The sequence below is a fragment of the Eretmochelys imbricata genome, unplaced genomic scaffold (assembly GCF_965152235.1).
Source record: "Eretmochelys imbricata isolate rEreImb1 unplaced genomic scaffold, rEreImb1.hap1 Scaffold_33, whole genome shotgun sequence".
Classification (NCBI taxonomy): Eukaryota; Metazoa; Chordata; order Testudines; family Cheloniidae; genus Eretmochelys; species Eretmochelys imbricata.
The window spans coordinates 184,120-255,956 of NW_027554345.1; the positions used below are offsets into that span (position 1 = coordinate 184,120).

Consider the following 71,837-nt stretch of genomic DNA (forward strand, 5'->3'; position numbering starts at 1 on the left):
GGTCAGTATGGCAAAATCTGCTGAAGCAAAGAAGACGACGAGAAAGACTTGGGCAACGCATCCAGAATAAGAAATCGATCTTGTGTTCATGAGGGAGCTGGCCATGGATTTGGGGATGGTGACAGAGATGGAGCTGAGGTCTAGGATGGACAGATTCATCAGGAAGAAGTACAGGGTGGTGTGAAGGTGGTGGTCGAGGGCTATGGCTGTGATGATGAGAAGGTTCCCCAGTAGGGATATCAGGTAAAGCACTAGAAATACCACAAAGTATAAAATCTGCTGTTCTGGAACATCAGAGAACCCCAGGAGAAGGAATTCGGTCATGGTGGTTTGGTTGGACATTTTCTTCCTCAGTACACTGTGTGATAGCTGTACGGGGAATGAGACGGACAATGGTCAGGATTAGCGCAACAGAGGGAATTGCCCTGATTCCTCTTTCTCTAATATCTCATTATATGAATGTCAAAGGTGCACAGAACTCGTCACTTACGATGAGTAGGTGTTGGCAGTGCTCCTCACCTCTGACAATCAGACAGTCATGTTATCACATTATTGTAAATTTGGGTCAGATCCTTTAAAGTCAATGGAGCTTCGTTACTTTACCCCATCTGACGATTTGGCCCATGATGTTGCTTTTTAAACACAGCCTGATTCCCCCATAGACACACACAGCCTTGTAAGTAGCGGCTCATCTGTGATTTTTCTACCCCAATCTCTGTGCCTAGAGGGCCAGCTGCCTGCTTCCAAATTGATTTATGGCACCAACTCCCAGCTGCAGTTCGGCCGGCCTGTAACAATGGACAAACAGCATCCCTCCATCATCACTGTGTTGTATTGTTTACTCTGTGTGTGTGGTGCAGGGGTTGCCAGGACACTTGGGCTCTACTCTTGTCTCTGCCAATGACCTGCTGTCATTTCCCCTCTTTCTGCCTCAGTTTCCCCTCCCTCCATTTCTCTGCTGTGTCTACTAGGACTGTAAGGGCTTTCAGAGAGGGAACGGGGGGCAGATTTTTAAAGGTATTGATGCACCTAGTGAGATTCTCAAAAGCATCAGGGCCCTCAACACCCCTTGAAATCAACGAGTTATAAGCTCCTAGGTGCTTCTGAAAGTCCCACTAGGTGCCAAAATACCTTTGGAAACGTAGCCCCATGTCTTGTTATGTGTAAGTTCTGCACACCCATTGACACCGAGTATACTCAGCCAGCAGCAGTGTGAAGCTAGGACAGGAGCTCTGACTTCTATTCGCAGTGAGCTCCCGTATGTCCTTGAACGGGTCAGGATAGACAGGGGTTGTCTGCTTGGCTCAGCTCTAACCCAGGGTTGAAAGGGGCTAGTCTGTACAAAACATAGTCTGTGAGCTGTCAACTTTACTTGTTATTCAGTTGTTACCTCCTCGCAGCTATCCATTTGAAAGAGTAATCACGCAGATGCAATAGAATAAATGGTTTGAAATTAAGGGTTTATCAGGCAATATTAATGTTCTCCAATTTATTTGAGGTTTAAGGCTGGTTAGAAATTTTCAGCTGTGTTCTTTTTAATCGAGACTGGGTTTTCAGCAAAACAAGAACAAATCTCAAAATCTGTCTGCTTTTCTCCAGACATTTTGGATTGTTCACTAAAGAAACTGAAAACTCAAAACCCAAACATTTTTGTTTTTTTGATTAAAAAGATCCACATTTCAGCAGAAAGTTGTCATTTGCCAAAAACTGAGGACGGAATGTTGCGGTTCAATGACAAGACAGCACAGAGTTTTAACCAAGCAAGCAAGCTGGTCTGCTAACGGGCTTCTGCCTGTCAGCTTTCCACCTTCTCCTTTATTCTTTTCTCTCCCCCCGCGCATTACATTCTCCAACAGATAAAAGGAATACATTGGCTTTGTTTAACATTCTTATTTACCAATTTCTATCTACCGCATTCCTTGCTCTCGGGCCTTGAGCCCAGTCCTGGGAGGCTTCCCACGGTTCATGTCATCTGGGCGAGATTCCAAGGTTCATGCCCTCATGCACAGCTCCTACACAACACTCCGGGTGTGCCCTGAATGTTGCCAAGCGCATGAACCTTGTATTAATCCTACAGGGGAAAGAAATGGATTTGGGGTTTCAGTGAAAAGTCAAAATTTTCCTGAAGGGTGGAAAAATTCCAATCAGCAGTAGCCATCTGATTAATTTGAGAGTAAAAGTCTTAACAAGTTCAGATTGTAATTCATATTTATCCTCTTAATTTTACCTCTGTGTTCATCCCCAAACCTAGTTAATTGAAAAAGCAAACTTACTGTGCTGATCTTTGTGGATTTTTTCCCCAATGCATGATCCAATCAGTCATCCAGCACTACGATTCTTTGGTCAATATCTATCTTTGTACCAGAATCTAGAAGCGAAAAGCACATGCATCTGAGAATTCTTTCCCCCTTCATTTTCAGACTGCACTGCCAGAACTAGACTCAAACCTGTTGCTCTCTGCAGATGAGCTCTGTGTAGCTGGCGTTGAGCATCACTGGCATTAAAAGACTGATGCTGCAGGAAGGTAATTTATTCATGTCTATTTCCTAAGGGCGGGTGGGACTCACTCCCTGGAGCCCTGCACAGCTCAGCAGCAGAGGCCAGGGGCAAGTGCAGTGATGCCTAGCTGATGAAGGCAAAAGAGCCATTCTGTCCCTCCAGGCCGACCCTCACATAGCATGGGGCCTATGATCTCCCCCAGCATTCTCTGATTCCAGCCCAGCTTCTGTGTTATCTGTGCGCCAGAATCACAAAGATGGAGATAGGCACCTATGGGGATTTATCAATGCTCCTAAATGAGCTCGGTGGCTAAGTCCCGTGGTCATTCAGTGGGAGTGAGTAGCTTAACCTGCTTAGATGCTATTGTACATCCCAAAAGGCAGCTGTCATAAATATAAAGGGAAGGGTCAGCACCTTTACAATCCCTCCTGGCCAGAGGAAAAACCCTTTCACCTGTAAAGGGTTAAGAAGCTAAGATAACCTCACTGGCACCTGACCAAAATGCCCTATGAGGAGACAAGATACTTTCAAAAGCTGGGAGGAGGGAGAGAAACAAAGGGTTTGTGTGTCTGTCTATATGCTGTTTCTGCCAGGGATAGACCAGGAATGGAGTCTTAGAACTTTTAGTAAGTAATCTAGCTAGGTATGTGTTAGATTATGATTTCTTTAAATGGCTGAGAAAAGAATTGTGCTGAATAGAATAACTATTTCTGTCTGTGTATCTTTTTACCTAGAGGGGTAAACCCTAGAGGGGTTCTCTATGTTTTGAATCTAATTACCCTGTAAGGTATCTACTATCCTGATTTTACAGAGGTGATTTCTATTTACTTCTATTTCTATTAAAAGTCTTCTTGTATGAAAACTGAATGCTTTTTCATTGTTCTCAGATCCAAAGGTTTGGGTCTGTAGTCACCTAGGCAAATTGGTGAGGCTTTTTACCAAACCTTGTCCAGAAAGTGGGGTGCAAGGCTTTGGGAAGTATTTTGGGGGGAAAGACGTGTCCAAACAGCTCTTCCCCAGTAACCAGTATTTGTTTGGTGGTGGTAGCGGCCAATCCAAGGACAAAGGGTGGAATATTTTGTACCTTGAGGAAGTTTTGACCTAAGCTGGTAAAGAGAGGCTTAGGAGATTTTTCATGCAGGTCCCCACATCTGTACCCTTGAGTTCAGAGTGGGGGAGGAACCTTGACATGGGCTCTTTCCCAATTATATATTTGTTAGATGCTTGGAGGTGGCAGCAAAAAAGTCCCAGGGCAAAAGGTAAAATAGTTTGTACCTTGGGGAAGTTTTAACCTAAGCTAGTAAAAATAAGCTTAGGGGGTTTTTCATACAGGTCCCCACATCTGTACCCGAGAGTTCAGAGTGGGGAAGGAACCTTGACACGGTGGCAGAGCGGTGGGATTAACTTAAAATCATTTTGAGATTTTTTGAACCAGAAGCACAGATTTTTTAAAAGGAAATATTTTTTTTTTCCTTTGGGCTGCTGGAAAGCAGGTTTTAAGCTGAAAGCAGTTAGAGTTTTTTTTCCTCTCTGCTTGGGGGCCAGAGCAGAGACAAAAGGGAATTGTCTTTTGTGAGCTGGAGTTTTCTTTACCTAAAGGCAGGGTAGTTAACCTCCTGCAGGGAAATTCACAAGTCTTCACAGACCTGAAGTTGTTTTTTACCTAAGAGCAACTACAGGGGTTTTCTATTTGCCTGGAGACAAAGGTATTAGGGTTTTTTTAAGGATTTTTCTGTATGCTGACAATCACTATCAGACAATATAGGTATCCGGTTACAGCACAACCTATATATATATATATATATATTTTTGACAAGCCAAGTTTTTTGTTTGTTTGTTTGTTTGTTTTATTTCTAACTCTCTCTCTAACACTCTCCTTAAAATTCCTGAAGCTCACAAGATGACCACATTGGTCGCAAAATTAACTGGATGAGCTCTGGACATATTCAATAAGATGCCTATTGATGAGGCTTCTGACTATAATAAGATCAAGGATTTGTTTTAAAGCAATTTCAAATTAAATCTGAAACGTACAGAGTAAAATTTCGAACCCTTAAGAGAGGGCCTGGACTAAGTAATGTGGCTTATCTAAACCAGATGAAGGATCTGTTAGAGAAATGGGTGCAAAGAAGGGGTGTCACTAGCTTTGACGGAATGTGTGATTTGATAGCTCAGGAGCAATTCCTGAATATATCCAAGGAAGAAATAAAACAGTGTTTATGGGATAAGGAAATGGACTCAGCAGAAAGTCTTAATTCTTATGCTGATCGATACGAGCAGTCCCAGACCACCAGAGAGGCGGGGCGAGCCAGAACAAAACGGGTGGAGGGAGGAGAGAAGAACAACCCTGGTTGCAGTTGGAGCAGATACCAGAAGGAACAACCTCAGACCACACCCTACTACTGGAGGCAGCCCAAGGCCCCAACTATACACCAAGGAATACTCCAGACACCTTATCATCCGGCCACACCGTTCTCCAGCAACCCACCTCGCCCCAGTGACCCGTCAGCTGGACGATGTTTTAAATGTAACGAGCCGAGGCATGTAAAGGCCAACTGCCCCATGAACCGCAACGGATTACAGTTCATTGCACCAGAATAACACCAGAGGTCCTTAGGCCCAGATACATCCCAGATACCCTTGGAGCGGAGGGAAACTGTGAGTGTGGGCGGGAAGAAGGTCGCCGCTTGGAGGGACACCAGAGCACAAGTGTCGGCTATCCATGCTTCCTCAGTGGACCCCAATTTAATTGACCCAGAGATCCAAGTGACAATTCAACCCCTCAAGTCGAACTCTTTCAATGTGCCTACAGCCAAGTTGCCTGTCCAGTACAAGGGCTGGTCAGGAACGTGGACTTTTGCAGTCTATGATGCTTATACCATCTCCGCGCTGTTGGGGGAAGACTTGGCCAACCATGTGAAACTAGCCAAGAGGGTGGGAATGGTCACCGGCAGCCAGGCTAAGCAAGCCGTCCCGCCTAGCTCTGTTACGGAAACTTCTACCAGGACCCAGTCAAAGGTGATGGACCCAGACCGCATGCCAACGTCTGCAACAGCAGTAGTGGATCCAGTCCCAGAGACCCAGACAGAGCCAGTCCCAGAACCTGATTGATTTTCAGTGTCCTAAAGACAAAGGGTCTGGTCTGTGCTCACATTGCTACCCAATTGGTTGGTATATTATTCTCAAGCCTCCCCAGGAAAGGGGGGCAAAGGAGTTTGGGGGGATATTTTCTGGGGATCGGGATTCCAAGTGACCCTTCCCTGAATTTTTCTATAAATCACTTGGTGGTGGCAGCAATACTGTCCAAGGACAAGGAAGGAATTTGTGCCTTGGGGAAGTTTTAACCTAAGCTGGTAGAATATGAGCTTAGGGGGTCTTTCATGTGGGTCCCCAAATCTGTACCACAGAGTTCAGAGTGGATGGGTGGGGGAATCCTGACAAGTGGTCATACTCCATGGCGGCCAGAAGGAATCCCTCAGAGGCCCCAAGGAAGAGCAGGAAATCCATTTGTACAACACAGCCCATGTAGCAAATGTTCTTGTCCTCTGAGAGGAAGTTCACCAGAATCTTGGGGACAGTGACCAAGGTGTAGCAGGATAAGACCCGGAGAAAGAAATACGTGGGGGGTGTGGAAGGCTGGGTCCATGGTGATGGTGATGAGAAGGATGTTCCCAGTCAGGGTAATGGTGTAAAATAACAGATAGATGCAGAACAGAGGTACCCCCAGCTCGCGGTGGTTGGACAATCCCAGTAGAGTGAATTCAGTCACCACAGTGAGGTTCCTCCTTCTTGATTCTTCTGCATATTTCCTCTGTGGGGGGACAATAAATATCTAGATAACATGTGAAGGAATGACCCATTTCAGGAACTAAGGAGGAGATGTTCAAAGGCACACATGGAAGTTATGGACTCAATTCCCGAGGACATTCAATAGGAGTTGTGGCCCACATCACCAAAGGTATGTGAGTGGCTAACTCCCATCGATTTCTAGGGGGGTTAGGCACCTAAATATTTTAAAGTGTCTGGGAGCCTGAATGCCACATGTGCCTTTGAAAATCTTCCCCAAAAGTCATAGGAGCAAATTCTCTCTTCATGTCACCAAGTTCAAATCTCATGGAGGGTCCTTCCAAAATCCCTGTGTGGGTTGACCGGCATTTCCATATTCTTGATGTGGCCAGAAAATGCAAAAAAATGTCTCAAGAGAAAGAATCACCCCAAAAAGTTCGTAATTTCTGTGTGAGCAGTCAGGACTGCCTGGAAAGGGCCCCTCAGTTAGACAGATAGACTCACAGATAGACCAACAGAAAGACAGACAGACAAATAGGCAGACCACTAAAAATACAGATACACCAATAGATAGATAGACCAGTAAACCAATGGATAGATATCACTTGGACCCAAGTTACTTGTTTAAATTCTATCCTCTTTCACATTCCTTTAACCATCCCACCTTCCCTCCCACTCCAAGAAGGATGCACAGTTTCTGACTTGGTAATTCATAAGGAACAGATTGACTACACTATGTTCTAACTGACACACTATGCAGGTCCCCAAGTGGTGCAGATCAGCAAAGCTGCTTTGAAGTAAATGGAGTTATGCTGATTTACCCCTAGAATTCCATCTAATCAGCACAGAGTTTTCTGCCCTGCTTGGTGAATCTAAAACAGGGGTGGGCAATTTTTTTTGGCCCGAGGGCCACATCTGGGTGGGGAACTTGCATGCATGGCCATGAATGTAGGGCTGGGGCAGGGGGTTGGGGTGTGGGAGGGAGTGTGGGGTGTGGGAGGGAGTGCGGTGTGCAGGAAGGGGCTCAGGGCAAGGGGTTGGGGTGCAGGAAGGGGCTCAGGGCAGGGAGTTGGGGTGCAGGAGTGGGTGCAGAGTGTGAAAGGGGGCTCAGGGCAGGGGTTGGGGTGAGGAGTGCAGGAGGGGTTTGGGGTGTGGATTCCAGCCCTGCACCATTTAACTTGAGTGGCTCCGGGGTGGCAGCGGCACGCAGCAGGGCTAAGGAAGGCTCCCTGCCTGCCCTGACCCCGCACTCCTCCTGGAAGTGGCCGGCACCACGTCCCTGCGGCCCCGGGGGCGGGGCGCAGAGGGCTCCACGCGCTGCCCTTCCCGGCGGGTACCTCCCACGAAGCTCCCATTGGCCGTGGTTCCCCGTTCCCAACCAATGGGAGCTGCGGCACGTGAGGTGTGCAGGGATGGCCCCACTGCGCCAGGGACTGGCAATCCCACGGGCCGCCTCCAAAGCCCTGACGGGCCGGATTTGGCCCGTGGGCCATAGTTTGACCACACCTGATCTAAAGTATGAAGACATTACCAGAGACCAGGAGGATGTGACTACAGATCTACAAGGAAATGTAACAACTGTAAATAGCTATGAAGAGAGATGTAACAAAAAGTAGAGCTGGTTGAAAATTTTGAGGTAAATGTTTTTCCCATAACAAAATGCTAATTCAACAAAATCTAAATGTCTAGCTGCAATGCATTGATTTTGTCAAAATTTTCCAGGGGAAATTGATAAGGTTGAAACATTTTGTTTTGTCTATATCATTTCATCTATCATATAATATAACATAATATTATATAATATCATATAATGATAAAGTCCAAATGAAATATTTCAACCTTATTTAAAAAAACATTTTTCCTTTTTGATATGCAATATTTCAGAATATTTTGTTTCATGACCAGCTCTGAAAAAGAGGTAAGGCATTGCTCTTATTCTAATTTGTAATAAACACATTATAATAATAATAATAATAATTAATAATAAGCCAATTATTTGAGCCCTTTATGCTAGACTTACTGATTGTCATTTCAATTGTTCCATGAGCAATTCCACAGAAACCATTGTGATAATTTACAGAACAAGGTCCCGTTCAATATGAAGGTGTCACAATCTGTCACCTCTGAACTACTAACATCAGTTGTGTCAGCCTCACTGACTCTGGCTGAGGCAGGTCAGTATTTACCCCATTTCTACAGATGGGGAAACTGAGGCACAGAGCGGCTAGACATCATTCTCTTCTAAGGTTGCACAGTTAATGTGTGGCAGGGGCAAAAAGAGATTCCAGATCTCGTAAATCACCCTGGTCTAAGCACAGAACTGCCCCTGAATATTCCCTAAAGAGGTGAGAGTATACACCTCTGCAGAAAACCAAATATGATTTATCAAACGACTGAGATGGGGGTCATGTATCTATACAGAGAGGTAGACAGACAAACAGTTCATTTCATGCACCCACCAACCATCAACACAGTCCCATTGTTTGCAGTCTCAAGCTGCTCCATTCTAAAGACACCAGTAAAGGCTGCATGAATACAGCGGCTACAGAGACAAGAGCCTTGACAGCTTGGATTTGGTGAATAATAATTGTTAGTTTATGTTAATAATTCAGACCCCAGAAGGGGAGAGTAATTCCAATGCACCAATTGTAAGGCTTTCTTTGACTGGGAAAGGAGAGAAATGGAGACAGTGTCAGGGTCTGACACCAGTTTGTTGTTAGCCTTCACCCCTAGGCATAACCCTAACCCGTATTCAACAGGGACTTCAGCATGAGTTTACCTTTCAACCTTCAATGGGGCCACTCATATGATTAAAGTTAGGAATGTGCTGAAGTGGCTGTGGAATCAGGGCCTCTGTACAGAATATTCAAAGGGAGTGAGTATTAAATTCATATTCATGAGTGTTTGGAACGGATCTTCAGCTGGTAAAAATTCTCAGAGATCTACTGACTTCAATGGAGCTATGACAATTTAAACCATCTGAGGATTGGCTCCTTGATTTTTAAGGATCCCCAGTGTGATACTTTCATTTGTTCACAGAAGCAAAAGAGAGCATGTTAAAAATGTATCCTGTCAAAACAGCTCAAAGGTGAAACACCGAGTATTTTAGGACAAACTGTTTGTAAATAACAGCTAGAATAAGAGATAGCCATAAAAATCTTTGTTAAATAATGTTTAATAAGGAGTCCTTATGAGAAAATCATGATCTGGACATAGACAATCGTTAACAGGAAAAGAAGCACAATAATTTGCACAATAATTTCCATAGATTATTCATTATCTAGCTAGCTAACATAATTCACAATCAAATAGAAATTTATCATGATGACAAAATGAGGTTGTGTGTTAGGACAAGGAATGGTCCTGTCTGTTTGTCTCTCTATCTAATCACATACTCTGCTTTTCTCTGTCATATATGTAGTGTACACAACCATGCACAAAGATGATATCCTAATACTAATAACTGGCCAGCTTCTGAGATCCTTTCTCAGTTTGGATGTGAGCAGATCGACACGGGAAGGCGTATGGAACACCAGATCAGTGCAAGTGATGGCCCTTTTCCGCTTACACCAAGGTTAGAACAAAATGACCCCAGACAAGAAGCTTACACCCGTGTTCATGTCACTACAGAGTGCTTCCCAGTGACTTTGAGCCAGAACCGCATCAGTAGTAAACGTGTGATGTCATTGGGTCTACTCTGCATTGGTGCTGGTCTAGCTGAGTTGGGAAATCAGACCCTGACCTCTCTGTAACATTCACTTTCTCCAGGGTGCTGTCAGCCAAATCTGAATCCTTGTGTATATAGGCTATTGGCCTTGTGTATATAGGCCAAATCCTGATCTCCTTGAAGTGATGGGCTAAACCCTAGTGGCTTCCATGGAATACAAATTTGACCTCATTATCCTGTGTCAGGTTTTCTTTAGGAAACTCTGGAAAAAGTTTCTCTTCAAAACACCCTTTTCACCATAGCAAAAATGACACCGTTTTTACATATTCAATAGGTAAAAATCATAGAAAAGATGCCTACCTCAGATTGTTATTTCTCTAACATCATTAATAATACAATAATACCCCAACAGTCGATACATAATCATTTCATCAGGAACTCAGCCAAGCAGAAACCTCTTTTGTACCCTTTTATCATTGTGGGGAGCAAACCTTCAGCTTGCTCAGAAAACCCCATCAAAGAGATGACATAGTGGCACTTCCAAGAGAGGACAAACATTGAAAATCCTGTCAAACCAAACACTCAACATCTCCCCAGGCTTTCCCACCTCCACAACTTCCTGGAACAAAGAAACAAAACAAACCACCAACCAACCAGTTAACCCAAAAAAAAAAATGCTAAAAATCTGACAAACAAACAAAAGGCACAAAGAACAAATGCATTGATACTTCAATCAGAGATTTTATCCCCAAAAACAAGAAGAGCCAGAGATCTCACTACGGACTTTGCTTTGGCTACTGATTTTATGGGCAAGGTGCTCAGCTAGTATGGTGATGGGTAGCAGTATACGATAGATAGATTCTGATCTTATTTACATTGGTCTAAACCTATAGTAACTCCATTTTTCAGAGTCATGTTTGTCTGGATTTTTCCTAGTGTAAATACCCAATTCTGCATAAACAGATTGCACAGTATTTTCTCATGCAGGCGATAATGTCATCAGCTGATTATATTTATAAAGAAACACAGAATGAAATTGTTACTGAAGGAGAAATAAGGACATTTTATTCTTAGAGAATAACCTCCAAACTATCAGTTTACTCAATGCACCTTTGAGCTCCTTGTTTCTCATGCCGTAGATGATCGGATTCATCATTGGTGGCAACACAGAATAGAGAACAGCCACCACGAGATCCAGACCTGAGGTAGAGCTGGAGGTGGGTTTCAAGTAGGCAAAGGTCCCCGTGCAAATAAACAAGGAGACCACAATGAGGTGAGGGAGGCAGGTGGAGAAGGCTTTACGCCTGCCCTGCTCAGAGGGGATTCTCAGCACTGTGGTGAAGATCTGAACATACGACACAATTATGAAAATAAAGCAGCTTGAGGCTAAGCACACACTAAAGATGAGAAACCCAACTTCACTGATTTCTGAATCAGAGCAAGCGAGCTTGAGTAGCTGGGGAACTTCACAGAAGAACTGATCCACCATGTTCCCTCCACAGAAGGATATTGCAAAGGTGTTTCCAGTGTGCACTGCAGAGTAGAGAAGAACACTGATCAAGGCACTGGCTGCCATTTGGACACAAGCTCTTCTGTTCATCACTGTCTCATAGTGCAGTGGTTGGCAGATGGCGACATATCGATCGTACGCCATGATGGTCAGTGTGGCAAAATCTGCTGAAGTGAAGAAGACGACGAGAAAGACTTGGGCAACACATCCAGAATAAGAAATCGAACTTGTGTTCATGAGGGAGTTAGCCATGGATTTGGGGATGGTGGCAGAGATGGAGCCAAGGTCTAGGATGGACAGATTCATCAGGAAGAAGTACATGGGGGTGTGAAGGTGGCGGTCAAGGGCTATGGCTGTGACAATGAGAAGGTTCGGCAGCAGGGATATCAGGTAAAGCACTAGAAACACCACAAAGTGTAAAATCTGCAGTTCTGGAACATCAGAGAATCCCAGGAGAAGGAATTCGGTCATGGTGGTTTGGTTGGACATTTTCTTCCTCAGTGCACTGTGTGATGGCTGCAGGGGGAATGAGAAGGACCATGGTCAGGATTAGAGCAACAGAGGGAATTGCCCTGATTCCCCTTTCTCTAATATCTCATTATATGAATGTCAAAGGTGCACAGAACTCGTCACTTACAATGAGTAGGTGTTGGCAGTGCTCCTCACCTCTGACAATCAGTCAGTCATGTTATCACACTATTGTAAATTGGGTCAGATCCTTTAAAGTCAATGGAGCTTCGTTACTTTACCCCATCTGACGAATTGGCCCAAGACTGTATAAAAGAGAGTCTGTGAGCTGTCAACTTTACCGGTTATTCAGTTGTTACCTCCTCGCAACGATCCCTTTGAAAGAGTAATCCCACAGATGCAATAGAATAAATGGTTTGAAATTAAGGGATTATCAGGCAATATTAATGTTCTCTAATTTATTTGAAGTTAAAGGCTGGTTGGAAATTTTCAGCTGTGTTCTTTTAATCAAGACTGGGTTTTCAGCTAAACAACAACAAATCTCAGAATCTGTCTGCTTTTCTCCAAACATTTTCGGATTGTTCACTAAAGAAACTGAAAACTCAAACACAAACATTTTCGTTTTTTCGATTAAAAAAATCCACTTTTCAGCAGAAAGTTTTCATTTGCCGAAAACTGAAGGGGGAAAGAAATGGATTTGGGGTTTTCAGTTAAAAGTCAAAATTTTCCTGAAGGGTGGAAAAATTCCAATCAGCAGTAGGCATCTGATTAATTTGAGAGTAAAAGTCTTAACGAGTTCAGATTGTAATTCATATTTATCCTCTTAATTTTCCCTCTATGTTCATCCCCAAACCTAGTTCATTGAAAAAGCAAACTTACTGTGCTGATCTTTGTGGATTTTTACCCAATGCATGATCCAATCAGTCATCCAGCACTACGATTCTTTGGTCAATATCTATCTATGTACCAGAATCTAGAAGCGAAAAGCACATGCATCTGAGATTTCTTTCCCCCTTCATTTTCAGACTGCACTGCCAGAACTAGACTCAAACCTGTTGCTTTCTGCAGATGAGCTGTATGTAGCTGGTGCTGGGCATCACTGGCATTAAAGGACTGATGCTGCAGGAAGGTAATTTATTCACGTCTATTTCCTAAGGGCGGGTGGGACTCACTCCCTGGAGCTCTGCACAGCTCAGCAGCAGAGGCCCAGAGGCAAGTGCAGAGATGCCTAGCTGATGAAGCCAAGAGAGCCATTCTGTCCCTCCAGTCTGACACTCACATAGCTTGGGGCCTATGATCTCCCCCAGCATTCCCTGATTCCAGCCCAGCATCTGTGTTATCTCTGGGCCAGGATCACAAAGATGGAGACAGGCACCAATGGGAATTTATCAATGCTCCTAAATGAGCTCGGTGGCTAAGTCCCATGGTCATTCAGTGGGAGTAAAGAGTGTAACCTGCTTAGATGCTATTGTAAATCCCAATAGGTAGCTATCTCCTTCTTTAGGTACCTAAACCCCTTTGTAATCCTGGCCCTGTCTCCCTCATTAACTTCCAAGGCCTGGGCTTCTCCTGAATTTCAGAAAATCATGCCTGGGATTGGCAAAGGAGCAGTGTCATGGAAAAATTAACTGCGCAGTGTGTTTGGATCAGAACAAAGCCTGAGGTCCACTGCTGGGAGCCCCAGGCCCTTTAAATCGCCAGCATAGGGAAGCCGGTCTGGTCCGGTGTACGGGCTCTTGCTGGTATGCCGGACAGGACCAGCTTACTTTCACCTCTGACAGCCATGCATCTAGAGAAAGGAGCTCAAGATGCTAAGAATTCCTGTGATCTAAGCCCAGCTATGCAGCTATGTTACCTCAACTCTCTGTGCCTCTCTTTACCAAAATCTGGGGGATAATAACTGAGACTGGATCAAAAATTCAAAAAGAAACTTTTGGTTAGAGATGATCCATAATTCACCCAATGAACTCATCTTACCCTAGACCAGTGGTTCTCAAACTTTTGTACTGGTGACCCCTTTCAACTAGCAAGTCTCTGAGTATGACCCCCACCCCCTTAGAAATTAAAAACACTTTTTTTATATATTTAACACCATTATAAATGCTGGATGCAAAGCAGGGTTTAGGGTGCAGGCTGACAGCTCGCGACCCTGCATGTAATAACCTCGTGACTCCCTGAGGGGTCCTGACCCCCAGTTTGACAACCCCTGCTCTAGACCCTGAGTGTTTCCCTCCCTCTCCCTCACCCAGCCCAGACCCCCAAGCAAACACCCACAGCCCTTAATCTTCTCCCACCCCTCTCACAACCCCCACCCCACAGAGTCTCTCAGCCCTTGTTCTTTGAGATTTCCCCCTTCCATGGCCAAGAGCCAACTCCCCACCCAGAGTTCCTGACTCAGCTTCCTCAGAGATCCCTGTTTAACCCCTCTGCCCACCAGTCCCCTCTTCTACCATCAGTCCTCTCCTCTGCTCAGCCCCACTCTCCTGACATGGCGCCAGCCCCAGGGAACAGCCACTCACCCCGGCTCCAAATACTTGCCCATTCTCTCCTCCTTCTCCCCATTGGCAAGCCCTGGACACCACTTCCTTCCTTCCCCACTCTCCTCCTTCCTCTTCCTGGCCCAGCCCCTTTTCTGAACAGTATTTTCAGGGTGGCCTCTGCCCAGCACACAGCTAAACTGGGGAACTCACTGCCACAAGGGATTGCTGAGACAAAATGACCAGCAGGGTGAGACATTGGCATGGATCACCAGAGCCTTCATGGTTACATTAGATCAGAGAATGAATTAAACTGCCATGGTGTAGGTCTCCAGCCAGCCATTAACTCACAGGGAACATCCCTGACACGGAGGTTAGTGCAGAACTGTCCACTGAGGGGGTTACTCTCCCTCCCTATTCAGCAGCTGGTGCTGGTCCCTCCAAGTGTCACAACTCTGAGCCGAGCTGTTCCCAGGAGCCTGTGGAAAGAGGCACAGTTAATCCCATAAAGCTCTGCTGACTCTCAGGGCTGGATTCAGATACTCCAGGGGCATTCATGGGGTGGGGGAAGGCTTCAAAGAGAGGCTGGGCCAATGGCATGGAACCCTGCTCTGTCCCAGAAGAGGAGCAGGTGAGTCTCCCCCAATCCCTTGGGATCGGCTAGGTGCCCACAGACAGGCAGGGGGCAGTCATGGTCCCCCCAGTCCTTACCTGGGGCAGTTCCCCTCTCCCAGAGCCATTATCTCAGGCTTTTTTCAGACTCAGGCAGACAATGCTGCAGCTGCTGCAGTGGGGGCAGATCTCCTCATCCCACCCCAGTTGTTCCAGGCTGTGGGTGACGCAGCATCCGTTGCTGGCCCCAGTCAGACCCAGGGCACTGGACACCCCCACCCCAGCATGCCCGGCTCCTGGTACCGAGTCATGCCGTACTTGGCATGGTACAGCAGGCACTGTGGTATCAGGGGGTCTCCTTGAGATTCACCAGGTGCGGGGTTTGCAGCAGGGGGCAGAGGGATAGAAAAGTGGGGAAGGAGACACTATGGTCAGTGGGGGCTGGAGGGCAGAGCACCCCATAAAGAAGGGCCATGCCCCAGGGGATTCTGGGATTGAGGGTCCCAACATCTCATAGAGAAGGGCTGTGCCCCAGGGGATTTGGGATTGAAGGGCCCAGGACCACACAGAAAAGGGCCACACCTCAGCAGGGGCTGGAGTCAAAGGACTTGAATCTCTTCTTCCTGAGACCAGACATACTCCATTGGAACACCATGGACTTACCCTGGGGTGAGGGAGGGAGAAATCAGCCCCACTGAGTCCAATGGAGTTACTCCTGATTTACATCAGGGTGAGTGAGAGGGAATCAGCCCCATCGACTGGAAAGAAGTGACTTCTAACTTTTCTTAACGTTGATGTGTTTTGGTGCTCATTTATTGTGCCCAGACAGAGATCAAACCAGGGCTCAGATCCTCATAGCAGGGAGCATTTCTGATGCTCAAGGGCCAGTCACCAGCTCTTTGGAGGAAATAAAGTCATAGTGTTATTAGCCAAAAGGTTTAGCTCTCAGTTAGGCCTGTCAGCCTTGGAAGTGCTTGGAATCGCGCCAAATGGATTACGCTGTGCATGTGTATGGAGAGAGGATGAGCTGGTTGACAGCTACCTCTGGCTCACCGGCTGTGAGTCCTTGAAGGGGGAATGTCCAGTAGTGGCTGACAAACCCGCATGCCATCTGGGCACTTTGAGTTCAGATCTAACCCTGAGCTGAAATCTGAACCTAAGAATAAGGAGGTACCTGGCACTCCCTGAGGGTTTTGAATTGTGGGGAAATGTCACCTGGGCACCACAGGATATTTAGAAGGTGATGAACCAATTTTTGAAATGCCCTTACCTGCTGGGAGGGGAGGTTGATGGGGGTGGGAATTGGGGAGAAGGCTTTTCGGGGCAGCGAGGGGAGGGGTGATTATGGAGTGGGGGACAGAAAGGGTGGGTGGGTAGGAGATGAGTTGGGGGTCAGGAGATGAGGAGGGGTGGGACACTGGGAAGAGGGGACATGAGGGTGAGTGACAGGGGGCCTGGGAGAACAGAGGGGTGTGATGTCCTGTCTCTTTCAATGTTCAGCGGGCTCTGTGCTCTAAGAACATAAGACAATAAGAACGGCCATACTGGGTCAGGCCAAAGGTCCATCAAGTGCAGTATCCTGTCCTCTGACAGTGACCAATGGCAGGTCCCCCAAAGGGAATAAACAGACAGGTTATCGTCAAGTGATCCATGCCCTGTCACCCAGTCCCAGCTTCTGGCAAACAGAGGCTAGGGACACCATTCCTGTCCATCCTGGCTAATAGCCATTGATGGACCTATCTTCCATGAATCTATCTAGCTCCCTTTTGAACCCTGTTATAGTATTGGCCTTCACAACACCCTCTGGCAAGGAGTTCCAGAGGTTGACAGTATGTTACATAAAAAATACTTTCTTGTGTTTGTTTTAAACCTGCTACCTATTAATTTCATTTGGTGGCCCCTTGTTCTTGTATTATGAGACAGAGTAAATAACACTTCCTTATTTACTTTCTCTATACCACGCACGATTTTATAGACCTCTATCATATCCCCCCTTATTTGCCTCTTTTCCAAGATGAAAAGTCCCAGTCTTATTCATCTCACCTCACACGGAAGTCGTTCTTCACCCCTAATAATTTTGGTTGCCCCTTTCTGAACCTTTTCCAGTTCCAATATATCTTTTTTTGAGATGGGGTGACCACATCAGCACGCAGGATTCAAGGTGTAGTCATACCATGGATTTACATAGACGCAATATGACATTTTCTGTCTTATTATCTATCCCTTTCTTGATGATTCCCAACATTCTGTTTGCTTTTTTGACTGCCGCTGCACATTGAGTGGATGATTTCAGAGAACTATCCACAATGACTCCAAGATCTCTTTTTTGAGCGGTAAAAGCTAATTTAGACCCCATCATTGTATATGTATAGTTAGGATTATGTTTTCCAATGTGCATTACTTTGCATGTATCAACATCAAATTTCATTGGTCATTTTGTTGCCCAGTCACCCAGTTTTGAGAGATCCTTTTGTAGCTCTTCGCAGTCTGCCTGGGACTTAACTCTCTTCAGTAGTTTTGTATCATCTGCAAATTTCGCCACCTCACTGTTTACCCCCTTTTCCAGATCATTTATGAATATGTAAAATAGGACTGGGCCCAGAACAGATCCCGGGGAGACACCACTATTTACCTCTCTCCATTCTGAAAACTAACCATTTATTCCTACCCTTTGTTTCCTATCTTCTAACTAGTTAACAATCCATGAGAGAGCTTTCCCTCTTATCCCATAACTGCTTATTTTGCTTAATAACCTTTGGTGAGGGACCTTGTCAAAGGCTTTCTCAAAATCTAAATACACTATATCCACTGGATCTCCTTTGTCCGCATGCTTGTTGACCCCCTCAAAGAATTCTAGTAGATTGGTGAGGCGTTATTTCCCATTATAAAACCATGTTGACTATTTCCCAACAAATTATGTTCATCTATGTGTCTCACAATTTTGTTCTTTAAGATAGTTTCAACCAATTTGTCCAGTACTGAAGTGAGGCTTACCAGCCTGTAATTGCCAGGGTCATCTCTGGAGCCCTTTTTAAAAATTGGTGTCACATTAGCTTATTACTGTTTAGTTTATCAATTTGTTGCAAAACCTCCTCTAATGACACCTCAATTTGGGACAGTTCCTCAGATCTGTCATCCAGAAAGAATGGCTCAGGTTTGGGAATCTCCCTCACATCCTCAACAGTGAAGACCGATGCAAAGAATTCATTTAATTTCTCCGCAATGGCTTTATCATCTTTGAGTGCTCCCTTAGCATCTCGATTATCCAGTGGACCCACTGGTTGTTTAGCAGGTTTTCTGCTTCTGATGTATTTAAAAAAAAATGCTATTACTTTTGGAGTCTTTGGCTAGCTGTTCTTCGCATTCTTTGTTGGTCTTTCTAGTTAGATTTTTACACTTCCTTTGCCAATTTTTGCTCCTTTCTATTTTCCTCATTAGGATTTATCTTCCACTTTTTAAAGGATGCCTTTTTGCCTCTCACTCTCTCTCCCCTCCCCAGCACAAAGCTTCACTTTCCTGTTAGGTTCAGTTTTGCGGTGGGAACAATAAAGCAAGCACAGCACCCAGCTGTGTTTCCGTTAGCGATATCTGCGCCTGTGTGACTATCTCCTTCTCTGCTGGATACAGAACTAGAACAAGGGGCAGGGCGCCTGACAACCCCACATTCCCCTACCTTGTGTGTGTCAATATCAGAGGGCTCTCGATGCATCTATGGGTGTCCGATATGCCTCCTTCTCCCCCTTTTGTGATCTTGGGGGCTTTCTCCTTGCCTTTTGGCACGAGGGGGACTGAGTCTGTCTCCCTAATCACCACTCCCGATGTGTGCCAGGGTCTAGGGAATTGCCGCCCCTTGAGGTGTGAAGCTGAGAAGAGGCAAAGGGGGACATGAACCCACAACACACTGAACAGCCTGCTGGCACCTGGGTGACTGATATGAGTGGAGCAATTCACACCTCTCCAAGCGTTTGTTTCAGGCTGTACCATCTCCTGCAGGTGTTTCTCACTCCACTAAGAATAGCTCATTGAGATGAACAGGCCACTTCATCCCTCTCTGAGCCTGCATTACTGCAGATGGCTGTGTCCAGCTTTGCGCTGCGCTTACTGACAGATTTGGGCGTGAGGAGACGATGTGACGGGAACCCAGATTGTCCAAGCAATGCACAGAATACAGCTCCTTTCCAGTAAAATGTGATCATTCTTAAAAGCACCTTTTGCTTCACTCATCATCCGTATCCATGGCCACCTATAGCTGCCACAATGACCACTGACTCCAACCAACAAGCTTGCTTTCTCTTAAAAAACTAGGAAATAAAATGGTAACAAACTTCATTAACACAGAGTTAAGGTTTCCCAATGACAGCTCATGCCTGTTCAGAAGGTCAAGTTCATAGAATCCCAGGAGATCATCTCATCCAACTGCTGCTCAAAGCAGGACCAAGCCCCAGTTTTTCCCCCGGATCCCTAAATGGCCCCCTCAAGGATTGAACTCACAACCCCGGGTTTAGCGGGCCAATGCTCAAACCACTGAGCTATCCCTCCCTTAAACTCATGCATCTCACAAAGAAATGCAGAATTGAATTAAATGCCCTCATAATTTAGATAGATAGATTCTTATCTAATTCCCAGTAGAGTAACCCCACAGACTTCAGCGAACTTAGTCTGGATTATTACTACTGTGAACACAACATTTTTGCATAAAAAGCCTGCACATCACATTCCCATGGAGACAATCATGTCATCAGTTGATTATATCAGTAAAGAAGCACAGAATGAAAACGTGGTCATGGGAGAAATCTGGAAATTTTATTCTTTTTGAATAACTTCCCCTCAGTCAGTTTCTTCAGGGCACCTTTGAGCTCCTTGTTCCTCATGCTGTAGATGGCTGGATTCAGCACTGGCGGCACCACGGAATAGAGAACAGCCACCATGAGCTCCAGAGCTGAGGCTGAGCTGGAGGTGGGTTTCAGGTAGGCAAAGGTGGCAATGCAAATGAAGAAGGAGACCACAATGAGGTGAGGGAGGCAGGTGGAGAAAGCTTTATGCCGGCCCTGCCCAGAGGGGATTCTCAGCACTGTTTTGAAGATGTGAACATATGACACAATTATAAAAGCAAAGCATCTTAAGCCTAAGAACAAGAGAAAAGAAGTAACAACAACTTCACCGAGCTATGAGTCAGAGCAGGTGATCTTGAGCAGCTGGGGGATTTCACAGAAGAACTGATCCACCTGTTGCCGTCACAAAAGGGTAATGCAAATATGTTCCCAGTCTGCATAGTAGCAACGGGAATTCCACTGATCCATGCAATGGCTGCCATTTGGACACAAGCTCCCCTGTTCATTATAGTCTCATAGTTCAGTGGTTGGCAGATGGCGACATATCGGTCGTACGCCATGATGGTGAGAAAAGCAAAGTCAACCGAGGTGAAGAAAATGAAGAGAAAGACTTGGGCAATGCACCCAGAATAAGAAATCGACCTGGTGTTCAATAGGGAATTGGCCATGGACTTGGGGACGGAGACCGAGACAGATCCGAGATCTAGTATGGATCTAGTAAATTCATCAGGAAGAACTACATGGGGGTGTGAAGGTGGTGGTCGAGCACCACAAGGATGATAACAAGGAGATTTCCCACCAGGGCTGCCAGGTAAATCCCTAGAAACAGCAGAGTGTCAAATCTGCAGCTCCCGAACCTCAGACAATCCCAGGAGAAGGAACTCTGTCACGGTGGTTCGGTTAGACATTTGCTTTCTCAGTACATCATGGACTGCCTGTGGAAGGAAGGGCAAGGGCAATGGTCAGGCTAGAGTCCTCCTGCCTCCTCACCTCTGACAATCACACCACTAATGAAGAGCATTGTCACACCAGTGTAAATTTCCACAGCTCCCTTACAGTCCAAGGATGGCATCCGTTTCCTCCATCTGAGGATCTGGTCCAAGATGAGGCTTGATAAAATGCAGTGTAAATATGGAACAAGTTACAACCCAAGCCCAACAATCTTAGGAATTATGGACATCCTATTGCTACAATGGAGAGCGAGTTTAGGAAAGAAGAGTAAGTCTACCTCTATGCCACGAGCTAGGGGAGTGATTCCCAGATCACATGCACTACTTGCAATAGCTCGAGGATGGCTAGCACAAGTCTGAAACATAGTATAGCCATGGCAGAAGGGGAAACTGTGCTGAATACAAAGCCCCAGGGCTCAGGTGGGCTTCTACTCAGCATGGCTACCTCAGCCACCCTGCTATTTATGCTCCCCAAGCTAGCCCACGAGTACAAGTATGCAAGCTGGTGAACCACAGCCCTAGCTTGCTGAGTAGACATAGCCTAAAAGAGTTTGGCTAATTTAACCTAGCACAATGCTGGCTGAGAGAGGTTATGATCACTCTCTATAAATACATCGAGAGGGTAAACCCCAGGGAGGGAGAAGAGCTATTGATGCTAAAGGACAATGTCGGCACAAGGAGGAGCGGGGATAAATTGGCCAGGAGTAAATTCAGCTTGACAATGAGAAGAAAGTTTGTCCCCATCGGAGGAGGGACAATCTAGAGCAGCGTCCCAATAGGAGCCGTTGGGGACAGACAACTTAACTGGTGTTAACACGGAGCTGTGTCAGTTTAGGATGGAGGTTATATGACTGGGTTGCCAGTGAGAGCAGGGGATTGGACTCGGTGACCCAGGTCCCTTCCAGGCATTTCTTCTTCGGACAAACAGCAGGCTAACAACTTGGACAGGAAACTAGACTTCTAAACCAGCAGCACAGCCTGATCCCCTCTTCCAAGGGAAACAAAACACGGACATACCCCGCACCCCGAGCGACACCTCCTCTGTGATGATTCCACACCAAGTTCTGTGCAGAGACAGCCTGCTCCCTGCTGACAGATTGATTCATGGTCCCTGATACCTACAACACTTGTGTCTCTGTGTAAGGATGGGCTAGGAGCACCCCTCGGTTACTGCTGTGGTTTATCATTTCCCTCTCTATCTTCATGTGTGTGCTAGGCAGGACAGTGGTAATTAGGAGACTTGGGTTATGTTCTTGTCTCTGCCACTGACCTTCTGCGTGACCTTGAGCAAGTTGCTTCCCCTTTTTGTGCCTCTCTTTCCTCTTCCCCCCTTTCTCTGCCTTGTCTACTAGGACTGTGACCTCGGGTAGGGAGGGGCTGTGTTTTGCTATGTGTATGTTCTGTGCACCGGTTTGCAACATTGCTGTTCAGCTGGAGCAGTGTGGGACAGAGGATATGGGGCTGGAGAGGGAGATCTTGCTTCTGTCCCCCTTCATGTCCTCTGTGTGCTTGGGCAGGGTTGAGATAGACAGACTTCAGGTGGCTGGTGCAACGCTGACTCTGAGTTTACAGGTGCTAGTGTGTACAAAACACAGTCTGCAGGCTTTGCTGCTAACCTGTTTTTTTACCTTCCCATAACTATTTCTTTGAAACAGGAATAAACACGGTTGCAATAGAACAAACAGGTTTGAAATGGCTGTATTATTAAATATAAGAATAATGTTTCCCATCTTTGTTTAAAGCTCAATTTCCAACTAAAACTAAACAAAAATGTCCAGGGAAAGTTGCTGCTATACTTGAAACAATTTTTTAAAAAAACCACAAAACCTGAAAACCTCAATTTTCCTTTCTTGGCAATGTGACATTTTCACTTAACACTAGTATTTTGCTAAAAACAAACACGTCTGGTTGCCAAATCCTGAATCTTTTTCTGATTTTGGGGTATCTGATGCCAAGTCAAAGTTTTGCGCTGATTTTTTTTTTCCTGACTGGCTCTAGTTCTCTGACTTAATTGACAGCTAAAGCCTTAAAGGGTTCAAATGATCATTTATGTTTAAGGTCTTACATTTGTTCTGTATATTAATCCATGACTGTATTTAATTGAAATAGTGAATTTACTGTGCTAGTCTCTGTGGATTTTTCCCCAAACTTGTGATTTATCTCGGATCGACTGAGCATGGTAGTGTAGACCAGCCCTAAAAAAGTTCAGATTGTAATTTCACATTTATGGTCTTAAATATTAATAGCCCATATTATGGAACTGAAATAGCAATCTTACTGTGCTGGTGTTTGTGGAATTTGTCTCAGCTTGTGATGCAGTCGATTCTCAGGCATCAGAATTGTTTGGACATTAGCTAGCTAGCACCTGTCACTGTGTTATCCAGCACTCCTTTGCTGTCCTCTTGCTGGATGTCCTGAGTTGCTTACAGTCTCTGCAGTTGCTAGCAGACCAGGATCTACTCCACAGATGGGCGCTTCCTGCTCCCCTCCTAGGGCAGGCTTGGCTGAGAGGCGATGGACTAAATGGGATCAGGGACTGAAAGCCTCTCCCAGCTCTAGAGCTGATCCCAGCTTGTTCAGGCTTCAGACACGGCCACAGCCCAGGATGTCCCTGCTCTGGGGCTAAAGAGCCGAATCTGGTCTCCAGGGCTGTGAGCCCAGCTCTGATCTCACCACAGGAACAAACTATCCTGACAACCTGCCCTAGTTGATCCTAACCCCACAAAGGTGAAACAGCACCCGCCCTGGATCTCTCATGATGGCAGCATCCCTGGAGAATCCCTGTGTTGGAGACCCCAGGGCATGGCCACTTGTTAAGTCGAGGGGATGGAAGGCCGTAAGGGTTGAGGAAGTCTCCATGCTGAAGGCCTAAGGGCTTCTTCTTAACCCCCCTTAATAGAATTCAGGCCTGGCTGGTTTGAGTAAGCTCTTTTGCTTTTAAAACAATGTTGCAGCCGCAGATAATGCCTCATAGTGTAAGGTTTGCTGACGCCAAGCTAAAGATAATAGGAGATAGTTACAAGGCCAGACAGAATGTGCTGGTTGTTTAAGTTGCTAGGAATTCTTGTTAGAGGTTGCAGGAAATAAACATTGTTGTAATCCATATAAGGAAGGCAGAGTATTTGTGCAAAGTTTTAATTGGCTGATGTGTAGCGCAGTAGCATTAAGGAATATAAAAGTGTGTGTAATAACCTGCTCTGGTGTGCAGGATTTGAGATTCTCTTCTCCCTGTACCTTGTTTGCAGCTGCAAATAAACTTTTCTGCTTCTCCACCCCGTTGTGATTATTGAGTGAAACACACCAGGTAACGAAGTCCTGCTATTGTTTTGCCTCTCGGCACTGGGTGCCGGCAACAGATTTTGGCGTCCCTGGGTGGGCAACGAGGCTGCAATTTAGCCTTGCCCGGATCCCTTCCGGAGGTCAAGGATTGCAGTGACAACCGACGCGCAGCTCGCACCGGTGAGTTCATCGGGGCCATCGGAGGCGATGCAGTTTGATCGACCCCGCAGGGCACAATGGTGCAACGCACTGACATATTCGAAAAGCAGCTGTGGGCGACGGTGGCGGAACCGGTCCCTTGGATAAAGTAGGAATCTTTTAAAATCTGGATTATATACTCTGTTGGAACCTGGGGATGCCCAGAATTACCCTATAGGTATGGGACAGGAACAGAGCACGGGAGGTAGGGTACGGTGCACGCCCCTAAAGTGTATTTTAATAAATTGAAAGGTATTTGAATCAGATCTAATAACTAAGGGTAAATTGAAGCGATTTTGTACAGTTAACTGGCCTCAGTACCAATTAGAGGACCAGGAACAGTGGCCTCCCGGAGGATCACTAAATCATAATACAATCCTCCAGTTACTCCTGTTCTGTCAGCAAAGAGGGAAGTGGAATGAGCATTCGTATGCTTATTTGTTTATGACCTTGTGGTCTCGTATTGATATTTTACGATGCTGTAATTTAACCCCGATTGGCCCGGTAGCAATTAATGTCAGTCCCCAGACCTCCACCCCAAATGTAATGGCAGATCCGGTGTCTCCTTCGGCCCTTACACCCGCACAGAGTGAGTCCCCTTCAGCCCCTACACCCACACAGAGCGTGTCCCCTTCGGCCCCTACACCCACACAGAGCAAGGCTCAAGGTAAGATTCCTAATGAAGCTCATAGTGAGGTTCGAGCTCCATCTGCTGGACTATACCCGTTACTTACCGAGACTAAAATCACCCGTAATGCAAGAGAAAGAACAAGCTGCTGTTACTATGCAGGTCTATACTCATGCACCTTTTAATCCTATGGACCTGGCCGCTTTCAAAGCACAGGCTGGAAAATTTTCTATCAACCCAAGCAAGTTTGTATCAGCAGCTACAAGCCAGACTGCGATAATTGTAATGTCCTTCTGCGAACATTATTGACTGAGGTTGAACGAGAACAGGTCATAGCTAAAGCAAGGGAGGAAGCAAAGAGGCAATATGACCAGGACCGTAACAATATCCCGACCCCAGATGATCAGGTTCCTATAAAGGATCCTAGGTGGGACCCAAATGACAATCAGGCTATGACCCACCTCACCTCCTATAAGGAGCTGCTACTGTATGGACTCCGTCACGCAGCTGTCAGACAGAATAATTGAATGTTTAAATTGTATGTAATGATCAGTGGGTCAGAGAAGTGCCCAGTGCAGAGAGAGTACCCCAGAGTGGGGACACCCTAGCCCCTGTGCACAGCAGGGTTGGGGGTCGAGCCCCCCCAAGAATCCTGGGCCCAGCCTTGTTGGGGTTATGAGGACTCTGCCAGACAGGAGAGTGGAAGGGGAGTCCTCAAGAGCAGGGAGGCCTCTGGGTAAAGGAAGTGGGAGCGAAGACTCGGATCCTTTCGCTAGCCCACTTCACCAGGGTAGTGCAGAAGCCAGGGAAGTTCCCCACAATAGCGGGACTATTCCCCCACTTACAAATATAGTAGTCTAGTATCATATGGCTCAGTCTTTTTACTCATCCACTTTTTCTTGTTAGTTGCATTTCTCATAGGATTAGTTAGCAAGATAGGTTAATTAATTCAGTCTTTATGTTTCTATTTCTAATGTCACAAGTTACACTTAAATTCTTTTTGGTTGCATTTTCTCAGAAGCCTGACATAAAAGTGAACTTTTAAACTGAGCTGCTCTACCTTTTTTATCATTGTCACAGGGTCCGCACAGGTTTCCCCTTTCTCTCCCCTGTGCCCTGTGCTGAGGCTGGCAAAATAAGAGTCCTCACACCTTCTTCTGGTGTTTCACCCTTGTGCTTTTATTTACAGTGCAGTCCTGTCATAAATCTAAAGGGAAGGGTAACCACCTTTCTGTAAACAGTGCTATAAAATCCATCCTGGCCAGAGGCAAAATCCTTTCACCTGTAAAGGGTTAAGAAGCTAAGGTAACCGCACTGGCACCTGACCCAAAATGACCAAGAAGGGGACAAGATACTTTCAAATCTGGAGGAGGGGGGAAAGGCTTTTGTCTGTCTGTGTGATACCTTTGCTGGGAACAGATCAAGGATGCAAGCCCTCCAAGTCCTGTAAAGTTAGTAAGTAATCTAGCTAGAAAATGCATTAGGTTTTCTTTGTTTTGGCTTGTAAATTCGCTGTGCTGGAGGGAATGTGTATTCCTGGTTTTGTGTCTTTTTGTAACTTAAGGTTTTGCCTAGAGGGAGTCTCTATGTTTTGTATCTGACTGCTGTGAGATTATCTTCCATTCTAATCTTACAGAGTGTTTCTTTTACCTTTGTTTTCTTCTTCTAATAAAGTTTTTTTTTTTTTTTTTAAGAATCTGATGGGATTTTTAGGGTCCTAAGAAACCCAAGCTGGTCTGTGCTCAACTTGTTTATTCTCAAGCCTCCCCAGCAAAGGAGGTATAAGGGCTTGGTGGGATAGCTGGGGGAAGAGGAACTCCAAGTGGTCCTTTTCACTGGTTCTTTGTTTGGTGGTGGCAGCATACCCTAGTCCAAGGGCAAAGATTTTGTCTCTTGGGAAAGTTTTAACCAAAGCTGGTAGAAATAAGCTTAGGGTTTTTTTTCATGCAGGTCCCCACATCTGTACCCCAGAGTTCAGAGTGGGGAAGGAACCTTGACAAGTCCCCTTTATCCCCCAACAGTTATCCCCTTTCTAACCCATTCCAGGGTCTCCTGGCCTATGAGGCACCCTTCCTCTGGTGAGGAGACAGAGCTGTAGCCTCCTGTCCCCTCCCAGGCTAGCCTCCTGACTGAGCTTTCTCTAGGGCTTTTATAGCCCTTCCCTTCCCTTCCTCAGCCCAGCTGCCGCTACTTACCTACCAGAAAGCAGGGCTTAGCCACCATTTTGGCAGGGCATTCAAGGGGTTTTACCCCTGCCCTGCCACAATCATGAAAGGTATCTTTTTTTATTGAAATTAGAATATAAAGTGAAAAATATTATCATACATTTTCCAGTACTTTGCAGAGATAAAAATAAAAAGTATAAAATAAAAATAGAATTAAATTAGTCTTTTGGCTTTCCTTTTCTTCCCCCTGTTCTCCTTCTCTCTTTCTTTTTTCATTAGAAAAAGGAGAGAAGTAAAAAAAGAGAAAAATGGGACAGAAGTAGTAAAAAACAATGAAAGGAAACAAATGTGTTCCACCGTGAAAACTAATTTGTCAAGAAAAATAGATAGAGAGCCGGGTAAAAAAAATAGATAGAGAGCCTGGTAAAAAAGCATAGGTGATGTCAAGTCCACAAGGTCAACCAATTTAGAAATGTGGTAGGCAATTCTAAAGTGAAGGGTTTTTTCTAAAATTGGCAAGCCCGCAGCCTTGCAAGTTACAACTGTATTTTTCTCTATTCTATCTACTCTAAGTTGTACAGATGGATCTATTCTACTAGTAGAGTTGGGTCTATTCTATTGTATTTTGAACTAGTACAGGATGGTCTATTCTAATCTAAACTAGTACAGGTGGGTCTATTGTATTCTGTTCAAAGTTGATATTGAACTACCCAGTGAAATTAGGAAATAGACTATTTTAATTGAGATGTTTATACCACTGCCATAATCAATTACCATGTTTCTGTTGAGCTAGAATGCTGAAATGTGAGGGCATTAATTGGCTGCTGAGGCCAAAATGAGATCAAATTTAAAGTTGACTTTTCAATCAGAGGTCATCTAAAGCTCATCAGTATTTTCTTCTCCCCCTTCTTCTTTCCACTACATCCAAGTCACTTCCTGGACCTGGCATAACCCCAAGAAGTCTTGACAACCCCTCTCCAGCTCTAACCCTAGAGTCAGGTTTATGTCTCAGAATCAAGAAGAGAAGCCAGGGGTCAGGAAGCAGGGCCTGCAGCAGAGCGAGTCTCCAGGCAGCCCCATCAGTACAGCTGGCCTGCAGCGGGGTGCCTGATTAGCTACGCCGCCTGATTGGCTGCAGAGGCCGCCTGATTGGCTGCAGAGGCCGCCTGATTGGCTGCAGAGGCCAGCAGCTGGAGCAACTCGCTAGCCTTGCCATGCTCATGCTCACCACTGAGCCTGCTTATGTGTTACCCTGTTCCTGCTGCTCCTGCCTCACACCCAGACTTGCCTCTGTCCTACCCCAGCCTTGAACCCCTTGTTGCCTGCTACCCGGCTCACTCCAGTTCCTGCCCTCTGTGTTGAGCCCTGGCTTTGGCACGAACTACTGATGCTTGCCCCGATCTACTGATGCTTGCCCCGATCACTAGATGTCGTGCCTGCTCAGACCACTAGGCTAGAACACCCTCCTCCGGGTGGGCTGACACCAGGAGACTTGGGATTTCCTTTCTTTGGAGGCTAGACAACTACCCAAGTCATCCCATTTCCCAAGTATCCTCCTCATGTCCACCCAATAAGTCTTGGAGCACTGGGGAAATTCCAGAAGACTGGAAGAAAGCTAATGTTGTGCCAAGGGTAAATGGGATGATCTGGGAAAATTATAGGCCTGTCAGCCTGCCGTTGATCCTGGGCAAAATAATGGAGTGGCTGATACTGGACTCAATTACTAAAGAATTCAAGGAGGATAATGTAATTAATGCAAGTCAACATGGGTTTATGCAAAAGAGATCCCATCAAACTAACTTGATCTCTTTTTCTAAAGTGATTACAAGTTTGGCTGATACAGGTAATAATCTTGACCTAATATACTTAGTCTTCTCTCAGGCATTTGACTTGGTACCTCACAACATTTTGATTCAAAAACAAGTAGGATATAAAATAAGCATGGCCCATGGTAAATGGATTAAAAACTGGCTAAGTGAAAGGCCTCAAAATGTAACTATAAATGGGGAACTGTCATTGGGCAAGTGTGTTTCCATTGGACTCCCACAGGGAACAATTCTGGGGTCAACAGTATTTAATATTTTTATTAATGCCCTGAAAGGAAAGATAAAATCACCACTGGTAAAGACAGGTTTCAGAGTAACAGCCGTGTTAGTCTGTATTCGCAAAAAGAAAAGGAGTACTTGTGGCACCTTAGAGACTAACCAATTTATTTGAGCATGAGCTTTCGTGAGCTACAGCTCACTTCATCGGATGCATACTGTGGAAACTGCAGAAGACATTATATATACACAGAGAATATGAAACAATACCTCCTCCCACCACACTCTCCTGCTGGTAATAGCTTATCTAAAGAGATCATCGAGTTGGGCCATTTCCAGCACAAATCCAGGTTTTCTCACCCTCCGCCCCCCCGACCCAAACTCACTCTCCTGCTGGTAATAGCCCATCCAAAGTGACCACTCTCTTTAAAATGTGTATGATAATCAAGGTGGGCCATTTCCAGCACAAATCCAGGTTTTCTCACCCCCCACCCCCCTCCAAAAACCACACACACAGAAACTCACTCTCCAGCTGGTAATAGCTTATCCAAAGCGACCACTCTCCCTACAATGTACATGATAATCAAGGTGGGCCATTTCCAGCACAAATCCAGGTTTTCTCACCCCCACCACCATACACACACAAACTCACTCTCCTGCTGGTAATAGCTCATCCAAAGTGACCACTCTCCCTACAATGTGCATGATAATCAAGGTGGGCCATTTCCAGAAGGAGAGTGAGTTTGTGTGTTGGGAGGGGGGGGGTGAGAAAACCTGGATTTGTGCTGGAAATGGCCCACCTTGATTATCATGCACATTGTAGGGAGAGTGGTCGCTTTGGATAAGCTATTACCGGCAGGAGAGTGAGTTTGTGTGTGTGTGTGTTTTGAAAAAAGGGGGTGGAGGGGTGAGAAAACCTGGATTTGTGCTGGAAATGGCCCAACTTGATTTTCATATACATTGTGAGGAGAGTGGTCACTTTGGATAAGCTATTACCAGCTGGAGAGTGAGTTTGTGTGTGTGGTTTTTGGAGGGGGGTGGGGGGATGAGAAAACCTGGATTTGTGCTGGAAATGGCCCACCTTGATTATCATACACATTTTAAAGAGAGTGGTCACTTTGGATGGGCTATTACCAGCAGGAGAGTGAGTTTGTGTGTGGGGGGGGGAGGGTGAGAAAACCTGGATTTGTGCTGGAAATGGCCCAACTTGATGATCACTTTAGATAAGCTATTACCAGCAGGAGAGTGGGGTGGGAGGAGGTATTGTTTCATGGTCTCTGTGTATATAATGTCTTCTGCAGTTTCCACAGTATGCATCCGATGAAGTGAGCTGTAGTTCACGAAAGCTCATGCTCAAATAAATTGGTTAGTCTCTAAGGTGCCACAAGTACTCCATCACTGGTAAAGTTTGCAGATGACCCAGAATTTTGGGGAGTGGTAAATAATGAAAAGGAAAGGTCACTGATTCAGAGCAATCTGGATTGCTAGGTAAATTGGGCACAAGCAAATCATATTCATTTTAGCACAGGCAAAACGTAAATGTATACATCAAGGAATAAAGAATATAGGCTGCACTTAAAGGATGGGGAAGTCTATTCTGGGAAGCAGGGACTCTGAAAAGGATTTGGGGGTCATGGTGGATAATGAGCAGAATATAAGAGCCTAGTGTGACACTCTGGCCAAAACAGCTAATGCGATCCTGGGATGAATAAACAGGGGAATCTAAAGCACTTATTCAACCACTGCTAGACTACAGAGTCCAGTTTTGGTGCCACAATTGAGGAAAGATGTTAAAAAATTTGGAGAGGGTTCAGAGAAGGGCCATTAGAATGATTAAAGGATTAGAAAACGTGTCTCTTAGTGATGAAGCCAAAAAGCTCAGTCCATTTAGTTTAAGAAAGAGAAGGATAAGGGGTGACTTGATTACAGGCTACGTAAGTATCTACACAGGGAACAAATATTTAATAATGGGCTCTTCAATGTAGCTGAAAAAGTTCTGACATCATTAAATATCTGAAAGTTGAAGCTAGACAAATTGAGACTGAAAATAAGGTGTAAATTTTTAACTGTGAGAGTCATTAACCTTTGGGATAAAATACATGCTGTAAGAACTATTTTGGGGAAATTGTCTGGGCTCTGTTATACAGGAGGTCAGGCTAGATGATCACAATGGTCTCCTATGCCCTTGCAATCTATGAGTCTCTGAACTCCAGTAAACTCTGTAAATTTCCAAAGACTATTGAGTTTGGGTGGCTAATGATAAACATGAAGCAAATGAAACACTCCATGAACTTATTAATGATTGCCCTTGTGACAGAATGCCCAAAGCTGTGAAGTAGCATCTTCTTGGTCAGGCCCGGATCAAGCTCAGGGGGATTTCAGAGAGTCTTTGCTGTTAGTTCCAGTCTTAGCACATGGGTCAGATATGGTATAAGGGGGAGATTTCTGGGGCTTTCTCCTCTTTTGAATAAGATTCCCTTCCCCTGCCTGTTCAAAGAGCAAAGATCAGCCTTGAAATGTGACTTCCCCTGGCCATCCTCAATTGTTAGGATATAGATATTCAGGCCTGTCTGTAAAAGCCTATACTCTAAGAATTTAGGTGTATTCTTATCACTTAGCTAGTTATAGAGGTATGAAAGAAAGAAAGAAAGAAAGAAAGAAAGAAAGAAAGAAAGAAAGAAAGAAAGAAAGAAAGAAAGAAAGAAAGAAAGAAAGAAAGAAAGAAAGAAAATCACTGTCTGACTGTATAAGGCCTTTTCTCACTGTGACAGTCTGAGGCCCTGCTCTTAGACTAAGGCCTTTGGCTAAGCAGCAGAGGCAGCCATAAGCTAGGAAGCGAATGGTCACATCCTTACATTCCAACCTAGTCACATTGAAATAAGGCAATTAATTTTGCTGGGTGTAAACTAATTCATTTTGCTGGGTGTAAACTAATTAAGGTGCTGGGATATAATTGGTTAAATAGTCGTGTTACAATTTGTTAGGATTAGTTAACCAATCATTTTACTGAAATTAAACTAAGGTATAGCTAAGCAGAACTCAAGTTTTACTATACAGTCTGCAGTCAGTCAGGAAGTAAGGGGGGAATGGGAACAGGGAATGGGGGTGGGGAAATTGGAATCATGTTTTGCTCAGGGGGAGAACGGGAACAGGGACACAGGTAACCCTCTGTGGTCTCAGAGCTGGGAAGGGGGGGACGCTAAGGAAGGAAAGTGGAATCATGCTTGCTGGAAGTTCACCCCAATAAACATCAGATTGTTTGCACCTTTGGACTTTGGGTATTGTTGCTCTCTGTTCATGTGAGAAGGCCCAGGGAAGTAAGCGGGTGAAGGAATAAGCCCCCTAACACCAGGCAAGGTATTAGTTTACCTTTGTTTTCTCAACTTGTGAATTTTCCCTTTCCTAGAGGGAGGTTTATCCCTGTTTTGTTGTAACTTTTTGAAACTAAGGCTAGAGGGGGTTCCTCTGTGCTTTTTCAATTTTTCTGCTACTCTGTAAGGTGAACTACCAGCCTAAGTTTACAGAGGTGATTCTTTTACCTTTTTCTCTTGAAATAATATCCTTCTTTTTCAGAGCCTAACTGATTTATGCATTAATCCAAGACCCAGGGGTTTGGGTCTTTGATCATTTTGTAACCAACTGGTTAGGATATTATTGTCAAGCCTCCCCAGGAAAGGGGGTGTATAGGCTTGGGGGAATATTTTGGGGGAATAGGACTCCAAGTGGTCCTTTCCCTAATTGTTTGTTAAATCACTTGGTGGTGGCAGCGATTCCAAGGCAAAGAGGAAATCTGTGCCTGGTAAAAATAAGCTTTGGGGGGTCTTTCATGCAGGTCCCCACATCTGTACCCCAGAGTTCAGAGTGGGGAAGGAAGCCTGACGTATGTTAATAAGCCAGACCACAAGAAGGGACACATGAGCCTTTGTGGAGTTATTGAGGAGCAACAAGGAAGGAAATGGAGGCCAGGCACTGCAGAGTCATCCCAAGTCACGACGTGGCACTCCAGAGGTGGCCACACTATTTATACATCCCTTTACCAAATTACCCTTTCCTATCCTATCCACATAATTCGTGGATATTGATGTAGTGGAGTTGTGTGCAGGGAGGGGCTAGTTTGATCCATGGTGGAGACAGAAGACTGGCATTCCCATCAGAGCAGAGTTAAGGTTGCTCGAGGAAATCTGCCTTTAGTTTTTCCCTTAACTTCTTTCAAGGGCTGTTTGGGATTTTTCACTTGAGAGATTTTTCCCTTGAAAAATGTGATTTCATCAAAATTTACATTTCCTGCTGGACAGCTGGAAAGCCAGACAGCATAGGTATCTGGGCAGCCGAGGAATCAGGCAGCAGTCAAGCTGAAAGTCAACCAGGAGCCTCCCTGGTTTCCACTAAAAGTTTCAATGGATTCAACACACTCCCATGAAAAGTTCCTATTCTGTCAAAAGAGTATGTTCCACTGGAAAATTGTTCCATAAGATAATTTTTGATCAGCACTAATCATTATATTTTAGTGTATTTATCCCACTGATGGGGGTGATGTGCAAGTTATTATCAAGGTCACTCGAGAGAAGAAAGGGGAATCTGATTCAGAGATCCTCAGCTTCTCTGCTCAGTCCATTATGTGAGTAAGATTTTGGGTGCAACATTGCATACCAAACTATAGTGCCTATTTCCTTACCCGCAAGGATCAATGGGAAATTTGGGTAAACAACGAAAGCAGGGTTACGACTCCAGGACGTTACTGCTTGTAGTGATAAATTATTTTTTGCTTCAGATTCACCAGAGCACTTATCCCGTATTAAGCCAACCGCTAACTGATTAGGATACGTGGAGACTTTTCATGGGGTCATAGTGTTCCACCTCTCAGTCTTATCAAAAAGAAGACTGAGAGGTGACTTGATTAAAACGTATATGTTCCTTCATGGGGAGAAAGTACCTGGTCCTAAGGGCACTTTCAAATGAGCAGGATAAGAACCAATGGCTGGAAGTTGAAACCAGACAAATGTAAATTAGAAATAGGGCACAAATGTCTAACAGTGAGGGTTTGAAGGGGTACAGTGACCCCACACTGGCTGGAAAGAAGCTAATGAGGGCCCAGGTGCTCAGTTAGCCCTATCTTGTTACACCTATGAGAGGGGTCAAAGCCTGGAGGGAGCAGTTGAAAAAGGAAAAGCCCAATACAGTAAGGGCTGAGCAGGAGAAGGAGTGGACCTCTTGTGCTAACACCTTGAAGGAAGGTGTCAGAGAAAACCTATAGATTGTGTGGAGGCAGGCTGGTCTGGGGCCAGATGCTGTCCTGAGCCTGCTAGGTGCCAGATCCTCTTTGGGGCAGATAGACCCCACCTTGGACCTGTACATTTCCTTTGTTCACCATAACGAATCCTCTTTCCCTCTGGGATCTGTGGAGGAGTGCGCCTGAGAAGGAGCTGTGAGAAAGTCTAAGGGCCAGGCTCATTGGTCAAGGGGTATGAGTCTCACTCGCTCTGGGTGCAAGAGGTCCCTGGTTCAAATCCCAGGTGAGCCCTCTTGAGTTTCCCTGCAGGAAAGGAGCTGGGGATTGCAGTGGACAAGAAACTGGATATAAGTCAGCAGTGTGCCCTTGTTGCCCGGAAGGCCAACGGCATATTGGGCTGTATTAGTAGAAGTATTGCCAGCCGATTGAGGGAAGTGATTATTCCCCTCTTTTCAGCACTGGTGAGGCCACACCTCGAGTATTGTGTCCAGTTTTGGTCCCCCCACTACAGAAGGGATGTGGACAAATTGGAGAGAGTCCAGCAGAGCTCAACAGAAATGATTAGGGGGCTGAGGCACATGACTTACAAGGAGAGGCTGAGGGAACTGGAGTTATTTAATCTGCAGAAGAGAAGAGTGAGGGGGGATTTGACAGCAGCCTTCAACTACCTGAAGGGGGGTTCCAAAAAGGATGGAGCTAGGCTGTTCTCAGTGGTGGCAGATGGCACAACAAGAAGCCGTGGTCTCGAGTTGCAGTGGGGGAGGTCTAGGTTGGATATTAGGAAACACTATTTCACTAGGAGGGTGGTGAAGCACTGGAATGGGTTACCTCGGGACGTGGTGGAATCTCCATTCTTAGAGGCTTTTAAGGCCCGGCTTGACAAAGCCCTGGCTGGGAAGATTTAGTTGGTGTTGGTCCTGCTTTGAGCAGGGGATTGGACTAGATGACCTCCTGAGGTCTCTTCCAACCCTAATATTCTATGATTCTATGACAGGCTGAGTTAGAAAGTAGCCCAGGAGGAGGCAAAGGGTGTGAATAGACAGAGCTGAACTACTTACTACAGGGTACCCAGAGTAGATAGTAAGCCTGGGTTCCCCTCCCAGCCCCCCGAGGATGGTGGCATAAAGACCCCCCAGAGATGAGCTGGAAGGCCAATAAAGCCTGAAGTCAGCATGAAGGCATGGCATGAACCCACTGGACTACTGAGGAGCTAGACTGGGTTTACCTCAGATTGGATGGGAATACATGTGACTTGGCTGGAGGGCTGAGTTATGAGAAGTAGATCACAGCACAGCCAGAGTGACAATCAGCAAAGAGTGCCGAAGAAGAAGATGACCTTGCTATGAATCATAGAATCATAGAATATCAGGGTTGGAAGGGACCTCAGGAGGTCATCTAGTCCAACCCCCTGCTCAACGCAGGACCAATCCCCGACTAAAACTATGCTATGTCCAACCATAAGGAGGCACGCCAGCCAGGGAGTCACACTTCTGGAGAAGTCGATTAACCGTTGGAACAAGCTACCAAGAGAAGTGGTGAATTCTCCATCTCTTGATGTCTTCAGATCAAGAGCAGATGCTTTTCTAAAAGTTGCTTTAACCAAACACATGTTATTGGGCTAAATACAGGGGCAACTGAGTGAAATGTAATGTTCTGCTATGTACAGGGAAGGTGATTCAATGTCCCTGCTCTCCTAAGATGGTTGAATCTATGAACCCTCTTCTAAAGTAGTTGGTAGTAGCTAATTCAGAGACAGGAGAGTGGACAAGGTGGATGACTGGCCTCCTCCAGATTGGCATTTCCTATGTCCCTTAGAATTGGTAAAGAGAAACACCTCCTTTGATGTTAGACATTTTCCTGTCACCATAACTATTCCTTTGAAGCTAGAAGTTGTCCTATTTCCACAACTTTCTCTCTGAGGTTAGGAGTTCATGTATTAAACTTGTTTGTAAGTTCTAAAAATAAAATGGAGCATTAACGCTGCCTTTGCGGCAATTGTAAATTCCCATTAGCATAAGTTTCCAGGGAGTTGTTTCACTCTCGTATAACAAATCAGAGAAGGCATTCACTTTTGGGGATCAGATAAAAGCCAGCTGTGACAAGCAGGAGAATAGAACAGGGGATCCTCTGTAGAACTCTTAGGTCTCTTTACTGTGGTCCATGAAGAAGATGGTGATAGACTCTGGATCCTGGATCCTGGATCCTGGTCTCCGAAAGGCTGCATGAAGAGGTCACTTCAGAGACTCCAGCTTTTATTATACCTGTTTTTGAGGAAGCACAACCTTTCTCACAAGATTCACAGAAGGTAAAGGATGATGTATATTGTCATGAATAATGTGTAACAGAGAGTCTGTGTTTCTGTGAGACACACCCTGAACAGGCAGTTTTAGACGTATGTAGAACGTTTACTCAGAGTCAGCCCTAGCCAGAGCTAGATGGCAAGAATTTGTGAGGATTTATGAGAATTTGTCCCTCCCCAGTCATTCACTGCACAAAAGCCACATATTCAGTAGGAGGAACAAACCTTAAAATAGGAAATCTTCAATGAGGTATCTAGCTAGCTAACTCTCTGTCTGCCCATCTGTCGCTATCTAGCCTTCCCTCCACAGTATAGCTTTATTTCTGCCTGTCTATCTGGCAGTGTCTCTGTCTCTCCTTCATCCATCTATCTACCTATCTATCTAACTTCATTCATTTGCCATCAGAGTGATTTCTAAGTTACAGGAGATAAAAGAAACCCTAAAACACATGAGTTTACAGTTCAATATGATGGCAAAAAATGCAATGTCTTGCGGATATGAAGAAGAAATAGGCAAGTATTAAAATGAATATTGTATTGTATCTCATATTTGCATGGCTAGTCATTCTGTTAAAACTCCCTAAACAAAGACATAGAATAACAAACAAACAACTACTATTGTATTGCTTAATTCAAAATTCACATACAAATTCATCACTAACTAAGATATCAGTAAAAAATACAGATATGTGTGTGAGAAGGAGGTAGAATAATGAATCATAGAACTGAAGGGCTGGAAAGGATCTTGAGAGGACACCAAGTCCAGCCTCCTGTGCTGACCATCTAGACCATCTCTGACAGGTGTTTGTCTAAGCTGCTTTTTAAAAAGTCAGATAATGGGGATTCCACAACCTGCCTTGTAACCTGTTCTGGGGCTTCCCTATCCTTAGAGTTAGAAAGTTTTTCTACTGTCTAAAATAAATCTCCCTTGCTGCAGATAAAGCTGATTGCTTCTTGTGAGACCCTTAGTGGACATAAAGAACAAGTGATCCCTGTCCTCTTTGTAACAACCTCTTACATGTTTGAAGGCTCATCAGGTTCCCCCTCCGTTTTTTCTTCTCTAGACTAAATATGCCCCGTTCTTTCCACCTTGCTTCATAGGTCGGGTTTTCTAAACCTTTTATCGTTTTGTTGCGTACTTCTAGATTCTCTCCAATTTGTCCACATATTTCTTATTGTGTGATTGCCAAAACTGAACCTAGTCCTCCAGCTGAGGCCTTCGCGGTGAGCTTATGCTCAAATACATTTGTTTTTGTTAAAAGAAGATGAGTACTTGTGGCAACTTAGAGACTAACAAAGTAACTCCCTCCCCACAAAGGTATCTGTTTCATGTCATATTTCACAAGCTATTATTACTACTTTTTAAAAATTACTTTTCTTGCTAGAATCCATGGCAGACACAAAGGAGAGAAATCAAACGTCCATCACAGGATTTATCCTCCTGGACTTTGGGAATCTCCATGAACTGAAAATTCTTCTCTTCCTGCTTTTTCTGGCGATCTACATTGTGACAGTGGCTGGGAACATCCTCATTGTTGCACTAGTTGTGTCCCATCAGTACCTTCACACCCCCATGTACTTCTTCCTGGGGAACTTGTCCTGCTTGGAGACCTGCTACACATCCACCATCCTGCCCAGGATGCTGGCCAGTCTCCTGACTGGGGACAGATCCATTTCTGTTCATGGCTGCCTGGTACAATTTGATATCTTTGGTTCTCTGTTAGCTGCAGAATGTTGTCTCTTATCAGTGATGTCTTACGATCGGTATTTAGCCATATGCAAACCACTGCATTATGCAGCCCGCATGAATAGTAGATTTTCCTTCCAGCTAGCAGCTGGGTCTTGGCTAAGTGGGTCTGTAGTCAGCAGCATCACAGCATGTTGGCTATCACAATTGATTTTCTGTGGCCCCAATGAAATTGACCATTTCCTTTGTGATTACACCCCATTGATAAAACTGTCCTGCAGTGACACCAGTTTGATGGTTCTTGTGATTTCCCCTGTCTGCTTCATATTCATTCTTCTCCCATTTCTATTAACCCTGGCATCTTACATGGCTATCATCAGCACTGTCCTGAGAATCTCTTCCAGCACTGGGAGGCAAAAGGCTTTTTCCACCTGCTCCTCTCACCTCATCGTGGTGACAATTTTCTATGGGACCCTGTTTGTTGTTTACATGCTCCCAGACACTGCTGCACTGCGAGACCTGAACAAAGTGTCCTCTGTCTTCTACACCATCCTGACTCCCGTGGTCAATCCCCTCATCTACAGCCTGAGAAACAAGGAGGTCAAGGAGGCCCTGAGAAAAGCTCTAAGTAAGACTATGGCTTTTATAACCAATCACAAACTTTTTTCTCAACATTTATTGTAAGTTGCAATAAAATGGATATAATGGGAGCTCATCAAGTGGTGTAATATAGCAAACCACAGCGCACGTGGGAGCCCTGAATTATTCGAGCTGTTCTATTACCTACAGTGAGACCCCTGGTGTGCAGGAAGGCCAGTTTTTAAGTAATGAATGCAGCGCCAGGTATTCGCTGACTCATAAGGCGCGGCCTGGATGGACCTGAATCTGCCTGGGGTAAAGTGAGCTAAAGGAGCTGCACTGCGAGATGGGCAGAGCATGTCCAGCCCACCCTGAACTGAACTCCACTGATGTCAGTGGGGACTTAAGGGGTTTATTCCTGATGAAGTTCCCTATAGTGCAGCAGGTCTACGCGAGGTATACAATGTTTGCAGTGTTGTTTTAGCTGTGTTTTTCCCCAGGATATTAGAGAGACAAGGTAGGTGAGGTAATATCGTTTATTGGTCCAGCTTATGCTGGTGAAAGAGACAAGCTTTTGAATTTACACAGAGGTCTTCTTGAGATCGGGGACAGGTACTCGGCATGTCACAGCTGCATACAAATGTGGAACAGATAAGGCCTTAACACGTTGCAAGAGGCTATTCAAGGTGAAGTGGACAGTTAACACCTCTCCAGTCACAGGACAAAAAGGGTTGGGGTATGTCTACACTTACTATTTAAAGGGCAAAAAGTCCCTTTTTTGTGTTTAAACCGCTGGACTGTCTACTCTTGTTAATGACTTTTTGCAGTGAAACTTACAGCTCTGGGATAGCTGCCCTACAGCGCTGCTCTCATCGGGGATGGAAGTGCTGGTAGTGTAAACACTCTCTGACGCCTGAGGAATTGAGTGAGTACACAAACCAGAGCTTTACTTTCACCGGTCCCCTATCACCAGTGAAACTTACAGCATTACAACTTACAGGTTACAACTTAATAATTCAGGCCATGATTTTTGCTGTGTAGCGGATTTATGAATTTAAGTATCATGAAACAATTACAACCCATACTCACTGGGGACCACATCCTGAATGATATCTTTCTGGAACCCCCTCCTCTGGCCTTCAAACACACCCCTGCAACCTCTCCAACCTCATTATCAGAAGCAAGCTCCCCACACACCAGGAGCCACCAACTCAAAGCAGCACCAGCCTCTGCCATAACAACAGATGCAAAACCTGCCAACATACCTTCACTGCCACAGTAGTCAAAACCCCCCACAACACACATTTCCAGATCCATGGGCCCTACACATGCCTATCACAACATGTGGCATACCTCAACTGGTAGGCCTTCTCAGAGCAAGCCCAACCACATACCAAATGGCAGGGAGAGGAGAAGGCCTCTCTTATAAACTTTAGCCCACTGCTTAGGGCACTCACCAAGAATGTGGGAGACCCACAGTTCAATTTCCCCCTCTGCCTGAGAGGAAGAAGGGAATTGAAGAATGGTTCTCTACATTTTAGATACATGCTCTAACCATTGGGGAAAAGATAGGCTTGAAGGATTAGATTTGTATCTCTAAATGTCCCGTACACATCAACTTTACAGTACACACAAAAAAGAATGAAAAAAATATTTCCGTTGCTAAGAATAGAAATTTACAGATAGGCAAAGTAAGAAAAATGCTGCTTGAGAATTTATTAGAGTTTGATTTAAGGATATTTGCCTTGTATATTTTGACACGTGATGTTGTCAGCGTGTGTTGTAATGGTTGTAAAGCTTTAACTTTTAAAAACCAACATCTCCTGTCATTAAACAATTATCGTCTGACCAGCTCTGTTGTGTGACTCACCCTCACAATTTCCCACACCTCTGATTGTTTAAATCAATAAAAATCTGGAAAAAACAATACTTAAAACTCAAATGCAAAAATTGATAAAAATAGAAAAAAATGCTTAAAAGTACACACTGATATTATACGCTGAAATTATAAAAAAATAAAAATTGAATTCTGCCAAGCCTAACTAAAGGATATCCAAATGTGGTGCTCTTCCAGTCTCTCCTGTTGAAGCTGTTGTACTGTATATAAACAATTAAATATGCACTGGGCCTCAGAGTGAGCAAAAGTGACTCTGTATCCCAGTGGTCAGGTCAGTCATTGGAGAGATGGAAGATCCTTGTGCTAATTCCTTCTCCTGATCAACCAGAGGCCCTGCCCCCGCAACGCCTCTTCCCCAAGGCCCTGCCCCCGCACTGCCTCTTCTCTGAGGCCCCGGCCCCACACCGCCTCTTCCCCCAAGGCCCCGCCTCCACACCACCCCTTCCCTCGAGGCTCCACCCTCATCCTGCACCTTCCCCCGAGGCCCTGCTCCGGCACCTCCTCTTCTCCCGAAGGCCTTGCACCTTGCTTGCTCTTCTCGGCCACCTCCCGCCTCTCACTTGCCCTTAAGGCCAGTAAAAAGTGATGGGGCCATGGCCCCCTGGCTCCCCCTATTCCAGCACCCCTGTGTTCCTCTGGCCATTTTGTGTAGAGTTACATGTGTTCAGAGCCTGCCGACTGGACAAGGTTTCGCAGGTGAGATAAGCTGGGTGAAACCCATCTTCACAGGTTTGTGGATCATGCTGGGGCTTCCACGGACGCATACCCAGAGACACAAAGTAAGATACTTTGCAAATGTTTACAGTGCAAATTTAGGTGCCTAGGTCAAGATTTTTAAAGGTATTTTTAAAGGTAGGGATTTCAATGGGTGTTAGGTGCTTAGAGGCTTTTGAAAATCCCACTAGGCACCGAAATACCTTTAAGAATCTAGCCAGAAGTAAGTTTAGGTGCCTACAGAGTTCAATGGAAGCAGAGCGAGTGTCTGTGGATTGCAGTGGTGCCTAAAACTGCCTAAATCTAGTCTTGAGGTGCCTAAGTCCCTTTGTGGATCTGAGCCTGGGTAACTAGAGGTCACCGGAGTCTTCTTCATTCATTGAAGCAGGAAGCCACTCATATACTATGAATTTTAGTTCCTTTTCCCCTGGTCTGCTACTACCAGACCTATTGATTGAGACCTTTACAGAATGGCTCTGAGATATTTGTGTGTTACTCCAGTTACACATTGATCGAAACTCCTGAAATCGAAGCTATTGTGCTGACATAAAGCAGGGTGCTGAATCATGGCTAGTATGTTGAAAGTTCAGTCAGAATATCAAAGTGTTAATCTTCACATGGCTAGATAGTTATCATTTTCCCCATTCTGTAATCAGGAAGATCAAACCGAAAATTATTCTTATTTAGCATTTCTAGAACACCACAAATGGTTGCGTTGGAATTTAACATACAAATAAAGAAAAAAATATTTTGCCCCCAAATCACGTTGTGCTAACTAATCTGATATTCTTATGATTAATAATTATTATTATTATCATTGTTATTACTGTTGTTTCTTTTTATTTTAAATTCAAATAAGAACATTTTATTAAATGTTAAAAACATGCTTAAAAACATGACAATACATCAAATTACCAGCCAGCCATACAGATAGATAGACCCCAGTCTCAGTGTCACCCACTGACTGGCACACAGCTCCCAGTGTCCATGGGGCACCCAGCCCCCTGCGTCTCCTGGGAAATTCCCAGCCCAGGAGCCACCCCCCAGCAGGATATTTTGCAAATGGCAAAATTTGGAAAATGGTAAGAAAGTGCGGGGGGAAAGGCCCTACTTCTTGACCTTCCTCTAACTTTTGCCATTTGGAAAATAAAAATTAAGGGTTGAAAATATTACTGTCAGAGATAAAGCATACTTTCACTGTTAAAGAAAATGCTTTCAACACTTAACAATAGTCAGTGTTCGGTGGAAATAGTTTGGAAACAGGAAGAAAGTGTGAAAAAACCCAATGCTTTCCCATAATACTTTCCTATGGTTTCAAAATTTCTTTCAGGAAAATTGGAATTTCCAGACAGGAATCTTTCTAATGGGGATATTTCCCATACAATTTTCCACAGGAAAAATCCTCATTTTCCCACCAGCTCTACTCAACATCAAGAGTTTTCACATTATCCCCAGAAAGAACAGGGAACCTCTATCCATTCACAGAACAGGTCAAGTGTTCACTTCAGCAATGCTCCGCCCACCTCAGATCCGCATCATCTCAGTTAAACATGACACATGTGCAGTGACAATCAAAGAGTTGTTTGTGAGCCACGTGTTCTACACCGAGCTCTCAGTGTGCTTCAGAATGCATCATTTGGGGTGAAATATTACCCTCCCAGAGTGCCAGCATTAGGCCTACACAACACTTCAGACATATTTTGAGGACTTAACTGGGAGTCAGGTGGTGCACAGGTCTTGTATTGATCTTCTGAACAGCAGTGAGTTTCACCCTTTAAGAATTTGGGCCTGGTCCAAAGCTCACTGACTTCAATGGGAGTCTCCCCATTGACTTCATTGGGCTTTGGCTCCTTCCCTAATAGGATTGAGAGACTCAGGAGTTGGCCAAAGGTTCCCTGAGAAAAATTCTTTTTTGTAGTGTACCTAGAATGGAGAAATTGGAGAACAACCAGCCAACTGGCCTACTTTATATGAGCCAGTTCGAGGAAGGAGAGGGAAGTATGAATGTCTACTTCCTTGCAACTTGTGCAATCATTCACACCTCTGAATGAGAATATAAATGCTCAGGACCTATTTCCTCATAGACTCATAGATATTAAGGTCAGAAGAGACCAATATGATCATCTAGTCTTACCTCCTGCACAATGCAGGCCACCAAATCTCACCCACTCACTCCTGCAATAAACCTCTCACCTATGTCTGAGCTATTGAAGTCCTCAGATCATGGTTTAAAGGCTTCAAAGTACAGAGAATCCTCCAGCAAGCGACCCGTGCCCCATGCTGCAGAGGAAGGTGAAAAACCCCCGGGGCCTCTACCAATCTGCCCTGGAGGAAAATTCCTTCCTGACCCCAAATACGGCAATCAGCTGTACCCTGAGCATGTGGGTAAGACTCACCAGCCAGATACCCAGGAAAGAATTCTCGGTAGTAACTCAGATCCCACCCCATCTAACATTCCATCACAGGCCATTGGGCCTATTTACCATGAGTAGTTCACGATCAATTAATTGCCAACATCATGTTATCCCATCATACCCTCTCCTCCATAAACTTATTCAGTTTAATCTTGAAGCCAGATAGGTCTTTTGCCCCCACTGCTTCCCTTGGAAGGCTGTTCCAGAACTTCACTCCTCTGATGGTTAGAAACCTTCGTCTAATTTCAAGTCTAAACTTCCTGATGGCCAGTTTATATCCGTTTGTTCTTGTGTCAGCATTGGTACTGAGCTTATGCCTCTGATGGCCGTGCAGTCCCTTCTGATTGACACTAGTGTCAGTCAGAGAAGAATCAGGCACTATCATTCTGCTCTGCTAGCATTTTACATCAGCTCTGTAATTGCTTTCTGCAAGTGTAATCGACTACAGAAGCTGCAAGGCCATGGAGATTCATGCCATCATACTCCATGGTTTCTTTCAGACCTTGGCCAAACAGGGCAGGGATGAATGAAAATTTGGAGGAACTTTCCTCAGATATAGACACCTGTCCCATGAAAGAATGACAGAACCACCAGCTTACCTTGCCACAGTCAACCAATCACAGACATTCATGATTAAATGAATAGCATTTGGACAACATTAACCCTAAAGGGGCAATGAACCGAGACGTGATGCTGTCCACATGCCCTTCCCAGATCCATGCAAGCCCTTCCCAATAAATACAGGTATCTAGAAGACAATCATATACACATGTGATTTTTTTCAGTGTTTCAATCAGCTACAGAGATGATCATTATTTCTGAAACTTTGATGACTTTTTTTGCCCAAATTTTCTAATTCCAATGCACACAAAAATTGACAGAACAGTAACATTTTATGTGTTTCTTTTTGCAGTTTTTCGACACCAGTTCAACCATAGCATTGAATGCCATTGACTTCAAAGGAGCTACTCCAGATTTGCACAGTTGTGTAACTGACATCAGAAAAAAGATGTGTACCCAAATTACTTTCTATGAGAAAATATTCTTCTCTTCATCATGTCCCACAATATTCTCCTCAGAGCCTCTTTCACCTCCTTCTTCCTCAGGCTGTAAATAAAGCAGTTCAAGGTGGGTGTGACGGTTGTGTAGATCAGAGATAGCACTTTGTTGCTGTCTGGTAAGTTAATGGGTCTTAAAAGATCAGGCTGCTGCTCCCATAATACAGTGTCACCACAATGAGGTGTGAGAAACAGGTGGAGAAGGCTTTGTGTCTGCCTTCAGCCAATGCCATCTGTAAGATGGTGGAGATAATAAAGATGTAGGACACAAAGATGAGAGTAAATGGCATGAAGATGACCAGTATAGCAGCTGTAAACAACTGCATTTCATACTGAGAGGTGTCAATGCAAGAAAGCTTAATCAATGGGGGAATGTCACAGAAGAAATAGTTAATCTTATTGGAGACACAAAATGGCAAGGTGAAACCCCAGACTGTCTGTTCTAGGGACACCACATTACCACTGAACTATGAGAGAACTGCCAATGAAAGGCAGACCGTCCTGTTTATGATGAGCCTGTACCTCAGTAGGTTGCATATGGCCACGTAGCAGTGTCATAAATATAAAGAAAAGAGTAGCACAAAATCCCTCCTTGGTGGCTGTACTGAATCGCTTTACCTGTAAGGGGTTAAGTAGCTCAAATCACCTAGTTGGCACCTGACCAGAACGACCAATGAGAACAGAAGATACTTTCAAATCTGGGGCGGGGGAGAGAGGGCTTGTTTGTGGCTCTCTTTGTTTTGTTCCCTCTCCGGACGGAGAGAGAGACCAAGCAGGTACAACATACCTGGAAGAATCCATCTAAAATTACAGAAATTGTAGGTAAGGCAAGGAATTGCATTCGGTTCTCTTTTGTTTTGGCTTGTGAATTTTCCTCTGCTAGAAAGGTAGTTTTATTCCTGTTTTTGTAACTTTCAAGCTCAGCCCAGTGGGGAATCCTCTGTGTTTTAAATCTTTGTATTACCCTGTAAAGTTGCCTTGCATCCTGATTTTGCAGGTGTGATTCTTTTACTTTTTTCTTTATCAATAAAATTTTTCTTTGAAGAACCTGATTGATTGTCAGTGTCCTAAAGACAAAGGGTAGCTGGGGGACACCACAGAAGAACTGATGCACCATGTTGCCTCCACAGAAGGATATTGCAAAGGTTTTTCCAGTGTGCACGGCAGAGTAGAGAAGAACATTGGTCCAGGCACTGGCTGCCATTTGGACACAAGCTCTTCTGTTCATAGCTGTCTCGTAGTGCAGGGGTTGACAGATGGTGACATATCGATCGTACGCCATGATGGTCAGTATAGCAAAATCTGCTGAAGCGAAGAAGACGGCGAGAAAGACTTGGGCAACACATCCAGAATAAGAAATCGATCTTGTGTTCATCAGGGAGTTGGCCATGGATTTGGAGATGGTGACAGAGATGGAGCCGAGGTCTAGGATGGACAGATTCATCAGGAAGAAGTACAGGGGGGTGTGAAGGTGGTGGTCGAGGGCTATGGCTGTGATGATGAGAAGGTTCTCCAGCAGGGATATCAGGTAAAGCACTGGAAACACCACAAAGTATAAAATCTGCAGTTCTGGAACATCAGAGTACCCCAGGAGAAGGAATTCGGTCATGGTGGTTTGGTTGGACATTTTCTTCCTCAGTACACTGTGTGATGGCTGCAGGGGGAATGAGAAGGACCATGGTCAGGATTAGAGCAACAGAGGGAATTGCCCTGATTCCTCTTTCTCTAATATCTCATTATATGAATGTCAAAGGTGCACAGAACTCGTCACTTACAATGAGTAGGTGTTGGGACGGGGGCAGATTTTTAAAGGTATTGTTGCACCTAGTGAGATTCTCAAAAGCATCAGGGCCCTCAACACTCCTTGAAATCAACGAGTTATAAGCTCCTAGGTGCTTCTGAAAGTCCCACTAGGTGCCAAAATACCTGTGGAAACATAGCCCCTGTCTCGTTATGTGTAAGTTCTGCACACCCATTGACACCGAGTATACTCAGCCAGCAGCAGTGTGAAGCTAGGACAGGAGCTCTGACTTCTATTTGCAGTGAGCTCCCGTCTGTCCTTGAACGGGTCAGGATAGACAGGGGTTGTCTGCTTGGCTCAACTCTAACCCAGGGTTGAAAGGGGCTAGTCTGTATAAAACAGAGTCTGTGAGCTGTCAACTTTACTGGTTATTCAGCTGTTACCTCCACGCAGCTATCCATTTGAAAGAGTAATCACACAGATGCAATAGAATAAATGGTTTGAAATTAAGGGTTTATCAGGCAATATTAATGTTCTCCAATTTATTTGAGGTTTAAGGCTGGCTGGAAATTTTCAGCTGTGTTCTTTTTAATCCAGACTGGGTTTTCAGCTAAACAGCAACAAATCTCAGAATCTGTCTGCTTTTCTCCAGACATTTTGGATTGTTCACTAAAGAAACTGAAAACTCAAAACACAAACATTTTTGTTTTTTTGATTAAAAAAATTCACTTTTCAGCAGAAAGTTTTCATTTGCCAAAAACTGAGCGGGGCGGGGGGGAAATGTATTTAGGAAATGAATTTCAGTGAAAAGTCAAAATTTTCCTGGAGGATGGAAAAATTCCAATCAGCAGTAGGCATCTGATTAATTTGAGAGTAAAAGTCTTCACGAGTTCAGATTGTAATTCATATTTATCCTCTTAATTTTACCTCTATGTTCATCCCCAAACCTAGTTAATTGAAAAAGCAAACTTACTGTGCTGATCTTTGTGGATTTTTTCCCCAATGTATGATCCAATCAGTCATCCAGCACTACGATTCTTTGGTCAATATCTATTTATGTACCAGAATCTAGAAGTGAAAAGCACATGCATCTGAGAATTCTTTCCCCCTTCATTTTGAGACTGCACTGCCAGAACTAGACTCAAACCTGTTGCTCTCTGCAGATGAGCTGTGTGTAGCTGGCATTGAGCATCACTGGCATTAAAGGACTGATGCTGCAGGAAGGTAATTTATTCATGTCTATTTCCTAAGGGCGGGTGGGACTCACTCCCTGGAGCCCTGCACAGCTCAGCAGCAGAGGCCCAGAGGCAAGTGCAGAGATGCCTAGCTGATGAAGGCAAAAGAGCCATTCTGTCCCTCCAGTCCGACTCTCACATAGCATGGGGCCTATGATCTCCCCCAGCATTCCCTGATTCCAGCCCAGCTTCTGTGTTATCTGTGGGCCAGGATTGCAAAGATGGAGACAGGCACCTGTGGGGATTTATCAATGCTCCGAAATGAGCTCGGTGCCTAAGTCCCATGGTCATTCAGTGGGAGTGAGTAGCTTAACCTGCTTAGATGCTATTGTACATCCCAATAGGCAGCTGTCATAAATATAAAGGGAAGGGTCAACACCTTTAAAATCCAACCTGGCCAGAGGAAAAACCCTTTCACCTGTAAAGGGTTAAGAAGCTAGGATAACCTCCCTGGCACCTGACCAAAATGACCAATGAGGAATCATAGAATCATAGAACATCAGAGTTGGAAGGGACCTTTGGAGATCATCTAGTCCAACCCCCTGCCCAGAGCAGGACCAATCCCAACTAAATCATCCCAGCCAGGGCTTTGTCAAGCCTGACCTTAAAATCTTCTAAGGAAGGGGATTCCACCACCTCCCTAGGTAAAGCATTCCACTGTTTCACCACCCTTCTAGTGAAAAAGTTTTTCCTGATATCCAACCTAAATCTCCCCATCTGCAACTTGAGACAATTACTCCTTGTCCTCTCATCTGCTATGACTGAGAATAGTCTAGATCCATCCTCTTTGGATCCACCTTTCAGGTAGTTAAAAGCAGCTATCAAATCCCCCCTCATTCTTCTCTTCTGCAGACTAAACAATCCCAGTTCCCTCAGCCTCTCCTCATAACTCATGTGTTTTAGATCCCCTAATCATTTTTGTTGCCCTTCGCTGGACTCTCTCCAATTTATCCACATCCTTCTTGTAGTATGGGGCCCAAAACTGGACACAGTACTCCAGATGAGGCCTCACCAATGTCGAATAGAGGGGAACGATCACGTCCCTCGATCTGCTGGCAATGCCCCTATTTATGCACCCCAAAATGCCATTAGCCTTCTTGGCAACAAGGGCACACTGCTGACTCATATCCAGCTTCTCGTCCACTGTCACCCCTAGGTCCTTCTCTGCAGAACTGCTGCCTAGCCATCCGGTCCCTAGTCTGTAGCGGTGTATTGGATTCTTCCGTCCTAAGTGCAGAACTCTGCACTTGTCCTTGTTGAACCTCATCAGATTTCTTTTGACCAAATCCTCCAATTTGTCTAGGTCCCTCTGTATCCTAACCCTACCCTCCAGCGAATCTACCACTCCTCCCAGTTTAGGGTTATCCACAAACTTGCTGAGGGTGTAATCCACACCATCCTCCAGATCATTAATGAAAATATTGAACAAAACCAGCTCCAGGACTGACCCTTGGGGCACTCTGCTAGATACCGGCTGCCAACTAGAAATGGAGCCATTGATCGCTACCTGTTGAGCCTGACAATCTAGCCAACTTTCTACCCACCTTGTAGTGCATCCATCCACCCCATACTTCTTTAACTTGCTGAGAAGAATACTGTGGGAGACCGTGTCAAAAGCTTTGCTAAAGTCGAGGAATAACATGTCCACTGCTTTCCCTTCATCCACAGAACCAGTTATCTCATCATAAAAGGCAATTAGATTAGTCAGGCATGACTTGCCCTTGGTGAATCCATGCTGACTATTCCTGATCACTTTCCTCTTGTCTAAATGCTTCAGAATTGATTCCTTGAGGACGTGCTCCATGATTTTTCTGGGGACTGAGGTCAGGCTGACCAGCCTGTAGTTCCCAGGATCCTCCTTCTTCCCTTTCTTAAAGAGGGGCACTACGTTAGCCTTTTTCCAGTCGTCCGGGACTTCCCCGTATCGCCATGCATTTTCAAAGATAATGGCCAATGGCTCTGCAATCACATCCACCAATTCCTTTGCAACGCATCCAGCCCCATGGACTTGTGCAAGTCCAGTTTTTCTAAATAGTCTCGAAACACTTCTTCCTTCACAGAGGGCTGGCCACCTCCTCCCCATCCTGTGCTGCCCAGTGCAGCAGTCTGGGAGCTGACCTTGTTCGTGAAGACAGAGGAAAAAAAGCATTGAGTACATTAGCTTTTTCCACATCCTCTGGCACTAGGTTGCCTCCCTCATTCAGTAAGGGGCCCACACTTTCCTTGGCTTTCTTCTTGTTGCCAACATACCTGAAGAAACTCTTCTTGTTACTCCTAACATCCCTCGCTAGCTGCAACTCCAGGTGTGATTTAGCCTTCCTGATTTCATTCCTACATGCCCGAGCAATATTTATATACTCATCCCTGGTCATTTGTCCAATCTTCCACTTCTTGTCAGCCTCTTTTTTGTGTTTAAGAACAGCAAGGATTTCACTGTTAAGCCAAGCTGGTCGCCTGTCATATTTACTATTCTTTCTACACATCGGGATGGTTTGTCCCTGTAAGCACAATAAGGATTCTTTAAAATACAGCCAGCTCTCCTGGACTCCTTTCCCCCTCATGTTATTCTCCCAGGGGATCCTGCCCATCAGTTCCCGGAGGGAGTCAAAGTCTGCTTTTCTGAAGTCCAGAGTCCGTATTCTGCTGCTTTCCTTTCTTTCTTGTGTCAGGATCCTGAACTCGACCATCTCATGGTCACTGCCTCCCAGGTTCCCATCTACTTTTGCTTCCCCTACTAATTCTTCCCAGTTTGTGAGCAGCAGGTCAAGAAGAGCTCTGCCCCTAGTTGGTTCCTCCAGCACTTGCACCAGGAAATTGTCCCCTACAGTTTCCCAAAACTTCCTGGATTCTCTGTGCACCGCTATTATTGCTCTCCCAGCAGATATCAAGGTGATTGAATTCGCCGATGAGAACCAGGGAGTGCGATCTAGTATCTTCTGCGGGTTGCCGGAAGAAAGCCTCGTCCACCTCATCCTCAGGAGACAAGATACTTTCAAAGCTGGAGGGGGGGAGAGACATAGATTCTCTCTGTCTGTTTTGTTTTTGCTGGGACCAGAGCAGGAATGCAGGTCAGATCTCCTGTAAAGGGCTAATAAGCAATCTAGTTAGATTCAGTTTTGTTTAAATGGCTGAGAAAATAAGTTGTGCTGAATGGAATGTATATTCCTGTTTTTGTGTCTTTTTGGAACTTAAGGTATTGCCTAGAGGGATTCTCTATGTTTTGATTCTGATTACCCTGAAAGTTATTTACATTCCTGATTTTACAGAGGTGATTCTTTTACTTTTTCTTCAGTTAAAATTCTTCTTTTAAGAACCTTATTGCTTTTTCATTGTTCTTAAGATCCAAGGGTTTGGGTCTGTGTTCACCTATGCAAATTGGTGAGGATTTTTATCAAGCCTTCCCCAGGAAAGGGGGTGTAGGGTTTGGGGAGGATTTTGGCGGGGAAGACGTTTCCAAGTGGGCTCTTCCCGATTATATATTTGTTAGACGCTTGGTGGTGGCAGCGAAAAAGTCCAAGGGCAAAAGGTAAAATAGTTTGTACCTTGGGGAAGTTTTAACCTAAGCTGGTAAAAATAAGCTTAGGGGGTTTTTCATGCAGGTCTCCACATCTGCACTAGAGAGTTCAGAGTGGGGAAGGAACCTTGACACAGTGGCAGAGCAGTGGGATTAACTTAAACTCATTTTGAGATTTTTTGAACCAGAAGCACAGATTTTTTAAAAGGAAATATTTTTTTTTCCTTTGAGCTGTTGGAAAGCAGGTTTTAAGCTGAAAGCAGTTACAGGTTTTTTTCTCTCTGCTTGAGGGCCAGAGCAGAGACAAAAGGGAATTGTCTTTTGTGAGCTTGAGTTTTCTTTACCTAAAGGCAGGGTAGTTAACTTCCTGCAGGGAAATTCACAAGTCTTCACAGACCTGAAGTTGTTTTTTACCTAAGAGCAACTAGTGGGGTTTTCTGTCTATTTGCCTGGAGACAAAGGTGTTAGGGTCTTTTTTAAGAATTTTTCTGTAGGCTGACAATCACTATCAGACAACATAGGTATTTGGTTACAGCACAACCTATATATATATATGTATATATATATATATATATATATATATATATATATTTTGACAAGCCAAGTTTTTTGTTTGTTTGTTTGTTTGTTTTATTTCTAACTCTCGGGTGTAAAGTTAGTTAAAAACAGAGAGGCAAACATGACAGAGCCCAAGGCAGAAACAGCCAAAGAGGCTGCCCACAGGAGAGCTATGGAGGCAGCGAAAGAGGCAGAAAAACACCAAGAGGCTGCTCACAGGAGAGCAATGGAGGCAAAGGAAAAAGAAATGGAGGAGAAGGAAAAAGAGCGGAAGCATGCACTGGAGATGGAGAAGGCAAAGGCTGAGCAGAATCTACTGGATAACCCTAACCATCCGACTCCAGCAATCCACAAATGTCCACAGTATAATCAATCCAGTGATATTGCTGAATATTTTCTCGCCTTTGAGAGACTGTGCACTCTCCTTAAAATTCCTGAAGCTCACAAGATGACCACACTGGTCGCAAAATTAACTGGATGAGTTCTGGACATATTCAATAAGATGCCTATTGATGAGGCTTCTGACTATAATAAGATCAAGGATTTGTTTTAAAGCAATTTCAAATTACATCTGAAATGTACAGAGTAAAATTTCGAACCCTTAAGAGAGGGCGGGGACTAAGTAATGTGGCTTATCTAAACCAGATGAAGGATCTGTTAGAGAAATGGGTCCAAGGAAGGGGTGTCACTAGCTTTGACGGAATGTGTGATTTGATAGCTCAGGAGCAATTCCTGAATATGTCCAAGGAGGAAATAAAACAGTGTTTATGGGATAAGGAAATGGACTCAGCAGAAAGTCTTGCTTCTTATGCTGATTGATACAAGCAGTCCCAGACCACCAGAGGGGCGGAGCAAGCCAGAACAAAATGGGTGGAGGGAGGAGAGAGGAAGAACCCTGGTGGCAGTTGGAGCGGATACCAGAAGGGACAACCTCAGACCACACCCTACTACTGGAGGCAGCCCAAGGCCCCAACTACACACCAAGGAATACTCCAGACACCTTATCATCCTGCCACACCGTTCTCCAGCAACCCACCTCGCCCCAGTGACCCGTCAGCTGGACGATGTTTTAAATGTAACGAGCCAGGGCATGTAAAGGCCAACTGCCCCAAGAACCCCAACAGATTACAGTTCATTGCACCGGAATAACACCAGAGGTCCTCAGGCCCAGATACCTCCCAGATAACCTTGGAGGGGAGGGAAACTGTGAGTGTGGGCAGGAAGAAGGTCACCGCGTGGAGGGACACCGGAGCACAAGTGTCGGCTATCCATGCTTCCTTAGTGGACCCCAATTTAATTGACCCAGAGATCCAAGTGACAATTCAACCCTTCAAGTCAAACTCATTTAATGTGCCTAAAATCAAGTTGCCTGTCCAGTACAAGGGCTGGTCAGGAACCTGGACTTTTGCAGTCTATGATGATTATCCCATCCCCGCGCTGTTGGGGGAAGACTTGGCCAATCATGTGAAACTAGCCAAGAGGGTGGGAATGGTCACCCGCAGCCAGGCTAAGCAAGCCGTCCCGCCTAGCTCTGTTACGGAAACTTCTACCAGGACCCGGTCAGAGGTGATGGACCCAGACCGCATGCCAACGTCTGCAACAGCAGTAGTGGATCCAGTCCCAGATACCCAGACAGAGCCAGTCCCAGAACCGGAACCGGCAGAACCCCATAACCCTACACAAAAGGCTCAGCCGGAGCCTGAACCCCAACATAGTGCACCAGCGGAGAGCGGTTCACAGTCAACGGAAACAGCCCCATCCCATACATTGCTTCGAGAGGGACCAAGCCTAGGTCCACAATCCAATGAGGAACTTATGTTTCCAGCATCAAGGGAACAGTTCCAGAGCAAACAGGAAGCAGATGAAAGCCTCCAGAGAGCTTGGACAGCAGCACTGAGTAACCCACCGCCACTCAGCTCTTCTAATCGATCCAGGTTTGTTGTAGAAAGAGGACTTCTATGCAAGGAAACTCTTTCTGGTGGACACCAGGAAGACTGGCATCCTCAGAGACCGTTGGTAGTTCCAACTAAGTACTGGGTCAAGCTCTTGAGCTTGGCCCACGATCATCCTAGTGGCCATGCTGGGGTGAACAGGACCAAAGACTATTTCGGGAGGTCATTCCACTGGGAGGGAATGGGCAAGGATGTTTCTACCTATGTCCGGTCTTGTGAGGTATGCCAAAGAGTGGGAAAACCCCAAGACCAGGTCAAAGCCCCTCTCCAGCCACTCCCCATCATTGAAATTCCATTTCAGCAAGTAGCGGTGGATATTCTGGATCCTTTTCCAAAAAAGACACCCACAGGAAAGCAGTACACACTGACTTTCAAGGATTTTGCCATCCGATGGCCGGAAGCACTAGCTGTAAGCAACACCAAGGCTAAAAGTGTGTGCCAGGCACTAGCAGACATTTTTGCCAGGGTAGGTTGGCACTCTGACGTCCTCACAGATGCAGGGACTAATTTCCTGGCAGGAACTATGATAAACCTTTGGAAAGCTCATGGGGTAAATCACTTGGTTGCCACTCCTTACCACCATCAAACAAATGGCCTAATGGAAAAATTTAATGGGACTTTGGGGGCCATGATACATAAATTCGGAAATGAGCACTCCAGTGATTGGGACCTAGTGTTGCAGCAGTTGCTCTTTGCCTACAGAGCTGTACCACATCCTAGTTTAGGGTTTTCACCATTTGAACTTGTATATGACCATGGGGTGATGGACCCGGACCCCAGGCCAACATCTGCAACAACAGTAGTGGATCCAGTCCCAGAGACCCAGACAGAGCCAGTCCCAGAACCTGACTGATTTTCAGTGTCCTAAAGACAAAGGGTTTGGTCTGTGCTCACATTGCTAACCAATTGGTTGGTATATTATTCTCAAGCCTCCCCCGGAAAGGGGGGTGAAGGAGTTTGGGGGGATATTTTCTGGGGATCGGGATTCCAAGTGACCGTTCCCTGAATTTTTGTATACATGACTTGGTGGTGGCAGCAATACCGTCCAAGAACAAGGGAAGGAATTTGTGCCTTGGGGAAGTTTTAACATAAGCTGGTAGAATATAAGCTTAGGGGGTCTTTCATGTGCGTCCCCAAATCTCTACCACAGAGTTCAGAGTGGGTGGGGAAGGGAACCCTGACAAGGGTCATACTCCATGGTGGCCAGAAGGAAACACTCAGAGGCCCCAAGGAAGAGCAGGAAATCCATTTGTACAACGCAGCCCATGTAGGAAATGTTCTTGTCCTCTGAGAGGAAGTTCACCAGCATCTTGGGGACAGTGACCGAGGTGTAGCAGGATAAGACCCGGAGAAAGAAATACGTGGGGGTGTGAAAGGCTGGGTCCATGGTGATGGTGATGAGAAGGATGTTCCCAGTCAGGGTAATGGTGTAAAATAACAGATAGATGGAGAACAGAGGTACCCCCAGCTCGCGGTGGTTGGACAATGAATTCAGTCACCACAGTGAGGTTCCTCCTTCTTGATTCTTCTGCATATTTCCTCTGTGGGGGGACAATAAATATCTAGATAACATGTGAAGGAATGACCCATTTCAGGAACTAAGGAGGAGATGTTCAAAGGCACACATGGAAGTTATGGACTCAGTGCCCAAGGACATTCAATAGGAGTTGTGGCCCACATCCCCAAAGGTATGTGAGTGGCTAACTCCCATTGATTTCTAGGGGAGTTAGGCACCTAAATACTTTAAAGTGTCTGGGAGCCTGAATGCCACATGTGCCTTTGAAAATCTTCCCCAAAAGTCATAGGAGCAAATTCTCTCTTCATGTCACCAAGTTCAAATCTCATGGAGGGTCCTTCCAAAATCCCTGTGTGGGTTGACTGGCATTTCCATATTCTTGATGTGGCCAGAAAATGGGAATAAATGTCTCAAGAGAAAGAATCACCCCCAAAAGTTCATAATTTCTGTGTGAGCAGTCAGGACTGCCTGGAAAGGGCCCTTCAGTTAGACAGATAGACTCACAGATAGACCAACAGAAAGACAGACAGACACATAGGCAGACCAGTAAAAATACAGATACACCAATAGATAGATAGACCAGTAAACCAATGGATAGATTTCACTTGGACCCAAGTTACTTGGTTAAATTCTATCCTCTTTCACATTCCTTTAACCATCCCACCTTCCCACCCTCTCCAAGAAGGATGCACAGTTTCTGACTTGTAATTCATAAGGAACAGATTGACTACACTATATTCTAACTGACACACTATGCAGGTCCCCAAGTGGTGCAGATCAGCAAAGCTGCTTTGAAGTAAATGGAGCTATGCTGATTTACCCCTAGAATTCCATCTAATCAGCACAGAGTTTTCTGCCCTGCTCGGTGAATCTAAAGCAGGGGTGGGCAAACTTTTTTGGCCTGAGGGCCACATCTGGGTGGGGAACTTGCATGCGTGGCCATGAATGTAGGGCTGGGGCAAGGGGTTGGGGTGTGGGAGCGAGTGCGGGGTATGGGAGGGGGTGCGGTGTGAAGGAAGGGGTCTTTGTACAGAATATTCAAAGGGAGTGAGTTTTAAATTCATACTCATGATGTTTGGAACAGATCCTCAGCTGGTAAAAATTCTCAGAGATCTATTGACTTCAATGGAGCTATGACAATTTAAACCATCTGAGGATTGGCTCCTTGATTTTTAAGAAAAAAGAAAAGGAGTACTTGTGGCACCTTAGAGACTATCCAATTTATTTGAGCATGAGCTTTCGTGAGCTACAGCTCACTTCATGCTCAAATAAATTGGTTAGTCTCTAAGGTGCCACAAGTACTCCTTTTCTTTTTGCGAATATAGACTAACACGGCTGTTACTCTGAAACTTGATTTTTAAGGATTCCCAGTGTGATACTTTCATTTGTTCACAGAAGCAAAAGAGAGCATGTTAAAAATGTATCCTGTCAAAACAGCTCAAAGGTCAAACACTGAGTATTTTACGATGAACTGTTTGTAAATGACAGCTAGAGTAAGAGATAGCCATAAAAATCTTTGTTAAATAATGTTTAATAAGGAGTCCTTATGAGAAAATCATGATCTGGACATAGACAATTGTTAACAGGAAAAGAAGCACAATAATTTGCACAATAATTTCCATAGATTATTCATTATCTAGCTAGCTAACATAATTCACAATCAAATAGAAATCTATCATTATGACGAAATGAGGTTGTCTGTTCAGACAAGGAATGGTCCTGTCTGTCTGTCTCTCTATCTAATCACATACTCTGCTTTTCTCTGTCATATATGCAGTGTACACAACCATGCACAAAGATGATATCCTAATACTAATCACTGGCCAGCTTCTGAGATCCTTTCTCAGTTTGGATGTGAGCAGATCGACACGGGAAGGCGTATGGAACACCAGATCAGTGTAAGTGATGGCACCTTTCCACTTACATTAAGATTAGAACAAAATGACCCCAGACAAGAAGCTTACACCAGTGTTCATGTCATTACTGAGTGCTGCCCAGTGACTTTGGGGCAGAACCTCATCAGTAGTAAACGTGTGATGTTATTGGGTCTACAGTGCATTGGTGCTGGTCTAGCTGAGTTGGGAAATCAGACCCTGACCTCTCTGTCACACTCACTTTCTTCAGGGTGCTGTCAGACAAATCTGAATCCTTGTGTATATAGGTTATTGGCCAAATCCTGATCTCCTTGAAGTGATGGGCTAAACCGTAGTGGCTTCCATGGAATACAAATCTGACCTCATTATCCTGTGTCAGGTTTTCTTTAGGAAACTCTGGAAAAAGTTTCTCTTCAAAACACCCTTTTCACCATAGCAAGAATGACACCGTTTTTACATATTCAATAGGTAAAAATCATAGAAAAGATGCCTACCTGAGATTGTTATTTCTCTAACATCATTAATAATACAATAATACCCCAACAGTCGATACATAATCATTTCATGAAGAACTCAGCCAAGCAGAAACCTCTTTTGTACCCTTTTATCATTGTGGGGAGCAAACCTTCAGCTCGCTCAGAAAACCCCATCAAAGAGATGACATAGTGGCACTTCCAAGAGAGGACAAACATTGAAAATCCTGTCAAACCAAACACTCACCATCTCCCCAGGCTTTCCCACCTCCACAACTTCCTGGAACAAAGAAACAAAACAAACCACCAACCAACCAGTTAAGCCAAAAAAAAAATGCTAAAAATCAGACAAACAAACAAACAAACAAACAAACAAAAAGCACAAAGAACAAATGCATTGATACCTTAATCAGAGATTTTATTCCCACAAACAAGAAGAGCGAGAGATCTCACTATGGACGTTGCTTTGGCTACTGATTTTATGGGCAGGGCGCTCAGATAGTATGGTGATGGGTAGCAGTGTATGATAGATAGATTCTGATCTTATTTACATTGGCCTAATCCTATAGTAACTCCATTTTTCGGAGTCATGTTTGTCTGGATTTTTCCTTGTGTAAATACCCAATTCTGCATAAACAGAGTGCACAGTATTTTCTCATGCAGGCGATAATGTCATCAGCTGATTATATTTATAAAGAAACAGAGAATGAAATTGTTACTGAAGGAGAAATAAGGACATTTTATTCTTAGATAATAACCTCCAAACTATCAGTTTACTCAAGGCACCTTTGAGCACCTTGTTCCTCATGCCGTAGATGATCGGATTCATCATTGGTGGCAACACAGAATAGAGAACAGCCACCACGAGATCCAGACCTGAGGTAGAGCTGGAGGTGGGTTTCAAGTAGGCAAAGGTCGCCGTGCAAATAAACAAGGAGACCACAATGAGGTGAGGGAGGCAGGTGGAGAAGGCTTTACGCCTGCCCTGCTCAGAGGGGATTCTCAGCACTGTGGTGAAGATCTGAACATACGACACAATTATGAAAATAAAGCAGCTTGAGGCTAAGCACATACTAAAGATGAGAAACCCAACTTCACTGAGGTCTGAATCAGAGCAAGCGAGCTTGAGTAGCTGGGGGACTTCACAGAAGAATTGCTCCACCATGTTGCCTCCACAGAAGGATATTGCAAAGGTGTTTCCAGTGTGCACTGCAGAGTAGAGAAGAACACTGATCCAGGCACTGGCTGCCATTTGGACACAAGCTCTTCTGTTCATCACTGTCTCATAGTGCAGTGGTTGGCAGATGGCAGTGTATCGGTCGTACGCCATGATGGTCAGTATGGCAAAATCTGCTGAAGCGAAGAAGACGACGAGAAAGACTTGGGCAACACATCCAGCATAAGAAATCGATCTTGTGTTCATGAGGGAGTTAGCCATGGATTTGGGGATGGTGGCAGAGATGGAGCCAAGGTCTAGGATGGACAGATTCATCAGGAAGAAGTACATGGGGGTGTGAAGGTGGCGGTCAAGGGCTATGGCTGTGATGATGAGAAGGTTCCACAGTAGGCATAACAGGTAAAGCACTAGAAACACCACAAAGTGTAAAATCTGCAGTTCTGGAACATCAGAGAATCCCAGGAGAAGGAATTCGGTCATGGTTGTTTGGTTGGACATTTTCTTCCTCAGTACACTGGCTGGAATGAGTGATGGCTGCAGGGGGAATGAGAAGGACAATGGTCAGGATGAGAGCAACAGAGGGAATTGCCCTGATTCCCCTTTCTCTAATATCTCATTATATGAATGCCAAAGGTGCACAGAACTCATCACTTACAATGAGTAGGTGTTGGCAGTGCTCCTCACCTCTGACAATCAGTCAGTCATGTTATCACGCTATTGTAAATTGGGTCAGATCCTTTAAAGTCAATGGAGCTTCGTTACTTTACCCCATCTGACGATTTGGCCCAAGATGTGGCTTGTTAAACGCAGCCTGATTCCCACGTACACTCACCCAGCATCAATAGTAGCAGCTCATCTCTGATTTTTCTACCCCAAGCTCTGTGCCTAGACGGCCAGCTGCCTGCTTCCAAATTGATTTATGGCACCAACTCCCAGCTGCACTTTGGCCTGCGTGTTACAATGGACTAGCAGCATCCCTCCATCATCACTATGTTGTATTGTTTACTCTGTGCTGTGCGGTGCAGGGGTTGCCAGGACACTTGGGCTCTACTCTTGTCTCTGCCAGCAACCTGCTGTGTGACCTTGGGCCAGTCATTTCCCCTCTTTCTGCCATGTCTACTAGGACTGTAAGGGCCTTCAGAGAGGGGCTGTGGGGCAGATTTTTAAAGGTATTGATGCACCTAGTGGGATTCTCAAAAGCATCAGGGCCCTCAACACCCCTTGAAATCAACGAGTTATAAGCTCCTAGGTGCTTCTGAAAGTCCCACTAGGTGCCGAAATACCTTTGGAAACATAGCCCCATGTCTTGTTATGTGTAAGTTCTGCACACCCATTGACACCGAGTATACTCAGCCAGCAGCAGTGTGAAGCTAGGACAGGAGCTCTGACTTCTATTCGCAGTGAGCTCCCGTCTGTCCTTGAACGGGTCAGGATAGACAGGGGTTGTCTGCTTGGCTCAGCTCTAACCCAGGGTTGAAAGGGGCTAGTCTGTATAAAACAGAGTCTGTGAGCTGTCAGCTTTACCGGTTATTCAGTTGTTACCTCCTCTCAGCTATCCCTTTGAAAGAGTAATCACACAGATGCAATAGAATAAATGGTTTGAAATTAAGGGTTTATCAGGCAATATTAATGTTCTCCAATTTATTTGAAGTTTAAGGCTGGTTGGAAATTTTCAGCTGTGTTCTTTTAATCAAGACTGGGTTTTTAGCTAAACAACAACAAATCTCAGAATCTGTCTGCTTTTCTCTAAACATTTTTGGATTGTTCACTAAAGAAACTGAAAACTCAAAACCCAAACATTTTTGTTTTTTTCGATTAAAAAAATCCACTTTTCAGCAGAAAGTTTTCATTTGCCAAAAACTGAGAGGGGAAAAAATGGATTTTGGGTTTTCAGTGAAAAGTCAAAATTTTCCTGAAAGGTGGAAAAATTCCAATCAGCAGTAGGCATCTGATTAATTTGAGAGTAAAAGTCTTAACGAGTTCAGATTGTAATTCATATTTATCCTCTTAATTTTACCTCTATGTTCATCCCCAAACCCAGTTAATTAAAAAAGCAAACTTACTGTGCTGATCTTTGTGGATTTTTTCCCCAATGTATGATCCAATCAGTCATCCAGCACTACGATTCTTTGGTCAATATCTATCTATGTACCAGAATCTAGAAGCGAAAAGCACATGCATCTGAGAATTCTTTCCCCCTTCATTTTGAGACTGCACTGCCAGAACTAGACTCAAACCTGTTGCTCTCTGCAGATGAGCTGTGTGTAGCTGGCATTGAGCATCACTGGCATTAAAGGACTGATGCTGCAGGAAGGTAATTTATTCATGTCTATTTCCTAAGGGCGGGTGGGACTCACTCCCTGGAGCCCTGCACAGCTCAGCAGCAGAGGCCCAGAGGCAAGTGCAGAGATGCCTAGCTGATGAAGGCAAAAGAGCCATTCTGTCCCTCCAGTCTGACCCTCACATAGCATGGGGCCTATAATCTCCCCCAGCATTCCCTGATTCCAGCCCAGCTTCTGTGTTATCTGTGGGCCAGGATCACAAAGATGGAGACAAGCACCTATGGGGATTTATCAATGCTCCGAAATGAGCTCAGTGCCTAAGTCCCATGGTCATTAAGTGGGAGTGAGGAGCGTAACCTGCTTAGATGCTATTGTAAATCCCAATAGGCAGCTATCTCCTTCTTTAGGTACCTAAACCCCTTTGTAATCCTGGCCCTGTCTCTCTCATTAACTTCCAAGGCCTGGGCTTCTCCTGAATTTCAGAAAATCATTCCTGGGATTGGCAAAGGAGCAGTGTCATGGAAAAATTAACCGCGCGGTGTGTTTGGATCAGAACAAAGTCTGAGGTCCGTTTATTTAAGCGTGCGCATACAGGGAGAGTCAGCCGGAGCTCCTCTGCCGCAAATGGAAAATACAGGAGCTGATAAAGCTGAAAACCACAATCTGTTAAGCACACTTCCTTCAACAGCATTTTTCCTTATTTGGCCTACAGTGCAAGCTTCAACGGTAGCTTTACCTGATTTGGAATATAGCAAAACAAGCTTTACCTGTTATTGACAGGTGCTTCCTTTGCGGTTAACGGTCTTTTCTAACTTCTAGTGGTTGTGGTTACATTTTTAAGCTGAGCTGTTGCTATTTGCCTCTTAATGGAATTTTCCTCACCCTTTTCTTATGCTTCATACACACAGTTAGCTTTACCAAAGTTTTAGGCCTATAAGTTTAGGCCTACTAGATTTTTCCTCCACAGCAGTAAGGCATGTATATCTTGGGCTCCTAACTCCCTTAGAGGCCCTTGAGAATCCCAGCATGTAATGATAACTAGTACAGCCAGCAGGGGTGAAACTAACTTACAGGACTTACCGGTAAGCCAGAGTCCTGAGCAGGGGGGTGGGGCCTGAACCGGAAGAGGTGGGGCCTTGAAATCCCTAAGAACTTTAAATCGAGATTTAAAGGGCCCAGGGCTCCGGCTGTGGCAGCAGCATCTGGAAGTCCTGGGCCCTTTAAATCACGGCCAGAGCTACCAGATACGGAGGCACCTGGGAGCCCCCGGGCTTGGGGTGATTTAAAGGGCCCGGGGCTCCCCGCAGGGGCAGGAGCCCCAGGCCCTTTAAATCACCACCCTAGCCCTGCTGCTGGAATCCCCGGGGTAGCGGTGGTGGCCGGGAGCTCGGGCGGTGATTTAAAGGGCCCGGTGCTCCCAGCCGCTGCTACCACAGAGGCGCCCCGTGCCCTTTAAATCGCCACCCGACCCCAGGGGTTCCCAGCCACCTCCACTACCAGGGGGCTCCAGCAGCAGGGCTCTGGCAGCAATTTAAAGGGCCTGGGGTTTTTTGTTCCATTCAGCACAGCTTATTTGATCATCCATTTAAACAAAAAAGAATCTAACGCATATCGAGCTAGATTCCTTACTAAGTTCTAAGACTCCATTCCTTTTCTGTTCCCGGCAAAAGCATCACACAGACAGAGAGAATCTTTATTTCTCCCCCCCTCCAGCTTTGAAAGTATCTTGTCTCCTCATTGGTCATTTTGGTCAGGTGCCAGCGAGGTTATCCTAGCTTCTTAACCCTTTACAGGTGAAAGGGTTTTTCCTCTGGCCAGGAGGGATTTTATAGGTGTTTACCCTTTCCTTTATATTTATGACACACACCCCCAAATCACAGATAGGGTGAAATGCTCGCTGTGATTTCTTCCTGGAGCTCTAGGAGAAAACAGAGTTAATAAGACGCATGCACCTCTAAATATACTAACAAGTATATAAAGACTAACAATATTTTCCACATCTCAAGGACGATTTTAACCAGTTGATTCTGGGAAACTTTCACGGGACAGTGCATCAGCCACTTTGTTAGAAGCTCCTGAGATGTGTTGGATGTCGAAATCAAAATCTTGGAGAGCTAAACTCCACCAAAGAAGTTTTTTGTTATTTCCCGTGGCGGTATGAAGCCACCGTAGCGCAGCATGGTCGGTTTGCAGGTGGAAACGCCTATCCTCAAACATATGGGCGTAGCTTTTCCAGAGCATAGACAATGGCGTAACATTCTTTTACACTGACTGACCAGTTGCTTTCCCTCTCAGACAACTTCTTGCTGAGAAACACGACAGGGTGGAATTCTTGATCCAGTCCTTCCTGCAATAAACTGCTCCCACACCACTCTCGGACGCATCTGTGGTTACTAGGAACGGTTTGTCAAAGTCTGGGGCCTTTAGCACAGGGTCAGACATGAGTGTCGCTTTAAGCTGGTTAAAGGCCTTCTGGCACTCTTCGGTCCACTGAACAGCATTTGGCTGTTTCTCTTTGGTTAGGTCTGTCAGGGGGGGCGGCGATTTGGCTGTATTGCGGTACAAATCACCTGTAATAACCGGCCAAGCCTAAGAAGGATTGAACCGGTTTCTTTGACTTTGGGACAGGCCACTTTTGGATAGCATCCACTTTGGCCTGTAGGGGGTTGATAGTTCCTTGACCCACCTGATGTCCAAGGTAAGTCACTCTGTTTAGGCCTATTTGACACTTCTTAGCCTTAACAGTTAGTCCTGCCTCCCTTATGCGCTCAAAGACTTTTTGTAGATGTTCCAGGTGTTCTGCCCAGAAATCCGAAAATATGGCCACATTGTCAGGGTAGGTGACTGCATATTCTCCTAATCCCTCTAGGAGACCATCTACAAGTCTTTGGAAGGTGGCGGGTGTATTCCGCAGCCCGAAAGGGAGTACATTAAATTCATACAGCCCGACATGAGTGGTGAAGGCTGACCTTTCCTTGGTGGATTCATCTGGCGGTACCTGCCAGTACCCCTTGGTTAAGTCTAAGGTAGAGATGAACTGGGCCCGTCCCAGTTTCTCTAATAGTTCATCTGTGCGTGGCATTGGACAGTTATCTGGGCGAGTTACAGCATTTAGCTTACGGTAGTCCACGCAAAAACATATCTCCCCATCTGGTTTGGGAACTAGAACCACTGGAGATGCCTATGCACTGCCAGAGGGGCGGATTACACCCATCTGTAACATATCCTGAATCTCCCGTTCTATAGCAGTTTTAGCTTGAGGAGACACCCGGTAAGGTTGGACTCTAATTGGGTGAGCATTACCTGTATCAATGGAGTGGTATGCCCGTTCAGTCAGTCCTGGGGTGGCTGAGAATGTTGGCGCATAGCTAGTGCACAGCTCCTGGATCTGCTGTCGCTGCATACGCCCAAGGGTCATGGAGAGGTTCACATCTTACACACCACCAGCACTTTTCCCTTCGTAGTGGACACCTTCAGGCCACATAGGGTCATCTCCTCCCTGGGCTGTAAACTGACAAACCTTTAATTCTCTGGAATAAAAGGGCTTTAGAGAATTAATATGGAACACCTTAGGCTTTCGGTTGGAGGTGGGGAATGCTATGAGATAATTAACAGCTCCCAGGTGATCCTGGACCGTGAATGGCCCTTCCCATGATGATTCCATTTTATGGGCCTGGAGTGCCTTTAAGACCAGGACCTGGTCCCCTACTTTGAAGGAACGCTCTCTGGCATGTGTATCATACCAAGCTTTTTGCTCTTTTTGAGCATCCTTTAGGTTTTCTTTAGCAAAGGCTAGAGATGTTTGGAGGGTGTTTTGTAGGTTGGTTACAAAGTCCAGAATGTTAGTTCCTGGAGAAGGTGTAAATCCCTCCCATTGCTGCTTCACCAACTGTAATGGCCCCTTAACCTCGCGGCCATATACAAGTTCAAATGGGGAAACCTTAAACCGGGATGTGGTACAGCTCTGTAGGCAAAGAGCAACTGCTTCAACACTAGGTCCCAATCATTGGAGTGCTCATTTACGAATTTATGTATCATGGCCCCCAAAGTTCCATTAAATTTCTCCACCAGGCCATTTGTTTGATGATGGTAAGGGGTGGCAAACAAGTGATTCACCCTATGAGCTTCCCAAAGGCTTTCCATAGTTCCTGCCAGGAAATTCATTCCTGCATCTGTGAGGATGTTGGAGGGCTAACCTCCCCTGGCAAAAATGTCTGCTAATGCCTTGCACACACTTTTAGCCCTGGTGTTGCTTAGAGCTACTGCTTCTGGCCATCGAGTGGCAAAATCCATGAAAGTCAGTATGTACTGCTTTCCTCTGGGTGTCTTTTTTGGAAAAGGACCAGAATATCCACAGCTACTCGCTGAAATGGAACTTCAATGATGGGGAGTGGCTGGAGAGGGGCTTTGACCTGGTCTTGGGGTTTTCCCACTCTTTGGCATACCTCACAAGACCGGACATAGGTAGAAGCATCTTTGCCCATCCCCTCCCAGTGGAATGACCTCCCCAAATGGTCTCTGGTCCTGTTCACCCTAGCATGGCCACTAGGATGATTGTGGGCTAAGCTCAAGAGCTTGACCCAGTACTTAGTTGGAACTACCAACTGTCTCTGAAGATGCCAATCTTCCTGGTGTCCACCAGAAAGAGTTTCCTTGTATAAAAGTCCTCTTTCTACAACAAACCTGGATTGATTAGAAGAGCTGAGAGGTGGTGGGTTGCTCCATGCCGCTGTCCAAGCTCTCTGGAGGCTTCCATCTGCTTCCTGTTCAGTCTGGAACTGTTCCCTTCATGCTGGAGACATCAGTTCCTCATTGGATTGTGAACCTAGGCTTGGTCCCTCTGGAAGGGGATGGGGCTGTTTCTGTTGACTGTGAACCGTTCTCAGCTGGTGCACTATGTTGGGGTTCAGGATCCGGCTGAGCCTCTGGTGTAGGGTTATCGGCTGCTGCCAGTTCAGGTTTGCTGGGTCCCTCTGGTCTTGGGGTTGCAAGTACTGGATTCAGTGCTGGCAATGGGTCTGGTGCTGGTTGTTCCTCTGGTTCTGGTTCTGGGACTGGCTCTGTCTGGGTCTCTGGGACTGGATCCACTGCTGCTATTGGAGACATTGGCCTGGGGTCCGGGTCCATCACCTCTGACCAGGTCCTTGTAGAAGTTTCTGGAACAGAGCTAGGTGGGATGGCTTGCTTAGCCTGGCTGCAGTTGACCATTCCCACCCTCTTGGCTTGCTTAACAGGATTGGCCAAGACTTCCCCCAACAGCATGGGGATGGGATAATCATCATAGACTGCAAAAGTCCACGTTCCTGACCAGACCTTGTACTGGACAGGCAACTTGGCTGTAGGCAAATTGAAAGAGTTGGACTTGAAGGGTTGAATTGTCACTTGGATCTCTGGGTCGATTAAATTGGGGTCACTAAAGAAGCATGGATAGCCGACACTTGTGCTCCGGTGTCCCTCCATGCAGTGACCTTCTTCCCGCCCACACTCACAGTTTCCCTCCGCTCCAAGGTTATCTGGGAGGTATCTGGGCCTGAGGACCTCTGGTGTTATTCCAGTGCAATGAACTGTAATCTGTTGGGGTTCTTGGGGCAGTTGGCCTTTACATGCCCCTGCTCATTACATTTAAAACATCGTCCAGCTGATGGGTCACTGGGGCAAGGTGGGTTGCTGGAGAATGGTGTGGCGGGACAATAAGGTGTCTGGAGGGTTCCTTGGGGGCTAGTTGGGGCCTTGGGCTGCCCCCGGTAGTAGGGTGTGGTCTGAGGTTGTCCCTTCTGGTATCCGCTCCAACTACAACCACTTTTTTTCTTTTCTGCCACCTCCATCCATTTGGCTCCAATCTCCCCAACCTCGATTACAGTTATGGGCTTCCCATCTAGGATGTATCTTTTTATTTCCTCAGGAACACCCTCTAAGAACTGCTCCATTTGCATTAGGAAGGGCAAATCTTCTGGAGATTCAACACTTGCTCCCGATATCCAGGCATCCCAATGTTTCACAATGTGGTAGGCATGTCAGGTAAATGACACATCTGGTTTCCACCTTAGGGCTCTGAACCACCGACGGGAATGCTCGGGTTCATACTTGTTCATGTGTTCCTTAGGTATTTCAGCTGCCACCTCAGCTAAGGGTCCACTGAGCTGCGGCCTCAGCTCTACCATGTACTGGCCTGTAGAGATGCTGTACCCAAGGCAGGCCCTTGCGAAGTTTTCTAAGAAGGCCTCGGTATCATCGCCTGCCTTGTAGGTGGGGAACTTTCTGGGATGGGAAATGGTACCTGGAGAAGGATTGCTAGGGTTTGTTGGTTTATTCTGCTGAGCCTTTGCCTTCTCCATCTCCAGTGCATGCTTCCTCTCTTTTTCCTTTTCCTCCTCTTCATGCTTCCTCTCTTTTTCCTTCTCCTCCAGTTCTTTGTCCCTTGCCTCGATAGCTCTCCTGTGGGTAGCCTCCCTTTCCTCCTCAGCATGCTTCCATTCTTTTTCCTTTGTCTCCATAGCTCTCCTGTGGGCAGCCTCTTTGGCTGTTTCTGTTTTGAGCTCTGTCATGTTTGCCTCTCTGTTTTTAACTAACTTTACACCCGAGAGTTAGAAATAAAACAAACAAAAAGACTTGGCTTGTAAAATTTTGCTGTGCTGTCCAGATACCCATGTTCTCTGATAGTGATTGTCAGCCTACAGAAAAATCCTTTAAAAAAACCCTAACATCTTTGTCTCCAGGCAAATAGGCAGAAAACCCCTCTAATTCCTCTTAGGTAAAAAAAAAACTTCTTCAGGTCTGTGAAGACTTGTGAATTTCCCTGCAGGAGGTTAACTACCCTGCTTTTAGGTAGAGAAAACTCCAGCTCACAAAAGACAATTCCCTTTTGCCTCTGCTCTGGCTCCAAAGCAGAGGGGAAAAAAACTCTAACTGCTTTCAGCCAAAAACCTGCTTTTCAGCAGCCCAAAGGAAAAAAAAATATTTCCTTTTAAAATTTGTGCTTCTGGTTCAAAAAATCTCAAATTGATCTTGAAATAATTTCAAGTTAATCCCACTGCTCTGTCACCATGTCAAGGTTCCTTCCCCACTCTGAACTCTAGGGTACAGATCTCCTCAGCTTACTTTTACCAGCTTAGGTGAAATCTTCCCCAAGGTACAAACTATTTTACCTTTTGCCATTGGACTTTTTTGCTGCCACCACCAAGCGTCTAACAAATATATAATTGGGAAAGAGCCCACTTGGAAATGTCTTTCCCTCCAAAATCCTCCCCAAACCCTACACCCCGTTTCCTGGGGAAGGCTTGATAAAAATCCTCACCAATTTGCATAGGTGAACACAGACCCAAACCCTTGGATCTTAAGAACAATGAAAAAAGCAATCAGGTTCTTCAAAGGAGAATTTTAATAGAAGAAAAAGTAAAAGAATCACCTCTGTAAAATCAGGATGGTAAATACCTTACAGGGTAATCAGATTAAAAACATAGAGAATCCCTCTAGGCAAAAACCTTAAGTTCCAAAAAGACACAAAAACAGGAATATACATTCCATTCAGCACAGCTTATTTTCTCAGCCATTTAAACAAAACAGACTCTAATGCATATCTAGCTAGATTCCTTACTAAGTTCTAAGATTCCATTCCTTTGCTGTTCCTGGCAAAAGCATCACACACATAGAGAGAACCTTTGCTTCTCTGCAACCCCTCCAGCTTTGAAAGTAGCTTGTCTCCTCATTGGTCATTTTGTTCAGGTGTCAGCAAGGTTATCCTAGCTTCTTAACCCTTTACAGGTGAAAGGGTTTTTCCTCTGGCCAGGAGGGATTTTAAAGGTGTTTACCCTTCCCTTTATATTTATGACACACCACAACCACTAGCCCAAAGTAGGTCTAATGCTGAAACCTTAGCATCACTGATTTCAGCTGTAGAACATTTAACAAGACTCCTAATTGAGTCTACATTAACTCTGTTATTACACAGTGGTGAGACAAAGTAACAAATTGGTGTTTAGGGCAACAGGCAAACAATGTTAGTGCCACTTCTTTCTCTTAACTCATTGGGCTTTGGAACCCATGTCCATCACCTAGTGAATGCTACTTAGTTGAGGGTGAGTCCCTCAGTCATAAGGTGCCAAGTACAGTACTACTGTCCTTGATTCACATAACTAGGATAACAACCCTTTATTACTCCTGCCCCAATAACAAAGAGACTCGGGATCCCACAGCAGCCAAAGTGGCCATCTGAGCAAGCAGTCCCGTCATGCTAGGCAGGATGGGGGTGCCCATGCAAATGAGAACAGCCCTAAAGTCCTTTTCCACAGCTCACCACCAGATGTCAGGGGAGAGCTCATTCTGACTCTGCTTACAAAATAATGCCAAATAGTCAGAACCCTGCTTCAGAAGGAATGAACAGAACAGGACAATTATCGAATGATCCATCCACCGTTGTCCAGTCCCAGCTTCTGGCAGTCAGAGGTTTAGGAACATCCAAAACATGGGGTTGTGTCCCTGACCATCTTGGCTAATAGCCATTGGTGGACCTATCCTCCATGGACTTATCTAATTCTTTTTTTAAGCCAGTTATACTTTTGGCCTTCACAAAATCCCCTGGCGAGTTCAACAACTTGACTGTGCATTGTGAGAAGAAGTACTTCCTTTTGTTTGTTTTGAATCTGTTGCCTATTAATTTCATTGGGTGACCCCTGGTCCTTCTGTTCTGTGAAGGGGTAAATAACACTTCCCTGTTCACTCTCTCCACAGCATTCATGATTTTATGGATGTTTATCATATCCCGCCTTAGTCCTCTCTTTTCTAATCTGAACAATATCAGTCTTTTTCTCTCTCCTCATATGGAAGCTGTTCCATACCCCCTAATCTCTATCCCTTTTCCAGTTCTGATGTGTCTTTTTTTGTGTGTGGGGCAACCAGAACAGCACACAGTTTTCAAGGTGTTTGCACATACCATGGATTTATATAGTGGCATTGTGATATTTTCTGTTTTATTATCTATCCCTTTACTAAAGGTTCCTAACATCCTGTTCGCTTTTTCACTGCTACTGCACATTCAACAGATGTTTTCAGAGAACTATCCATGATGACACCAAGATCTCTTTCTTGAGTAGTAATAGCTAACTTAGACCCCATCATTTTGTATGTATCATTGGAATTATGTTTTCCAATGTGCATTACTATGCATTTATCAATATTGAATTCCATCTGCCATTTTGTTGCCCATTCACCTAGTTTTGTGAGATCCCTTTTTGACTCTTCACTGTCAGCTTTGGACTTAACAGTCCTGAGTCATTTTGGATTGTCTGCAAATTGTGCCACTTCACTGGTCCCTCCAAGATCATTTATGAATATGTTGAACAGCACAGGTCTCAGTACAGATCCCCGGAGAATGCAGCTATTTCCCTCTCTCCATTGTGAAAACTGACTATTTATTCCTACCCTTTGTTCCCTGTCTTTTAACAAGATACTAATCCATGAGAGAACATTCCCACTTTTCCCATGACTTCTTACTTTGCTTAAGAGCAGTTGGTGTGGGACTTTGTCAAAAGCTTTCTGAAAGTCCAAGTTCCCTGTATCACCCTTGTCCACATGCTTGTTGACTCCCTGAAAGCATTCTGATAGATTGGTGAGGCACGATTTCCTTTTACAAAAGCCACACTGACTCTTCCTCAACCTATCTTGTTTATCTATGTGTCTGACGAGTCTCTTCTTTAAAAGAGCTTCAACCAATCTGCATGGTACTGAGGTTAGGCTCACCAGCCTGTAATTGTCAGGATTGCCTCTAAAGCCTTTTTAAAAAAATCAGCATTACTTTAGCTACCCTGCAGTCATTTGTCCAGAGTTTTTCTGCAGTTTCCTATTTGAGTTCTTTCAGAACTCTTGAGTGAATACCATTTATTACTGTTTAATTGATCAATTTGTTCCCAAACCTCCCCTATTGATGCCTCAATCTGGGACAGTTCCTCAGCTTTGTCACCTAACAAAATGGCTCCTGTGTGGAAATCTCCCTCACATCCTCTGCAATGAAGACTGATGCAAAGAATTCATTTAGCTTCTTTTCAACAGCCTTGCCTTCCCTGAGTGCTCTTTTAGCATTTTGACCATCCAGTGATACCACTTGTTGTTTGGCAAGCTTCCTGCTTCTGAAGTACTTAAGAAAAATTGCTCTTAGTTTTTTTGTGTTTTGTTAGTTGCTTTTCATATTCTTTTCTGGCCCACCTAATTATACTTTTACACTTGTCTTGTCACAAATCATTGTGGAAATAGGTAGCTGGCCATTTAAGTGGTGTTGGGATTGAATCATTACAGACGAGCTGCCACGTAGGAGACTGGGTGAGCCAATGTTGAATTTCTCTGGAAAGTGGGAATCAATATTTTAATGTTACCATCAGTGTTAGCCATCTTAGTAATGAAATTTCATGCCCAAATTTACAGCCTGCTCTTTGTCACAATTGCTACTATATTGGCTAGAATAGTTGGCTTTGGGTTACACTTTGTTCCAGCCTTCATCCTGAATTTTATCAACCTACCTCATGGGCCAGATCC

At 45.0% G+C, this 71,837-nt stretch overlaps 3 protein-coding genes and 1 pseudogene across 3 annotated transcripts; 1 reads left to right on the top strand and 3 right to left on the bottom strand.

The window, feature by feature from the left end:
• Positions 1-10,991: 10,991 nt before the first annotated feature.
• On the bottom strand, positions 10,992-11,951 carry LOC144258667 (olfactory receptor 14A16-like). The gene has a single exon (XM_077806860.1). The coding sequence runs from the start codon at positions 11,949-11,951 to the stop codon at positions 10,992-10,994; it is 960 nt and encodes a 319-aa protein (XP_077662986.1).
• A 7,849-nt stretch (positions 11,952-19,800) lies between these two features.
• Positions 19,801-20,759, bottom strand: LOC144258661 (olfactory receptor 14A16-like; annotated as a pseudogene).
• A 17,273-nt stretch (positions 20,760-38,032) lies between these two features.
• LOC144258675 (olfactory receptor 11A1-like) lies at positions 38,033-39,013 on the top strand. The gene has a single exon (XM_077806865.1). It carries the CDS (start codon positions 38,033-38,035, stop codon positions 39,011-39,013), a length of 981 nt encoding a protein of 326 aa, XP_077662991.1.
• A 19,556-nt stretch (positions 39,014-58,569) lies between these two features.
• On the bottom strand, positions 58,570-59,529 carry LOC144258665 (olfactory receptor 14A16-like). The gene has a single exon (XM_077806857.1). It carries the CDS (start codon positions 59,527-59,529, stop codon positions 58,570-58,572), a length of 960 nt encoding a protein of 319 aa, XP_077662983.1.
• Between the last annotated feature and the right edge of the window lie 12,308 nt (positions 59,530-71,837).

What these genes read in the sequence shown, in the direction of transcription:
- LOC144258675 (XM_077806865.1), top strand. Translation starts at nt 38,033, where the DNA reads ATGGCAGACACAAAGGAGAGAAATCAAACGTCCATCACAGGATTTATC.
- LOC144258665 (XM_077806857.1), bottom strand. Translation starts at nt 59,529, where the DNA reads ATGTCCAACCAAACAACCATGACCGAATTCCTTCTCCTGGGATTCTCT.
- LOC144258667 (XM_077806860.1), bottom strand. Translation starts at nt 11,951, where the DNA reads ATGTCCAACCAAACCACCATGACCGAATTCCTTCTCCTGGGATTCTCT.